We start from the raw sequence: 72,089 nt of genomic DNA, 5'->3' as shown, positions 1-72,089 counted from the left end.
ATCGCGGGGGGCGTGGTGGTGGCCGGCAGAGGAGTCGCGGCGGCTACGGCAGAAACAGCGGAGGCCGCGGGCGTGGCGGTCGGCAGGGCAGTCGTCCGCCGTATGACGGTCAGCAGCACGGCAGCAACAACATCCTACACTCCTTCGGCAGCGGCGGGCAGTCATCTTCCAGCGGCTGGCAGGGCACTTACGAGCGGGATCATCCAACTTGTCAAATTTGTTAGAAAACAGGACACACCGTTGTTCGTTGCTGGTTTCGGTATGAGAAGAGCCGAAATAGTGATAACCGTGCCAATTATGTATCTCAAGCCGGCCCCTCCTCTGAATGACTGTTGGATACTGGGGCCAACATGCACGTTACTTCTAAACTATCCAAGCTTAACGCTCCAAATCCATATCATGGCTCCAATGGTATTACTGTTGGCAACGGTGAGTCCCTTAATATTTCTCACACTGGCACGGGTACCATTAAAACCCCCACCACTATCTTTCACCTAGGTAACCTTACCCACATCCCTTCTATTAAAACCAATCTCCTTTCAGTTCACCAATTCACAAAAGACAATAATTGCTCACTCTTGTTCACCTCTAATGATTTTCAGATCCTAGACAATACTACCAAGAGGGTGATTTTTCAGGGCCCCTGTGAGCATGGTCTGTACGTTCTTCCTGGCGCAAGTTCGTCTGCCTACCCAGTTTCAGAAAGCGTTCCTGTGGATTCGGGGGCTCTTTCGCCTGATGGCCACAGTCGTTGTGGCACAGTCGTCTGGGTCACCCGTCTACTCAAATAATAAATTCTTTAATGTCTCAATTAGGTTTTTCTTCCATTCATATAAACAATTCTGACTCCTGTTCAATTGCTAAATCTCATAAATTACCTTCTACTTTATCTAAGAAGCGTACAACTGCAACTTTTCAACTTATTCATTCTGACCTATGGGGTCCTACAGCTGTTCCTTCATTTGCTGGTTTTCACTATTATATTTGTTTTGTGGATGATTTTACAAAATACACTTGGTTGTACCCACTAAAACACAAATCACAGGCATACACTACCTTTGTCACTTTTGAAAAAATGGTCAAAACACAATTCAATTCTCATGTTAAACTTTTTTGAAGTGACAATGGAAAGGAATATGTAAATAACATCTTTGGCCAGTTTCTGCAATCCCTGGGAATTATACATCAAACCTCCTGTCCATACACTCCCGAACAGAATGGGTGGCTGAGCATAATCATCGCCATCTCATTGAAACGGTGGTTACTCTTCTACATCAATCTCATCTCCCTGTCTCCTTTTGGGTAGAAGCTCTAGCCACCGCAAACTACCTCCTTAACAGAATGCCCAGTCACACCCTCTCCAACAAATCACCCTACCAACTCCTTTACCCAGAACTTCCCAATTATACCAACCTCCGCGTCTTTGGGTCTATTGCCTACCCTTGGCTACGCCCTCATATTACTCACAAATTAAAACCCCGATCCCGTCCTTGTATTTTTTTGGAATATCATCCTATCTCCAAGGGTTATCACTGTCTTGACCCACAAACTCATAAAGTCTACATATCTCATCATGTCAAATTTGTCGAAAATGAGTTTCCCTACGAGTTTATTTCCTCCTCCACAAATACATCATTCATTGGCGTCCTTCCCCTTTTTCTAACATACTCACAGGGTCCCTCACCACCTTCCCCCACACCTCCACACACTACCCAACCACCCCTCATCACCCCTTCGACCGTCACCCACAATTTACCCGCGACCACCACCCACACTCACAACCAACCCAAACCACCCCATACCCACAACATCTACAGCCGATTCGTTTTGTGTCCTTCCCGGACACCCCCGAATCAGCACCGCTCGTGCCACCCCCCAAATACTTATCCCATGTTAACCCATGGCAAAGCCGATATCTTTAAACCCAAAACCTTTTAGGCTACCATACTACCAAATACACCCCTTCCCGATAGTGAACCAACAACCTACTCTGTTGCCTAAAAAAATGCTTATTGGCGTCATGTTATGGATGACGAGTTTAAGGCTTTGACTGATCAGAAAACTTGGGTTCTTGTACCTAAGCCCCATGGGCGGCACCCAGTGGGCTGTAAATGGGTGTACAAAATTAAACACAATGCAGATGACAGTACTTCCAGGTACAAGGCTCGTTTGGTTGCTAAAGGCTACAATCAGGAGTATGGGCTTGATTACTCCGAAACATTCAGTCCTGTTATTCGGCAGGAAACCATTCGCCTGGTACTGTCACTCACCGTGCGCAACAATTGGCTCATCAATCAGTTGGATGTTTCCAATGCTTTTCTTCATGGCATGCTTGTTGAAACTATCTACATGACGCAACCACCGGGCTATGTTGATCCCTGCTTCCCTCAACATCTTTGCAAACTCCAGAAGTCTCTGTATGGGCTCAAGAAAGCCCCCTGTGCTTGGTACACACGTCTGAAAACGTTCCTCCACGGACTCAGCTTCACGTGTTGCGTACATGACACGAGTCTGTTTACTCGACATTCAGCACACGGTACAGTCATTCTTCTAGTCTATGTAGATGATATCATTATTACAGGCTCTACTGCAGCTCTCATTCAGGATGTCACTCGAGCTACTACCTTCAAAATGAAGGACCTTGGCCCGTTACATTATTTTCTGGGAATGGAGGTTTCTCGGACAGGCAGCGACTTGTTTCTTCATCAGTCAAAATATGCTCGAGATCTGTTGTAGAAAGCTGGACTGGAAAAATGCACCAGTCAACCAACACCAATGGCATTCTCTTCGTCTAAGAATGGAGCCGACACCCCCTTTGCTGGATATCACCCACTTCTGCAGCCTTATTGGGGCTCTACAATATCTGGCCATTACCCGTCCTGACATCCAGTTTGCTGTCAACCGAGTTGCTCAGCGTATTCATCAACCAAGTGAACATGATTACCATTGTCTAAAACGCATTCTCAGGTACATTTTTGGCACTCTTGGTCGTGGTTTACTCATTCGACCCGGGAACTTGGAGCTTCGGGGGTTCTCAGATTCAGATTGGGCGAATGATAAAAATGACAGAAAATCTACATCGGGGTTTCTCATTTTTTTGGGGCCGAACCTGATCTCCTATTGTACAAAAAAACAACCCAAGGTCTCTCGGTCCTCGACTGAAGCTGAATACCGCGCCCTTGCTCTTCTCGCTGCTGAGACCATGTGGGTCACATATATTCTTTGCGAACTCCGCGCCACTCACACTGTTCCTGCTCTCTATTGTGACAACAAATCAACCATCTGTGTGGCCAAGAATTCCATCCTACACACCAGAATGAAGCATGTTGATACCGATTGTCTCTTTGTTTGCGATGAAGTTCAGGCCGGCACCATGACTGTGCAGTATGTACCCACTGAAGAACAACCGGCTGATATTCTCACCAAGGCTCTCCCGATCCGACAACATGATTACCTCAGTTCCAAGCTTCCGTTCGTTTCCGCTCAGCTCATCTTGAGGGAGGATAATAACAGATAGAATTAAACAAATAATATTAAATAATATTAGTATTTACTGTGTACTAATCCTAGTCCTATTAGGATTAGTACTCCTTAATCCTAGTCCTATTAGGATTAGTAATCCTTCCTATATCTCCTATATATATCTCCCATGTATTCCCTTATTAGGTTAACACTTCAATACAATCAATATTCCTTCAAATATTAAGTTTCTTAAATTTTTTGTCTCCTATAAACGAATTAGTAAACTAGAAATAATAAAAGTTGAAAAGAAAAACACAAAAAACTATCTGAGTCCACAGAACCGCTGCGTGTCCTTAAGAAATTTAATTCCCTCAAGTACTCAAGGTTGCAGTTACATCCTCCAAAGATAAATTAGATTAATTATTAAAGAAGTAGCGATACCTCAAACTTCAATAAATTCAATGAACTTAAAATGACATTAACAAATCACACACACAGACACGATTGATCGATTTTGTTTCGTAACAAATGTATGCAAAAGAAGATATAATTCAATGCACAAAAACGAGAGAAAACCTATCTATTTATAGCCAACAAACGCTAAAGGTCTCAACTCTTTGAAAATAAGACAACAATTCAAAAACGTTAGAACTCTTTGAAAGATACACAAACTTTCAAACGATCACAATCCATTAGAAAAGACACAACTTTTCATAAAGATCACAACCTTTCTGCAAAGTCATAACTTTCAGAAGAGTCACAACCCTCCAATTCATGTTCAAACATTTTAAAGAACCCAACACCAACTTCCAATTGCACTTTGTTTTATATTTGCATTTTAGTAGTTACAACCCAATTTTTCCCATAGAATTATGCCTCAAACTTTGTGTAAATAATTGACGTGTCTATATTAGTTTAAATAAAAAAATTGACACGTCTACATTAAAAATGACAAACTTGTTTTCTTTATTTCTGTCAATTCTTTTTATGAGGTAAGTTGCATTGAAGTTAGTAATAAGTTGCATTTAAGTCAGTAATAAGTTGCATTGAAGTTAGTAATAAGTTGCATTGAAGTTAGTAATAACTATTGCTTAAAGTTGAAGTCTTGATTGTGAAGATGATGGAAAATATTGAGAAGATATTTGATGCAGAAGAAGTGATTGAGAATTTTGAGGTGATGACAAAAGATGCTGGGACGATTCAAGAAGAGACACTTGAGAAAATTCTGAAAGAAAATGGGGGAACAGAGTATTTGAAGAAATGGGGTCTGAATGGCAGAACTGATGTTGAGACTTTCAAGGCTTGTGTCCCCATTGTCAGTCACAGTGATTTGAATCCTTACATTCAAAGAATTGCTGATGGTGATCTTTCACCTATTCTTACTGGAAAGCCCATTCAAGCCATCTCCTTGAGGTAAGCAAAAAAGTTTTTATTCTTTTTTCAGACCCCACTTGTGAGCAGTATATTGTTGTATGATTAAAGAGGAAATTTAATGGGTTGATTTGCAGTTCTGGTACTACTTAAGGGAAGCCAAAGTTTGTACCTTTCAATGAAGAATTGATGAAGTCCACAATGCAGACATTCAAGACTTCTTTTGCCTTTAGGAACAGGTAATTTTTCATTTTGTTCTCTGTCTTATATTTCATGTAATTTTCTTGTTGGTTCATGAAGTTTTTTTTGTCATAAATACATCATATAGCCTATATTTTTTTCTTTCAGAGAATTTCCAATAGGGAATGGGAAGGTTTTGCACATTATTTACAGCAGCAAGCAATTTAAAACTAAAGGTGGTTTGGCAACTGGAACAGCCACTACCTTTGTGTATAGAAATGCACAATACAAGAAGACAATGAAGGCAATGTCTACCCCAATTTGTAGTCCTGATGAAGTAATATTTGGTCCTGATTTTCAACAATCTTTGTACTGTCACCTTCTGTCTGGTCTCATTTTCCGCAATGAAGTTCAAGTTGTTTCGTCTGCATTTGCACATAGCATTGTCCAAGCTTTTCGAACTTTTGAACAAGTATGGGAAGAACTTGTCGTTGACATAAGGGAGGGAGTCTTATCGAGCCGTGTCACAGTCCCATCTATAAGATTGGCCATGTCGAAACTGCTGAAGCCTGATCCAGAACTGGCTGATACAATTTATAGCAAATGCTCAAGTTTAAGCAATTGGTATGGCTTGATTCCTAAACTCTTCCCGAATACAAAGTACATTTATGGTATCATGACAGGTTCCATGGAGCCTTACTTGAAGAAACTGAGGCACTATGCAGGGGAATTACCTCTAGTGAGTGCAGATTATGGTTCTTCTGAAGGATGGGTTGGAGTAAATGTTAACCCAAAATCCCCCCCTGAGATGGTTACTTATGCAGTGTTACCAAATACTGGCTATTTTGAATTCCTCCCACTCGAGGAAAATCTCATTGGCATGGAGCAAGCAAATTCTCCTGTCTGCCTGACTGAAGTTAAACTTGGTGAAGAGTATGAAATTGTCTTCACCAATTTTGCAGGTACAATTTTCTTGCACGACTTCTCTTGAAAATTCTATGCTCATCAAATTGAGGTCTCTGTTCATATATGAACTATGGAGTGAGCACAACATGATAAACCGGGGATAATTGAGCATATTCTTATTATTCAGTGATTCTTCCCAGTGAACGAGTTCTGCTCTAATTTTATTGACTGCCATGTAATTCAGCTTAGACTTGTGGAGTTTAGCATGTCCTTAGTCTTCGTACTTTATGGCAATATTGTTGGAAACATAATCAGTTAAATATGCCTGCCTGGCATAAAATACTAAATTCTGCTAAGATAGAAAAGAGTTGTCGTTTGCTTTTATGCCTTATTCTGGGTCTTTTGTCCATGTTCTGTTGTACTCATTTGTTCAGCAATACGTGCATGTGCTTGATATTCATTTCCTTTTGTTGTTAAGTACTTCTATATAGAATGCTGGAATCTTTTGCATTTTTCCTTCTAAGTTCCACATAACAGATTTATTCAAAATAACAAGGTATCGGTCTATCTATTGTGTCATATACAAGTTTAGCTATATGTAGTGATAGTATAATTGACTACACTTATGCATTTGCATATGCAGGTTTATATCGTTATAGACTGGGTGATGTTGTGAAGATAAAAAGATTCCACAATAGCACTCCAGAGCTCCAGTTCGTCTGTCGAAGGAACCTTGTGCTGAGCATTAACATAGACAAGAACACCGAGAAAGATTTGCAACTAGCTGTGGAAGCTGCAGGCAAGCACTTAGTTGACGAAAAACTAGAAGTGGTGGACTTCACAAGCCATGCCAACATCTCATCTGATCCAGGACACTATGTCATCTTCTGGGAACTGAGTGGGGAAGCAACTGATGAAATATTGCAAGAGTGCTGCAACTGTCTGGACAAATCGTTCCTCGATTCAAGCTATGTGAACAACAGGAGAATGAATACAATTGGGGCACTTGAACTGCGGATTGTGAAGAGGGGAACCTTTAATAAGATATTGGATCATTTCGTTGGATTAGGAGGCGCGGTGAGCCAGTTTAAAACCCCTAGATGTGTTGGTCCAAAAAATAGCTCATTGATACAAATACTGTCTACTAATGTTGTTAAGAGCTATTCTAGTACTGCTATCTTTTAAATTTATGTATGTATCTTTCCAAATTTGTAGTCCTGCTGGGATTTCTTATCTAAATAGTGTAATATATATCTATGTTTTTTTTGGACTAATATCTATATATAGAGAGAATTGACGGTGGATACAATCATTGAGCATAATTAGTAGTGGTTTGGGATTGCATTTGTATGCTGATGAATGCACAATGAAGGTAGCTAGAACCTCCTTAGCCAAAGTTTTGATTTAGCTTGATATAACAAAAGAACTCCCAGTTTCAGTTAGAATGGAGGATCCAAATGGAAGAGTGTTTGATCTGAAGGTGATTTATGAATTGATACCTGTATATTGTCCAAAGTGTCTCCAGGTTGGACATAAATGCACAACTCACCTAATGTACAAACCAAACCCATTGTTCGTAAGGATAAGCCACAAGCTTAAGAGTGTCAACCTAAACGGGATGACCAGAAGTTGCCAAATCTTGCTGATCCTATAGGGTTACAGTTGAATGAGTGCCAAACGACCCCGGTATAATTGCACATTCCAACAGTGAAATTAAGGTAGAGAGACAAGGGGAGCTGATCAAAGAAAAGCAGGACGATAAATGGACGGAGGTAAGACGAATATCAGCAGCAAGAAGTGTGCAGAAACCTTTATTAATACCTGGTGTTAATAGTCTGAATGATTTCAGCGATATTAATTCTACATTTGTTCAATTTTTCTGTAATGCAAAGAATAGAAAGTCAATTATGTTACAAAGAAATTAATTCTTCCGTCCCAAAACAAAGAAGAGTTTCTATCGAATGTGATGTAATAGCTTTTAATGCCATTAATATTCAATATGAGTTATACAAATTAATGCTTCACTTTGAAACTCCTTTTTGGAAAATCCTATATAAGCATGACCTTTGTGAAAATTATAAGACATCCAACAAAAGGTAATAGAAAAACATTTTCCCTCCCCTCTTCTTATCCTTAGAATATTTTTTGGGCAATAGGTTTTGAGAAACCTCCAAACTCTCAGCCACGAGTGCACGTGTTTGAGAGTAACTGTGGAACCTTGGGGAGCGACCGACTGCAACGATTTGCACCAGAGTCGAGCCGAAATTGCTTTCAAGGCAGTGGCTTGCCATGACATAATATTTGTGATAAGTTATTTACTATTTTATAATTTCATTCTATTATCAATATTTTAGTAATTTTTCCAACAATTTGAAAGTGATTCCCTAACATACAATATTGATAATGGATATTTCTTTGAACAAAACTTTTAATGATTTGTCAAAACTTGAGCATTTGGATGAAAATTTTTTAAACGATGGTCACAAAAACTTTTAATTTCTTTTGAACAATTAGAAGTTGATTATGTTTTATTTAAAGAACCTTCTATGAATGGTTCTAACACTGCTTATGATTCTAGTAATGTTGTAACTGTTGATGATGTTGTTAAAAAGAAGTCTGAAAAGGATAACAAAATTGTTTGAGGACATTTGCTAAATCATATGACTGACCCTTTATTTGATTTATTTTAAAACTATAAATCTGCCAAAGAGATATGAGATAGTTTGGAAAAGAAATATGGTGCTGATGATGCAGGAAAGAAAAAATATGTTGCCGGCCAATGGATTAAATTACAAATGGTTGATAATAAGCCTGATAATAAGCCCATAATGGAGCAAGTTCACGAATATGAGAATTTGACTGCTTATGTTCTCAACGAGGACATGAAGATGTATGAGATATTTCAGGCTAATGTTCTGCTTGAAAAATTCCTACCATCTTGGAGTGATTATAGAAATCAATTAAAACATAAGAAAAAAGAATTTAACTCTCCAAGAATTTATTAGTCATATGAGGACTGAAGAGGCGAACCGTCTCAAAGATAAGATGGAAGAACTTTCTCTTAATTCTTCTAAAGTTAATCTTGTTGAATCTTCTGGTACTTTTGTGAAAGACAGTTTCAAAGGCAAACAGAAGAAAGTCTTAAAAAAGGAACTTATGAAGAAGAAAAATCAATTCAACAAGCCGAAAAGTCAAATTTAAAAATTTAAGGGTTCTTGTTTTGTTTGTGGAAAAGTTGGTCACAGGGCTGCCAGGTGCTATCAAAGAAAAGGAAAGACTCAAAGCAGGAAGGACAAAGTGATGTCTAAGCTTATCTTGCTGAGGGTAATGAAGTGATTGTTGTTGTAGTTGTTTAGGCAAATCTGGTGGCTAACAAGATTGACTGGGTAGTAGACACAGGCACTTCAAGGCATTTTTGTTCCAATAAAGAGTTATTCCATGACATTGAGGAGTCCACTGATGGAGAGTGTGTATACATAGGTAACTCCACTACTGCTGTAGTAATGGGTGAATGAAAAGTTTTACTTAAATTAACTTTAGGAAACACATTATTCTTTAACAATGTTTTGTATGTTCCCTCCCTCCGTAGAACTTAGTTTTCAGAGCACTTCTCAACAAAGTAGGCCTTAAACTTGTTTTTGAAGCTGATAAAATAATTATTTCTAGTGGAGGAGACTTTGTTGGGAAGGGATATCTTAGTGGAGGATTATTTGTACTGAACATTGTTCAAGAGATTGTCAATAATGGAAGTATTTTAAATTTTGCTTATATTGTTGAGTCTATCAATTTGTGGCATGGTAGACTAGGTCATATCAATATTGCTTCTATTAAAAACTTAAGAAAATGGAATTAATTCTAATGATAAAAACTGATGATTTTTCTAAATGTTATGTGTGCATAGAAGCAAAGCATGCCAAGAAACCTTTCAAATATGTTATTAGTAGAAAGACTGAATTACTTGAACTAATACATTCAGATTTAGCAGAATTCAAAAACAGTGTTAGCAGAGGTGGAAAAAAGTATTACATTACTTTTGTTGATGACTTTTCTAGATACACCAAGGTATATCTTCTTCAGTCTAAAGATGAAAATGAAAGCATGTTTTTGAAATTCAAAGCAGAAGTGGAAAATCAATTAGATAGGAAAATCAAGAGATTTAGATCTGATAGGGGTGGTGAATATAGTACTAAAACTCTAGAAGATTTTTGTGAGAAAAATGGTATTATACATGAGTTTAGTGCTCCCTATACTCCCCAAAAAAATGGTGTAGCCGAACAGAAAAATAGAACCCTTAAAGAGATAAAATCTATGCTTTTAAGCTCTGTCTATCTGATAATATGTGGGGAGGAGCAGTCTTGTCTGCATGCTATATTCTTAATAGAGTCCCGCATAAGAAGTTAGACAAGACCTCATATGAGCTGTGGAAAGGATTTGCTCCTAATTTGAAATTTTGGAAAGTGTGGGGGTGTTTGGCTAAGGTTGATCTACCTAATTTTAAATGAGTAAATGTTGGTTCTAAGACTTCTGATGCTATATTTATAGGTTATGCTCAAAATAGTGCTGCATATAGATTTATGTCTCTAAATGATTAGTCTATTTGTGAATCTAGAGATGCAGAATTTTGTGAGCATATGTTCCCTTTAAAAAATAATGTGCCGAGTGATGTGTAAAATAATAATTCTACATCTATGTTTATTGATTCCCATGTTGTACCTTTTTCTAGAGTTATTTCTAATGAACATGAAAAAGTTTTGGTCCTAAATTTATCACTACTTCCTTAACTGAAAATTATTATATTAATGTTTTAAATGATGAATTAGTGTCTATCTATTTAATAGAAGAAGATCCTAAGACTTATGATGAAGCAATGAGATCAATAGATGTTGTATTATTGAAAGAGGCTATTAAAAGTGAGTTAGACTCTATAGTTTCTAATCAGACTTCGGACTTGCATTATTTGCCTAAAAGTTGTAAACCCATAAGTAGCAAGTAGATATTTAAGAAGAAATTGAGACCTGATGGTACAATTGATAAATATAAGGCTAGACTTGTGATTATGGGTTTTAACCAAAAGAAAGGCATTGATTACTTTGATACTTATTCTCCTGTGACAAAAATAGCAATCATTAGAACTCTTATTGCTTTAGCCTCCATTCATGATTTAGTGGTACATCAAATGGATGTTAAAACTGCATTTCTAAATGGTCATTTAGAGCAAGAGATCTATATGACTCAATCCGAGGGTTTTGTGGTTCCAAGACAAGAGGATAAATTATACAAACTGAGAAAGTCATTGTATGGACTAAAACAAGCACCTAAGCAATAGTATGAAAAATTTAATATCACCATAGTGGATAATGACTTTGTTGTAAATTCATCCGATACATGTGTTTATTCTAAGATCATAGGTTCAGATTGTTTCATTATATGTTTATATACAGATGACATGTTAATCTTTGTTCCTAATGTGAATGTTATTAATGAGATTAAGAACTCTTTGTCTTCTAAATTTGAAATGAAAGATCTTGGTGAAGCAGATGTGATTTTGGGAGTTAAAATCAAATGAACTGCTAATGGTTTCTCTTTATGTCAGTCTCATTACATTGAAAAGATGTTGAAAAAGTTTGATTGTTTTGATGTAGTTCTAGTGAGGACTTCTTATGACCCTAGGATACACTTGAAGAAAAATAAAGAATCTACTGTCTCTCAAATTGAATATGCTAAAATAATTGGCAGTGTACTTTTTCTCATGAACTATACTCGGCTTGATATAACTTATGCTGTTAGTAGATTGAGAAGATATATTCATACTCCCAGTAGTGAACACTCGAATGCTCTTCATCGGTTGCTAATGTTTTTGAGAGGTTCTATCAATTGGTGTTTGCATTTTAACAAATTTCCTGCTGTTTTAGAAGGTTTTTGTGATACAAATAGGGTAACTGACAATGATGAAGTTAGCTCCACAAGTGGCTATGTATTTACTTTAGGTGCAGGTGCTAATTCATGGAAGTCTTCCAAATAGACTTGTATAGTACATTCTACCATGGAATCAGAATTCATTGCTCTCGAGTTGGCAGGCAAGAAGCTGAATGGCTAAGAAATCTTTTGGCGGATATGCCTTTGTGGTAGAAGATAAGCTTCACCAGTTTCTCTTCATTGTGACTCACAGGCAACAATTGGAATCGCTAAAAATAGTGTGTACAATGGAAAAAATAGACACATTCGCATCAGACATGGTGCAGTTAAACAATTATTTAAACTGGGTGTTATTTCCTTGGAATATGTAAGGTCCAAAAGAAATTTGGCATCTCCTATGACAAAGGGCTTGACAAGGAAAATAATCCTTGAAACATCGAGGGGGATAGGGCTAAAGCCCATTGATTGAGGTAATGTGGTGGACCTATTAGGCCTCAATATACAACACATTTTCTATCCGTATGGCATGATGCAATATTTTATAAGGTTGAACTTAATTTGCTCTTAACGATTCTATAGCCGTAAGGTGGTCTATTTGAGATAGACTTGATGGCATCACCTACGTGAGTGTAAAGATGTGGTCGCCTTTTATGAAAGACTTGTGTCGTCTTTCTAAAGAACTCGTAAGACCCAAGGTGTGTGTGCATGACCATAAAGGCATGTTGTATCGCGGAGGTTGCTTAAACTTAAGGATTTGGTATGTGTTATGAGGGTCTCAATTCATATCCGCTCATTTCTAGAGTGCTTCACTTTGTGGATAATAAGTTGTTGCCTCATATCACTACGTGTCAATTCAAATCGAAAGATATTGACATATAAGTACATGTTCCTTCCTTTTGTCCAAAACTTGTTCTTATTCTTTATGTTTTCATTAGTGGGGAATTGTGATATTAATTCAACATTTTTTCAATTTTTCTGTAATGCAAAGAATAGAAAGTAAATTATGTTACAAAGAAATTAATTCTTCCGTTCCAAAACAAAGAAGAGTTTCTCTCGAATGTGATGTAATGACTTTTAATGCCATTAACATTTAATATAAGTTATACAAATTAATTCTTCCCTTTGAAACTCCTCTTTGGAAAATCCTATATAAGCATGAACTTTGTGAACATTATAAGACATCCAACTAAAGGGAATACAAAAACATTTTGCCTTCTCTCTTCTTATCCTTGGAATATTTTTTCGGCAATAGGTTTTGAGAAACCTCCAAACTCTCAGCCACGAGTGCACGTGGTTCAAGTTTTGTATGAGCAATGGAAGTATAAGAGGCCGGTTATAGAAGGTCGGATTACTTGGTGAGCTTTCAAAATGACTTTACTTGATAGGTTCTTTTCCTTGGAACTAAGGGAGAGGAGAATTCAAGAATTAATCAACCTTTGTCAAGGGGGTATGAGCGCGAAGGAGTATAGACTTAAAATTCACTACACTATCAAAACATTTTCCTACTATGGTTGTGGATTCTCGGGTCAAGATGAACAAATTTATCATGGGGATATCCGATCTTGTGGTTAATGAATGTAGGTCGGCTTTGTTTATTCCTTGCATGGACACCTCTCGTCTCATGGTTCATGCCGAACAAATTGAGGATCAAAATCTTAAGCAAGTTGGTAGGGAGTTGAAGAAGGTAAGAACGAAGATGGGAATTCTTCGAAGACAAAATTTGAGGTTCAAGACAAACCAAGGTCAAAAAGAGGTTTTCCAATTAACGCTATTCTATTGCACCAAGGGTCATCAAGAGGAAGGTGCCTTCTCCCAAGCCCCAAGAGGGGAAAGGTGGAAGATCTTATGTTGAGAAGCCTCTTTGTGCAAAATGTGACAAGAGACATGATGGTAAGTGCCTAGTTGGCATGGGCAATTTTTATGGTTGTGGCAAGAGTGGTCATATGAAGAGACATTTCCCTATGATGAAGTCTCAAGAAAGGGAAAATTCTCAAGTTCAAGCAAGTGCCCAAACCCGGATGCTCCTAAGAAGAATCACTTGTATGCTCCAGATGCTCGAAGTGATCAAGAGAGCTCCCCGGATGTGGTTAAACGACTTAGTTTATATTTAATAGTTTACAAAGCGGTTAAATCTATCTTCAACTGTTATTAAATGACTTAGTTTATACTTAATAATTTACAAAATAACTAGATCAACTTTTCAGTTATTATTAAACAACTTAGTTTATACTTATAATTTACAAACGACTAAATCAATCTTTAGTTATTATTAAATGACTTAGTTTATACTAAATAGTTTACAAAATGACTAAATCGATCTTCAACTATTATTAAACCACTTAGTTTATACCTAATAATTTACAACATGACTACATTGATCTTCAGTTATTACTAAACGACTTAGCTTATACTTAATAGTTTACAAAACAACTAAATCGATCTTTAACTATTATTGAATGACTTAGTTTATACGTAATAATTTACAAAATGACTAGATCGATCTTCAGTTATTATTAAGTGACTTACTTTATACTTAATAGTTTTAAAACGACTAAATTGATCTTTAGTTATTATTAAATGACTTACCTTATTCATAATAGTTTACAAAATGACTAAATCGATCTTCAATTATTATTAAACGACTTAGTTTATGCCTAATAATTTACAAAACGGCTAGATCAATCTTTAAACAACTGTGCAAAGTTGTTAGACAACTCTCCAATATTGTTGGACAACTCTTCAATATCGTTGGACAACTAATGCAGTTGTTTGGAGGACTTGACCCTTGAACTGTTACAGTTGTCCGACAACATTAAAAATTGTTGATACAAAAATTAGAAGCTTTTGATAAAAATTAAAAGTTAATAAAATACAACTATATAATTTGTTTGAACTAATAATTTTCTCATTAAGTACATGTTATAAATACGGCAAAAAGTCATGAAACTACACTATCAAGAAATTAAGTAGCATGTATCTGCGACGACTTATGCTAAAGCATGTGGATGATGACTTGTAAGATGTAGTTCCCCACATGAGTGAATATTGCGGTATTGTTTAATTTAAAATCTATTACAACATTGAATTTTTGTTGCTTGCAACCACCAATCACAATTTGGATCTACACATCTAGCAAAATATTCATCTGTAGAACTCTTTACTGATTTGAGCCTTTGATCTTTAATTTCTTTAAAGAAGCAAGCTTCAATAACTTAGTTAATTCTCGCTTGTTCTTGAATATTTAACCTTTATAAAAACTCGTGCCTTCATCATTCATGTGGCTGCCTCCTGTTAGTATGAAATATAGAAAAACGTCCTCGTTTATAGGAATATCAATAGTAATATGACGCTCTTCATCATTTGCAACTGAATTTGCTGTCTCTGTTATCTTTTCAACCACATATATTCTTAAAATGAGCCTACATCGATCATCCAAAAAAATCGTAATCACGATCATCCGTTATCCTAGAAGGAGGTCCTTTTTGCTTATCAATGAAGCCAAGCATATAAGTAATAGAGAGATCTTCTTTATCACAATTTAACTCAAACCTAGAAATCAACTCGTTATATGTAACATTCTCACTTATCTTTATTGTTATTGTTTCTCGAACCTTTGTTCGCCAAGTGTAACGAATAGGAATCTCTACCCATTCACAATGTAATCAATTGCTATTATTATTTGATGTTCCATAGATGGACACAATACCTGAAGACATCACACAATATTTCAACTAGTGAGACATTCATCAATTAACTTTGAAATTGCTAAAGAATATTAATACTTATTTTTACACTTATTTCGTTGTTTCATAACTATCAACAACAGTAAAAAAAGATAATAGTTTTAGATTTTATTAGAACTCTTCAATTGACCAACAATAGAACACAATTGTTGAACAACTGCACTAGTTGTTGGGACAACTTCTATTATCACCATACAACTAAAGACAATTATTGGACATCAACTTCGATACGAAAATTGTTGACTGAAACAATCACTTTGGGTTCACAAAACGCAACTTAAGAATGGACACAAAGTGATTTTCATACTTATCAATGGCGCTCTTTATATATATATATATTGATATTCTTTTTCATAAATTTTTCTTGATAGATATTCTCTATAAAAGAAAGATGAAGAAGAAGAAGAAGAAGAAGAGGAAGAAGAAGAAAAAAGCAGGATTGACAAATATACGTGCATTTGAAGAGGATCAGTGGGAAGATGATGTAGTTGAGAAAGAGCGTCTTTCTGGTCTATTATGATAAAGTTATTTTAAGGTAAAGAATGTAGGTGCAAAGTGTAAAATTTAAAAGTTTGGGCCTTTTTAAAAAACTTTTTAATTTAATTAATATTATTTATTTATATGTTACTTCTACTCAATATCTAAAACTCGAATGACTTTCACCTAATTACCTAACTTCTTTGTCCCTTTTAATAGACCATCGTGCGGGTGTGTGGGTGTGGAGGGGGCTAGTTTGGGTGTAGTAACAAAATAAATTGATTTTCTTAAAAAAATTAATTTTTTTATTTTTAATAGGGAGGGTCGGAGAAGGAAGTGAGGTTAGGAAAAGATTATTATTTGAGGAAAATAAGTTTATTTGAGAAATATTTTCTAAAATATTTAAGTCAACCAAACATAAAAAATTAAGAAACATTTTGTAAAATGAGATATAAAATGAATTAAGTAAAAAAGAAAGTAAAGATATTGAAAGAGTAAAATAAATTTTAAAAAAATGTCAAAAGTGATTTCTTTTATTTTTCGGAGAAAATTAGGTGGTTTTGGAACCAACATCCAAAAGGCTAATTCTGTCATTTCGCAGTGTCATGCCACATCGGTGCCAAAAAAGTTTCATGTCACTTAGCAATTCTATTTTTTTTAAAAATTGTCCTTTATGAGGTAAGTTGCATTGAAGTCAGTAATAACTGTAGAGTTGCTTAAATTCTTCTTAATCGCCCAACCTCATTTCTCAAATTGAGGATTATTGACTGCTTTTACTTGACTGTTATTGCTTAAAGTTGAAGTCTAAGATGATGGAAAATATTGAGAAGAAATTTGATGCAGAACAAGTGATTGAGGATTTTGAGGTGATAACAAAAAATGCTGGGAGGATTCAAGAAGAGACACTTGGGAAAATTCTGCAGCAAAATGGGGGAACAGAGTATTTGAAGCAATGGGGTATGAATGGCAGAACTGATGTTGAGACTTTCAAGGCTTGTGTCCCCATTGTCAGTCACAGTGATTTTGATCCTTATATTCAAAGAATTGTTGATGGTGATATTTCACCTATTCTTACTGGAAAGCCCGTTCAAGCCATCTCCTTGAGGTAAGCAAAAAATTCTCTTCTTTTTTTTGGGTTGATGTTTTTTGTATGTCGATTTCTGTTATTATCATGCTTTCTACGGTATTATGTCATGATCCCTTCACTATAGTTAATCTTTTTCAATTTGCTTTGATGTGTTTTTCCTTGAATTGATTGTCAATCGGAAACTAATGTGAGCATTTCCAACTCAATCCTCTATTTTACTTTCTAAATATGGAGTTCTCTATTTTTTTCTCACAACCAACTCCAATCTAATTCATTATTTTACTCTCTAAAAAGAAAATTTTTTCTCTCTGCTCAAATATTATATTATTATTTCTATTTGATTCTTATTTTCTTATTTTATGATATTAATCCTTTAATTTTATTTCAAATAATTACTTTATATAATTTTAAGTGTGATATAAAATTATATTTTATTCTAAATTTTTATATAACATAAACTGTAAGAAAATATAATGTAATACATAAATTAGGGGATAAATTTAAATAAAAGTGACATACAATTACATAAACACTTAATTTTCAAAATCGATATGTGTCTCCTATAAATGCTCTATTAATGCATTACAGGGTTCAAAATGAGAATTTTATCCTTTATTTTTTATGTCTAGTTAAAAATTGTTCAGGCCTGAGATTTTCATCTATCACCATTTCTATAGTTGGGGTTGGAGCCTCTACAACATCTTGAATTGGTGCATTGAGATCATGTTTATCCTTAATTATCATGTTGTGCAGTATAATGCATGTAGTCATTATTATCATATAACACTTCATTTCTTCAAAAACGTGACTCTCCTATAATAATTGTAAAACATGATTGCAAAAATACGAATGCACGTTCAATATATTTTCAACATGATTCTTGTTTTATCGCGAAATATTTCTTCTTTTGAGAATGAGAAACACGAATAATTTGAACAGTTGTAGACGATTTAGTATATACATCATCAGTTAAGTAATAACCCATGTTGTATTCTTTCCTTTGAATAACATAATGGGTGGGAGGCACAATACTGCTAGCAAGATTTTTTGCAAAGTAGACAAATTTGTTTTTCGAAGTATGTATCGTGATCTTTAATTGCATTAATGATACGAAGAAATAAATTGTGGTACATTCGATAACAATAGCGAAATATTGCATCATCAAAGCGTGGTGTGGCTGAAAATATTTTTTGAATAGTGCGAGATCTGGAAATGATCTACCGGATTACTAAATTATTGTTGTGATCAATTAATTATTATGTTATGTATTATTTTTTATCAGTATTTAAATTATTATGTTACGTATTATATTGTATTGTTATCTTGTATTTAAATTATTATGTTATGTATTGTGTTGTTATCTTATATTTAATTTATCATACTATGTATTGTATTTTTAAATTAAATTATTGACCTTGCCATTCTAATTTTGTATATTCTTTATAATGAAAACTATTAATAACTTTTTTATTATTAGTGATGAAAATTAGAAAAAATCAAATTACTATTAATTTGAAATTAAAGTAGTATACATTAAAATACTTTTATGAATATTATATTACATTTAAACAAGAATTATAAATATTGAATATTTATTTATTGGAATTATATGTAAAATATATGTTAATTAGAAAGTAACAGAAAATAATAATAAAATAATGAAAAATGAATTAGAGACTGTGAATAGTCACCTTTCCATAAATGGAGAATAGAGGATGATTTAGAGCTGGGTTGAAGTGCTCATTTTGCTCTTCAGAATAGAGATTGGAGAGTAAAATAGAGGTGGGTTGGAGATGGTCTGAGCGATAAAGTTTGTGTACGTTGTACTCTACTTAGATTCCACTTGTGAGAGTGCAGTGGGTATTGTATATTATTGTTATGTTCAAAGAGGAAATATAATGGTTGATTTGCACTTGTGAAATATAATGGTTGATTTGCAGTTCTGGTACTACTCAAGGGAAGCCAAAGTTTGTACCTTTCAATGATGAATTGATGAATTCCGCCATGCAGACATTCAAGACTTCTTTTGCCTTTAGGAACAGGTAATTTTCTTGTTAGTTCATGAAGTTGTTTTAGTTTTTTTTTGGTCATAAATACATCATATTAAAAGGTAAATAGTTCCCTAATAATAGTTCTGTTCATTTCTTTCAGAGAATTTCCAATAGAGAAAGGGAAGGCTATGCATTTTTTTTACAGCAGCAAGCAGTTTAAAACTAAAGGGGGTTTTGGCAGCTTCAACAGGCACTACTAATGTGTTTACAAGTCCACAATACAAGAAGATAATGAAGGATTGGTCTACCCCAGTTTGTAGTCCTGGTGAAGTAATATTTGCTCCTGATTTTCAACAATCTCTATACTGTCACCTTCTGTCTGGTCTCATTTTCCGCGATGAATTTCAAGTTGTTTCGTCTACGTTTGCACATAGCATTGTCCATGCTTTTCGAACTTTCGAACAAGTATGGGAAGAACTTGTTGTTGACATAAGGGAGGGAGTCTTATCGAGCCGAGTCACTGTACCATCCATAAGATTAGTCATGTCAAAATTGTTGAAGCCTGATCCAGAATTGGCTGAAACAATTTATAGCAAATGTTCAAGTTTAAGCAATTGGAGGAACCTTTTACTGAGCATTAACATAGACAAGAACACTGAGAAAGATTTGCAACTAGCCGTGGAAGCTGCAAGCAAGCACTTAGTTGACGAAAAACTAGAAGTGATGGACTTCACCAGTCATGTCAACGTCTCAGCTGATCCAGGACACTATGTTATCTCCTGGGAACTGAGTGGGGAAGCAACTGATGAAATATTGCAAGAATGCTGCGACTGTCTGGACAAAACGTTCCTGGATGCAGGCTACGTGAGCTCCAGGAAAGTGAATGCAATTGGAGCACTTGAACTGAGGATTGTGAAGAGGGGAACCTTTCATAAGATATTGGATCATTTCGTTGGATTAGGAGGCACGGTGAGCCAATTCAAAACCCCTAGATGTGTTGGTCCAACAAATAGCTCATTGATCCAAATACTGTCTAGTAATGTTGTTAAGAGCTATTCCAGTACCGCTTTCTTTTAAATTTATGTATGTATCTTTCCAAATATTTAGCCCTGCTGGAATATTAACATTTATTTTTAAAAATATATAAATATTATTAATAAAATAAATAAATATAGACTATACTTATAATACATTTTGAATTCAATATATTACACATTATATTTATTTTCCAATGCACATTGTGAATATATAACTTAAATAGTTTTAATACAAAAATATATTTTTAATACAATAACAGATTTTAATACCGTTAAAATGAGAAAAAATAAACAATAGTTATAATACATTTTAAATTCAATATTTTATAGAGAAAAGACATAAAGTAACACCTGAAGTTTTTTCGAATTTTCAAAAAAACATCTTAACTATTCATGTGTCCTATTATCTCCCTAAACAATTTCGTGTTAGGATCGAATTCACGCACACACACTTGATAAATGAAGAACACGAGAACTTTTCAAGAGAAAGAGATGAGAGATCTAGAGGGAGAAAGAGAGAAACCAATATTTCGTGGTAACACCCCGTGAGTAAACTTCCACGGCGGTGGGGTATATATATTAATAAATCAGAGTATTTTTGATTACAGAGTATAAATGAAGAATAAATAGTGCAGGCTCCACAACCTAACAGTAATATATATCAATCAGGCTCCACAACCTAACATTTCGAACATATATTATTACATCATTTCTCGATCAATTTCAAATTTTAAATCACAAGTGTTATCACACACCAATCATTGTGTGAAACTTGTTAATTTAATTTGAAATATATATTTTTTTTCATTTTTTTTTAAAATTTCTCTCTCTTACTATTTGACTTATTTTAATTTTGTTACTTTAATTTCAATTTCATTTGAAATTCTGCTTCATCTTCCACCCCTACTTTCATCTTCCATGCCATACCTATTGTAAATTAACACTCACAGTGTATGCATACAGGAGCTAAAGGTTTGGGGAAAAAATCTTTCAAGAAATTTTGGAGTCATTCAACTTCTTCACCTGCTTTATGTAAAGTGATAAACTCGGATTTATAGTAGAGCGAGCCATACACTTTTGTTTGAAAGATTTTCAAGAGTCTACTCCTTCATCAAGAGTAAATGCATATTCATTCGTAAATTTTACTTTATTTGACCTTGTGATTAAATTTGCATCACTATTTTCTTTTAATATTGTTGAATATTAGTTATAATGCAAAACAATAGTATTAACTATGTTTTAAATTCTTCAAAACTCATTGGATTCATTGTCATCCAATGAGTTTGAGTGAGATTATTTGTGAACCAACTCAGTTTACTGATAATGCTACAGATATCTGATCGCGTACACTTTATATATATATATATATCATACTTTTCAATACTCTGGTATAATCCAATTGTGAGTCACTTTTGCCTTCATTCTTTTGAAGTATATTGCTCACACTATTGGAGTCTTGACAATATTGAAATCCAAGTACTTGAACTTGTCAAGTACTTTTTTAATCACATCACTAATTTCAATATCTTTCATATCGAATTTACTTTCTAGCACATGCTTAGTAGCATTTATGTCAGAAATGTCTCTTTTGTTGATCAACATGTTGTTAACATAAAAATAAATAATGACCTTGTGATTCGAAGTGTCTTTAATGTAAAAACATTAATCACATTCACTAATTTGAATTCTTTTACCAACATAGTTTGGTCAATATTCACATGTCATTATTTGGGCGCATGCACAAAGTGACTTAACAAGTTTACAAACATTTTTTTACCACGAACTACAAATCCCTCAGGTTGTTCCAAGTAATTTTTTTCCTCCAATTTTTTATTTTTTTAATAAATATTTTCACATCTACTTTGAAGAATTTGAAGGCCATATAATGCAACTAGCGCAACTAACATTTGAATTGATGTAATCCTAGTTAGTGGCAATTTTGTATCAAAATAATCAAGACTTTTTTATTGTCCAAACATATGACAACAAATCTTTCTTTATATTTGTCAATAGTTAACATTTCACCAACTTTCTTTTCCTTTTGTAGGTCCACTTTGAACCCAAATGTTTATTTCTTGGAGAAAGAAACCAATTCTCAAGTTGGTTGATCAAAATTGAATTTATCCTACTATTGACAACCTATTTTCAAAAAGAATGACTCCGCACAAGACAAATCTTGTTTGACTGTATGAACTCATTTTCAAGAAGAAATATTACAAATCTAATTCGGAGGAAATAATTTGTCCATTGACATTTACTACGCCTCTGAATCTCTTTATTAAGTGCATTCTCTTTTGATTTTATCCAAGGACGTTTAGACCCTTTACTTGACAATCTGACGTTTCGGACTTATGAACCATAAATTAATATGCTTTACTCATTGTAGCATATTCAATGAACATACAATCCACAGTCATAGGTCCTATTTTGACTTGTTTGAAAATAGTTCCCTCATTTTCATTTCTCATATGGAATAGACTGTATTGGAAATGGTTAGATCACTATCTTTCAAGGGTGTTATTGATTGTATATACTTTAAGGGCAACAAGCAATTCTCTATCAGGATATAATAAAGCCTGAACAAACACAACTTGTTGTTGCTCCCTTTCTTAACAAATAAAATTTTTTATTTGTTACTCTTTTTTGTTTCTCTCTTTCTAAACATACAAACTTTTTGTTATTCTCTTTTGCTATAATGATATAGAATCCCCCACAAATTTTTTGGTAAACCTGAACTCGTTAGTAGGATATTCAATATTTCCTTTAAAGTTCATATTTTTTTTCTGTCAATAATTTCATTAGATTGAGGTGAGTATGTCTATTAATTTGATGAATGATTTCATTCTGCAAATATATTTCTGCAAAAGAAGATTTATATTCTCAACACCTACCACTTCTAATCATGACAATCTTTTTATCTAATTAATTTTCAACTTCAGTTTTATATTGCTTATGTTTCTCTTGCTTCATCCTTATTATTCAGCAACTAGACATAACAATATCTAGTGCAATTATCAATAAAATTTATGAAACATTTTTTCCACCACGAGATGATCTTGACTTTACCTAAAAAATGTAAGTGTAAATCAATTCTAAGGGTTAAAGTAATAAAACATACTTGACATTTTGATTTATTGCACTAGGAGTTAGACAAAACTTCTAAGTTGATTAGTTTTTGCAAGGTTTTGTAATTGACATTTTCCAAATGTTCATGTCACAAACAATTTAATTCAAGCAAGAAAGAACAAACAAAAATACTTGTTTGAAAAGACCTTCCATGAGGTAACATTTCCCACAAATATTTTGTTCTTTCATTGTTATAACTTTGTCAAATACAAACATTGTTTTAGAGTCAACACCTTGCCAGATGTCTTTTGCAGAAGGACCTTTCCATAACATTCAATTTGTTACAATACAAAAAGAACAATGTTTAGCGACGGAATCAATTTCGTCACTATATAACAATGGATTAGCAACGAAGTAGTCATTTCGTTGCAAAATTTACAAATATTCTTTTGAGTTATAATATAGCAACAGATTGGCGACAGATTATGTTTTTTGTCGTGAAATAATAGCGGGAAACTTTGGCGCCTTAAATTTCGCTATAGATTTTGCAACAAAATAGGTATTACAAATTTAATAATATATTGTGACGGAAGTAGGGACAGACAAGCGTTGCTAGAATCTAAATATATTTTTATGGAATTTAAATTACGTAGTGACGGAAATATCCATCTCTGAAAATTAATGTAAATAATTATATTTATTTATCCATCGCTAAGTTCGTTGCAATAATTTTTTCCAATTCATCAGTCCATTGAAAAACAAAAAGGAAACAAAAATTACAATCCCTAAAAAATAGGGTATTATCTCAGTGAAACGTCACAAGAGCAGCGCAACAGCTCAATGAGAGGTAATAATTCGATTGCTCCTGTCTCCTTTTCTTTTCAATTTCTCCTGTCTCCCTCTCGTTTCGATTGCTACCTTCTGAGGTGAAATTGTTCCCGTCTTAGGTTCACGGTGAAATTTCTCCTGTCTCCTTCATCCTCAGGTGAAAGGTGAGCTTCTACCTTTGGTAATTTCTCTTTTTTCATATGTTCGGTGAGCTTCTAGTGCGGTGAAGAGGAGGGTGTTGACTTCTATTTGGTGAAAAATGGCTGGGGAAACGGGATGGGGTTATCAAGGAATTCCATGAGTCTTTTGTAAATTTTCGTGGATACATGATGTTAGGCATATTGATCAACCACATTTTCTACTGAACTCACTCTAACACAATGAAAAATCGCCAGTAAACTCACTTCTGATGGAAGTTCTCTTCTTCTTCTTCTTCACCACCAAAAGCTTGTAAATAGTGTTTCAAAAATAAAATGTTACTTGCTATTGATATAGACATTATAAGATTCTTGTATTTAGTTGTTATTTTTTTTTTGCATTGCAGCTAGCTTAGTAAATCTTATAGCTATAACTTGCTAAAAGTTGATAGAAAAAGAGAATCTAAAAAGGATAAATAGGCATTGACATGATTTAGCAATTAGATTTTAATGATGGATACATATCTCAATGATGTTTTAAGAAAAAAGTGTGTGCTCTATCTACTTTAGAATTCACAATGAGATATGAGATGAGAATGAGGCGTTTTAATGGCTTAAATTAGCTTCTACAATCATTAACAAAAGAAGATATTTTCTATTGTTCTTAGTCTCTTCTTATGTATGAAATTGTTAGTAGAAGCTTCAACACTAGTTGTTTGCTACATTTTTTTCTAAAGGTGTTATGTGATAGCTATAAAATTTTATCACGATTTCGATGAAATGTATGTGTTTTCCTTGTGTCTTTTATTTTAGTGTTGAAAGGATTGAGTTAACTATTGTGTTTGATATTTTACTTTCTTTCGTTAGTGTTGCTTGCTTCTACTTCGCTCTAATTTCTTATTTTGAATATTTTTCCAATTTTTTTGACTTTAACCTTGCTTGCTTCTACTTTGCTTGACGAATTCTCGATATCTCGAAATAACAGTGACAAAAGTCTCTAAGCTTTTCACTGTCTAGTCACTGCATGGAGAAAGGTAACGTTTTCTCCGTAATCTTCTTCTTGTTTTCTACTATTCATGATATGCCTCGCTAGTTTGTTGTTGTAACACTGTATTTTGTAGATGAGAACCGATGACTTGAATTTGCTACACATGTGTTCTAAATAGATTTCCTTGATTCATATTAATGTGAAAGTTGACTTTTATTGTTTAAAATTTAGTATTGACGCTTATTTGTTCCTTTTTGTTTGAATCCTTTTTCGGTGACTAATCTTCGCTATGTTGTAGAATCTATGTTCTTCGTTTCATTATCTGTAAGCCTATGCTTTACATTCAGTTTTGCTATTGTTAATGATGCTTTCTTTTCAAAATAAGGATATAATCTTGAAGTTAACTAATTAAGGTGAATGTTTTTTTTGTTGATGTACGTCAGTAGATTGTTTTCAGATCCCCTGATCGTTCTATGAATCGAATTCATATTTCTATCTGCTAAAATTTTATTTGGAAGCTAATAGTTATCCTTTCGTTCCTCATCTCTTATTTATTTATTATACTTAATAGCTACTAAGCTATTAAGTATACAATAGAGTAACTTCTTTCTAGATTCAGCGAAATGGCTTCAAGAGCATTTTAGCTTCTGATTTAGTGAATATTAATTTTTCATTGTTTCATCAGTTAAGCATTTTAGATGTATGAAATTCTGTCTGCTTTCATTTGATAATACAATTACTAATGTTCAGTGGAAAGTTTTTCATGTAATGTGCTTCTGTTTGTTGATGATGAAATGTAGTATTGACTCCAAATTCTTTTCTTGCTCTAGTTTCTCACACACTGAAAAGTGTTTGTTTGTACTGTAAATCAAATTTAATGCTTCAATACCTTTTATTTGTCATAAATTTTGTGGGACTAAGTCTTCCTAGTGACGAACTTTAGAAATTGTTTTTGTTTTGTCGAGATGCATGTTTTGTTCTTATTTGATGAATATGAATGAGAGTGCCTTTTGGTCCAGAGTTTGTGCTTGTTACTAATTTTCAGTTTAGGTTCTAAAAAGAAATAGCTCTTGTCTTTGAACTACTTGTGTTCTGTTTCTTATTTCAATTCCTAATTAAATCTTTGGGAGACTTATTGTAACATAAATTTTTTTATCATTTCTTTGAATTGAATGACATAACTTGACAATAATTGTGTAACCATCAGGTTCTGTAGACTTATCAGAAGCACATGATAAATTTCATATCAACAAGCTCTTACAGAGAGTTTTCATATTTCATCTTTGTTCCAGATTATCTTACAACAATGTTATATTTGTTTATATATATGGCTTGAGGCAGAGGTCGTGGAAAATCCTCAGGTAGGAGTAATCATGTTGTTCGTGTAAGCAGATCAACTGTTCCCAACCCCACTAGAGTTTCTCCTCGAAAAGGTGGTACGCTGACCAGTATTGTAACGTCAACTCAAAGTATTAGCTCAACCATCTCTGAGACACCTCAAGCTACAACAAATGAGAGTAACCGAACATGTTAGGGTCTTTCTACCCACAACAATGTTCTGGAGCCTTATCAAAAGCACATTCTTTGTGTAAAGCTTCTGATAGAAGTTCATGATCCCTTCGTTGTTATTACTTTTTTTTAGATAGTTACTCTTGTATATCAAAGTACTAATTTTTTTTCACTTGATCAATAAGCTCTTAATTACAGAGATAATTTTTATATTTCACCATTATTGTTTTATGTAATTTCATTATCTAACAACAATGGTTTTTTTGTTTATAGGTATGGCTGGAGGCAGAGGTCGTGGAAAATCCTCAGGTAAGAATAATCCTGCTATTCGTATAAACATGTCAACTATTTCCAAGCCCACAACAGTTTCTCCTCAACAAGGTGGTACCCGGACCAATATTGAAATGTCAACTCAAAGTATTAGCCCAACCATCTTCGAGACACCTCCAGCTACACCAAATGACAATAACCTAATAGGTCAAGGTCTTTCTACCCATAGCAATGTTCCAATAGGTCATACAAATACAATTGCTGAAGGTGAATCCAACAGTAGCCATCTAAGGACCCTAGTCTTTCTAACTTATGCAGGGCTAGTCCATTCTTTTAATTTTATTACTACTTGTTGTGTTGATGCCATTTGCTGTCTTTGAATTTTGATTTATGATAACCCTCCTAATAACCTCTTCTAATTTATACAGACTAGAACCTTATCAAATATGCATTAGTTTCATGTCCAAATCTTTCAAAAGTGAGGTTGATCCCAATGGAATCAATTGGAAAGGTGTCTCAAATGATGTAAGAAATGATTATTTTGGAGAATTTAGGGTAGAAGTTTTCATCGTAAGTGATTTTTGCAAGTGTATTCACATATATAGATAGGACTTTAATGTACTACTTTCAAATCTTATTTCAAAAAGATTTTGCTGGAATGTTTCCATTAGTTAAAACAAAGTCAAAACACACTGGATGGTTAAGGCAACATTGAACTATAGGAATTTCATTTCTAAAATAAAAAAAGGAGGAGTTAGGCCAAGTTATGTACCAGAAGATGTGTGAGAAAGATGGATGGAGCTTTGGAGAAGTGCAGAGTTATTAGGAAACCAGAAATTAATTCGCAAAATCGTCATGGGGGCCGTAAAGCTGCTATTAGGACTCACACTGATGGCTCTATTTCTATCGGAGAAGATCGCAAGAAACTTTTGAGTATATATATTCTACAAACTCTATAACTAACATCTTCTCTTATATGATATATATAAGACAATTTCTTTTGTATAGGCTATTGAAAAAGGCCGAGATCCCAAGTCAAGTGAGTTACATCTACATGTTTATACACATGGACATGATGGAAAATCATTTGTTGGTGAGCGTTCTCGCGATATCCATGTAAGTCTAAAACTTGGTGGTGTTTCGATTCTTTCCTACTGGAGTTTATGGTGCAATTTTTTCCTGTTTTAAGGTGTATTTGTTGCTGCTGTTTGGTATAGTTCTAATGATGTTTTGAGACTTTTCGATGCAATTCCAATGTCGATTTAGAGAGAAACTACTGCCACTGTTTTGAGGCTTTTTTGCTGCAATTTTAGTGTTGTTTTGATGCGATTCTAGTGTTGTTTTACTGCGACTCTAGTGCAGCACGATGATTGGAACAAAGAGACATATTTGGTTGTGAATTCCCATGTGACAGTCATATATCTACATAGACCAATCAATAGTTGTTTTACTGTGATTCTAGGCTTATTTTAGTGAGAATTTGTTGTTGCTGTTTCAGTGTAATGTAACCTCGATCAAGTACTCTCCAGTATAATATATCATACAAGCTTGAGTATCATATTGAAAGGTACTTGACTCGAGCTAGCTTCCAAAAGTCAATCACTGATGAACTGAGCACGTGTTATGGTGGGGAGTTGGGGAGGGGGATTTTCCTGAATAGTTAGTTGTCATTGTCTATGTGGCACAAGTCCCAGTTAGCATATAATTATTGACCATGTGGGTGTAGCAAAGAGTCCAAACTCCATTGTTTCATAATGCTAATACTCTGGGGAACTACTTTTGCTGGTGTGGGTATAATTATATGTTGCTAAAAACACAAACTCATGCTTAAAACTATTGCACTTCTACGTGACACATTTGTAATAAGAGATAGCTCATCTTGACATGATCTTCTCTTGGGTGGATGCTTTTACCAATTACTTGGCTACCCACTGTTTATTACCACAGACACAACAACTGGTACACTAGATAGTGGTGCATTTTTCGTCAAGTACATGATTTGATTTGATGGTATTGATAAGTTCTATTAGAGAGTATGCCAAATTCTAGACAAATGGTGTACACATCTATGAATTCCATTTTCCTCGTAGAAGTAGAGAAGTCAACTTGTGAAGTATTTTATTTCTATCAGTTTGCTCAGTTTAAAAGGGATGCCTCATCCTTCACTCACATATACTACTTTATCTTTGTAAAGAACAGCTGATATGTTTTAAAGAATCATATGGAATAGTACCAAACTTATTTGAAAGGGACATCTTTATTCTTAGTGTCTCTGCCACTCTCTACTCTGTACTGAGCATGAGTTTGTGTATTTTCTCCATTTTACTTCAAAATTTGGTTTGTCCCATATCATTAATATTTTCTCATTTTCTCTACTTATTATAGGAAAATATGAAGAAATATTAAAGGGAAAAACATTATCTGAAACTGATATTGATCAATATGAAGCATATTACCAAGCTGCGGGAGGAGAAAAGAAAAGAAGAATATACGGTCTTGGATCTGAAGCAAAAAAATACTATGGGAAGAAACTTTGTGGGTCATCATCATTACCACATCCATTTTCTCAATCAACATCGAAAAAAAATATGGAAGAGTTTGTAAAGAAAATAATGTCTGCACTAACTAGTCATCTTGTTCCTATTATTATTGAGCAGGTACAAATATCGATTACTCCATTCGGCAATCCATCGTCTGCGACGCCCATGCATCCTGCTAGTAATGTGGACGAGGTTGATACCTCAATTTCAAGTTGATACCTCCACAACTTCAGTTTTTGATAATGTCATACTTCTTGGAAACTAGAAATTGCGCATAGTAATATTTTCATGAACATAGGTTCATGTAAGAGTACTTGATAGTTTTCTTTGGATATTTTAAACCAGAAATATGTTGTTTTAGAGTTTTCTATTTATATATTATGAATCATCCATGGTTATTATATTATATGAATGTTTGTTAATTTTAGAGTGTTTAGTATTTTTAATTTAATATATTTCAGCACTGCATAAGAACAACTTTTAGCAACAAATTTTGCGAGTTGTTGCTGTAAAAAGAATGTTGGCGACAGATCAACAACGAATTATTAAAAGGCCTAATATGTTGTTACAAAATATATTGTGACGGAAATTTTGTTGCAAATTTATCCAAAATAACGAAATGAATTATGAAATTAGCAACAAAACTATATAAATATAATGACGAATCAGTCCGTCGCTAACATGTGGCGACGAAAATGTTTCATCACTACGACGTTGCTAAAATTGAGATGAAACATCATTTTTCGTCATAGAATTATGAAATTAGCAATAAAATTATATAAATATAATGACGAGTAAGCCCGTCGCTAACATATGGTGACGGAAGTTATTCGTCACTAGGATGTCGCTAAATTTGTGACGGAACACATTTTTCGTCACTAAGAGCTTACTAACGAGCATAATAGTAACAATCAATATTCCGTTGCTAATTCGTCGCTAATCGTGATTAGTGACGGATTTCATCATATAGTGACGGATTGTGTTCGTCGCTAAACACTATTTTTTTTAGTGTTATAGAATAACTCGTGAACATAGTCTTTTAGGTCCAATAAAGACAATATGACCGAAATATTTGTTTTACAATACAAACATAACAAATTATTTTCACCAATGTTCATTCTATACCATAGACATATCTTTTCATGAAAAATCAAACATTTTAAGTGACTCTATTTCATTAAAGAATACAATTCTTTTGAAAGAGTAATATATTTTTGTGGTTTTATACTATTCATATCATATACTAGTAAAGAGAGACTCAACAAGAGGGCTTTCCCTCATAAATAAATAATCCAACTTCTTCCCACTCTCTCTCTTACAATAATCGCTTCCACCCCAAAATTGGTATCAGAGCTAGCTAATTAAATTAATAATTATGGAAGAACCTGGAGCTACAGATCTACAAAAACAGGTATACACTCTTAAATTTATGAGTAGCTAAATAGATTTATTCCTGAAAATCTCTTGTTGATTATAATTGTTCATCATGACTTAATAATGTTATAATAAACATCTTTAGAAGGTTTGCTACAGAAATATTCTTCGAATAGGTATGCCTAGACTATGCCATCCTAAAGTTGAAACCGGTAGGAAAGAAGGCGTTTAGGGGAGTAAACAAAGTTGAGGCGCTGTTAGGATAACTAATCAAAGAAGAAAGATGTAGTAGTGACTAGACGAGATGATTATTAAATCATTATTATTTCAAAATAGATAAGTATAATCCATTAAGAGGTCGGAAGGAATAAAACTTTTAGTCAAAGTGAATAAGATGAATACTTATTTAATAGATGATGATGATGATTACAAGATATCACTACTCTATATACTAAAAAATCTTAGTACTGATATAAAAAGAGAAATTTATGACAAATTGGTAACATATAAAATAATAGAAATAACAACCCAAGGTTGGACTGAGTTAAGCATACAGAGTATACAAGATGAACTTTACTATGATATGTATACTTTATATGATGATCTAGATATATTTACAGATTAATGATAAATTACGAATACTTAAAATATTGGGTAAAAACCATAGAAAACATAGATCTACTTGAAAAATTACTAATTGAAAATTTATTCGATTATTTAAGAACTCGAGAAGTTGAACATCTAGAATATATTATAAACAATGCTAATGAAATACAACGATTAGATCTACTTAAAAAGGAATATTATAGAAAAACATTTTATGAAGAATAATACAGCACCAAGCAAAGAAACTAAAACAACAAAAACCAAGATAGATAAAAAGGTATGAAAGATATGGAAAGAATTTAAACCTTTATATATAGAATATGAACTATCACAACTTATCAAAACAAGTAACAATAAAAAAGATCATTTAATAAATATAATTTCAAAAACGGAATACAAATATGTTTGTTATTTGAAAAAACAATATAAATAAAGAAAAATATAAACAACAATTGATAGAAAAAATAGCTGAAAAAGAACAAGAATTACAACATAGAAAAAGAAGACTAGAAGAAAATATTTTAGCAGGAGTATGTAATAAATCAATACTAGCACAAAGAAAAGTTATATTTATGCTAGAACTATAATTAGATTGTCTTGAATATAAGTTACAACATAACATAACACATAAATTATAATGAACAAAGAAGAATTTGCAGTAGACGAAAAGACATATGAAAATCAAGACGGAATGATAATAAAAATAATATTTTCAAATTTAGGAAGAAGATATAAGAAAATAGGAAATAACCTATATTTAATGTTAGAAAAAGAAATAGCAAGATTAGAAGATAGTTTAACAGCCATGATAAGAATAACAAAAGAAAATGAAGAAATAGACAAATCAAGAGAAATAGAAAAAATAAAAGTAGAAGCAAAACAAGAAGTACAACATTTAGAGGAAATAAAAAAATACAAGAATAAATGAACAAGAAAAAAATTAGCAAGATTAAAATTGTTATATGAAAATAAGCAAAAAGAAAAACAGATAGAAAAAGAAAAAGAATTAACAATTAAAATAAACAAAATGGAACAAAAATTAAATGAAGATCTTGAGGTAAATGAAGTAAATGAAATAGATGAAAATGAAAATGACCAAAAATCAGAAATAGTTGACATAAGTGAGACGTATACAGAAATTTTAGAACAGGTAAATAAACTAAAAAAATTAGAAATAAACACAGGAGATATGAATAGACCCAGTATGTCAAGAGTCAAAACCCTAGATAGTAGTCCCAGAAATAGTCCTAGAGCAGTCCTAGATGGACACCACCAACTTATTATACAGAAAGTTATCAGCAATCAGATAGAACTAACATAATATGGAACAGTAGATTAAATAAGAATTGGACACCAAAACCAATAAATGAACAATATAATTTTTTAGATCTAGATTGTGTTACAGACATAAATAAAGCAATATTAATGTGGATAGGAAATATATCTAAGCAACTAATAGATAACAAAATAGAAACAACAAAAACACCTAGATACATAGAAAGAACATTCGTAGGAACAACAAGATTATGGATAGAAAATCTACCTTCAGAAAGTTTAGAAGTACTTAGAAGTGACAAGAAAATAGATGGATCTCCATCAGCAACAAATATAGATATACTAGATAAATATGAATCACCAATAAGAAATGAATTTGGAGGTATGACTACAGATATAAGAGAACAAAACAGAGAAAAAATAATAAATAAACAACTTATGACAAAATTAGCTATATGTAAAATGTGTTATATAGAAGAATACACTTGTGCATTTAGAGAATATTATTACGAAGCAAAATACAATTTTGATGAAGCAAAAGAAATAAGAAAACAATATTTTACGAAATTACCAGAGCCATTTAGTACAAAAGTAATAAAAGATTGGAATGATGAAGGATTAGTAGATACCTTAGGAGCTAGAATAAAATTCCTATCTCAATGGTTTACACAATTATGTGAAAGCCAAAAAGAAAAATTAAAAATGGAAAAAGTACTAAATAAAAATTTAGCATGTTGCAAAAATAGAATGGCACCACAATTTGGATGTACAAATAAAAAACAAAAATCCAAAAGATATAAAAATTATAGAAAAAATAAAACTAAAGTATAAATATAAACAACCAAGACGAAGGTATTATATAAAAATTATAAAATAAAAAGACCATATAAACCAAAGAGGAAAATATCCCAATGTACTTGTTACAATTGCGGAAAGATAGGACACATAGCTAAGGATTGTAAATTACCAAAAGATCCAAAAAGAAAACAAATAGCAGAATTAATCATAGACAATGAAAAATATATGCAAATAGAATACATAGACTATGAATTAAGTGATAACGACAACATATATGAAGTATCAGATATAGAAACTGAAAATGAAGAAGAAAATTTAGATAATAAAATAGAAGAAGAAATATAATGTCTGAAAACGAAATAATATCTAAAGAAAATTATGAAATTGAAGAATTATCACACCAAAAGATTATATTTGATAATACAGTTTTTGAACAAATAAAAGGGAAAGAATTAGATTTAAGTGTTGAAAAGATACTTGAAATACCTACATTAAAAAACTGGTTTAAAAGACAAAAAGAAGAATACTATGTAGTTAGTCAAAAAGAACACGTCATAGACTGTAAATATACAAGCGGAAAAGCATATATACCTATAATAAGCAAACGAATAATAAATAAAGAAATACAAGACATAAAAAATAAAGCGGCTATAAAATATGTACATTTAGGAGGAACAGAAATACTAATAAAAGCTTGTTTCAGAGAAGGAATAGATACACCCATTGAAATATATTTAGCAAATGACAGAATAATACACCCTATAGAAAAAAGTGTTATAAGTGCAGTTAAAGGAAATTTAATATACCAAAAATTTAAATTTATAATAAGTGCTAATTATACAGTAGCATTAACAGATACAAATATAGATAAATCATTAGTATTATATTTGAAAATGTCAGGAATAGAGTTAACACCAGGAAGTAAGGTATTCACAGCAAGATGTAAAAATCTATATATATTAACAGCAAAACATAAAATAACAGCAAGAAATAAAATTGATAAGATAAAAATAGAAAATTCTTTTGAAAAAATAATTACTGTAATAGATAATAATGACTATAGCTATAAAGAAATTGATATAGAAGGAGATTTGGAAATAGTAAACGAAAGATTAAGCACCTCAAGTACACCAAATACAAGCACATTAAATATGTTGACTAGAGCTACCTCATCAAGGATGAGTACATCTAAAAGAAAATATGAAATACCACAAATTTTATTAGAAGAAACGACGCCATATCATTATTTTATAACGGGAACAATGGACCAAAGAAAATATAAAATCTTGATAAACACAGGACAAGAAGAAAATCATATAACAAGAGAGTTAGTATTAGAAGAAGAAATTAAAAAAACAGGACACATATGCCCTGGATTAACTAGTGAAATAGTAAATACATATGAAGAAACAACAGAAAAAGAAATAATTATAGGAGGAATTCCATTAAAAATACAATTTAAGATATACCAAGGAAACCATAATATCACGTTAGGAATAAATGACTAGAGAAAGTTAAACCATATAATATAGAAAACGAACAATTAACAATGACATGTCAAAATAAGAAAATAATCATAAAAAGAACAAAATGAATAATGAAAATATATATACTCGCAAAAATTATTATAGAAGGATATCACAACAGATATTATACCCCTATGATAGATACAGGAGCAGAAGCAAATATATGTAAACATAATTGTTTACCAGAAGATAAATGGAAAAAATTAAAAACACCAATAGTAGTAACAAGATTTAATAATGAAGGAAGTATGATTAAATATAAAGCAAAAAAATATAAAAATACAAATATGGGATAAAATATTAATAATAGAATAAATCTATAATTTTGAGTTCACAACAAAAGATATGTTGCTAGGAATGCCATTTCTAGAAATATTTTACCCACATATAATAACAAAAACACACTGGTGGCTTACTACGCCATGTGGCTATAAAATAGGAGCAAAAAGAGTAAAAAATAAACAACGAAAATCTATGAAATGGATAAAAGGTAGTCAAAAAATAAACCAAGAAATTACAATCATTTCTAGGATTAGTAAATCAAGTAAGAGAATATATACCAAAATTAGCAGAACATTTAAAACCACTACATAAAAAACTTAAAAAGGATGTTGAATACTATTTTGACGAAAAAGATAAAGAACACATAAAAAAAATATTAAAAAATTATGTAAAAAATTACCAAAACTATACTTTCCTGATGAAAGTAAAGCATTTACATATATAGTTGAAACAGATTCAAGTGATCACAGTTACGGAGGAGTACTAAAATATAAATATAACAAAGAAAAGATAGAACATCATTGCAGGTATTACTCAGGAACATATACCGAAGCACAAACGAAATGGGAGATAAATAGAAAGAAATTATTTGCATTATTAGATGTTTATTAGCATTCGAACAATATATTGTTTACAATAAATTTATCGTAAGAACAGATAACACACAGGTAAAATGGTTGATAACTAAAAAGGTAGATGATTCAGTTACAACAAAAGAAATAAGAAGATTAGTATTAAATATATTGAATTTTATATTTACAATTGAGATAATTAAAACTGACGAGAATCTCATTGCAGACTATCTCTCAAGAGAAAGATACACTAAAAGATATATTGGCCATGATGACAAATCTATGCCAAAAGATGGAAAAGATAAAAATGGAAGTACAAAGTCTGAAAGAAAAAGTGAATAGTCAGTAGCATGACTCAAAATATGCGGAGCTTAGTCAGCAGCATGACTATAAACATGCGGAACTACAAGGAGATGTTGGGAAACTCCAAAAAACCCATAACAACGTTTGTTCAAATGCAGCTACAACCAACACATCTACATCAGGACAACCTACGAAAAAGGAGGAGACTAAGGTAAAATACACAAATACAAACTTGAATAAGTTATTCTCAAAACCATATACTCCTCAAAGTACCCAAAAAGATATGTCTGTCACCCCACAAACAAATACCTACAAAGCCAGTTAGATTCCCAAAAACAAACATACAATTATATCTCCAGAACATATATAGAAAATATATACAAAGTACAGACTTTTCTCAACCAGAACCCTAAAGCTAAAAATACGAAAAAACCCGATGAAGACTACATAACCCAGCATTTACAATGATATAATAAATTAAATGCACAACCAGGAACTAATCCAAACTTAGTAGCAACTTGCTACAACTATGGACTGTTAAGTACCGTATATACGATAACAGGAGACGAGATATCCAAGATACCAGAACTATATAAAGCTTTTTTACAGTATAAAAGAGTAACCAAAGGTACTCTTTTTTAAATAAAGTTCTACGCAGCTACGGCAGAGATATTGTATGACGAAGTCAAACCTACAATACAAGTTATAAAAATCGGGCTGACTAGGGAAATGATAATCCCTGAAAAGATAGACACCCAGGAAGAAATACAAAGAGTAGATATTCCGGAATTCTATGCAAATAAAAGAACTATCGGAATAGCTACTATATTGAACGAGATAACAAACAATTATCTAAATGAAAATGCCATATGGACATACTACAACCGAGATCAAACAATAATCTATTCAAATTGCAAAGATATATGATCAGCAGACGTGGAATAACTAAGACAATGGATACTAAGTCTATTAAGGCCAGAAGCTACACCAACAACAAGAGCTATAAGGAAAAACATTTATTTCTCCTAATCTGATGACAAGATACTGCAAGTTGATAGGGCAAAAATATCCTGATCATTTATGTTCAAAATGTGAAAGAGAAGATAATTACGTACCAGATGTACAATTAGAGTAAAGATGGAAGAAGCAAGATATCGAAGATAAGATTTTCTGTAAAAATCGTAAAATAGATAATTAGTGTGTCGGCCATAAAAGGCCAATCATGTAAAAAGTATTTTGTTTTCTTGTGTTAGTCGTAAAGTAAATAGTGTGTGTGTGTCGGCCAGAAATAAAGAAGAGGCCATTATGTAAAGTAGTAATAGTAAGTATTTTGTTTTCTTGTGTCGGCCGAATATAAAAAGTCAAGGTGTAAAGTAGGAGTGTCGGCCATTTTGGCCAAAAGCGTGTAATTTTTGTGTATAAATAGAGGGTTTTCCCTCATAAATAAATAATCCAACTTCTTCCCACCCTCTCTCTTACAATAATCGCTTCCACCCCAAAATTGCTCAACAACCACAGTATCAAATATACTCCAAATTGACTTTATCACAAGTAAAGAACCCGCACATTTTAAATATGTTTTCAAAAATATTTTTCAAGTAATTAAAATTATTTTTCACATATTTTATTTCCATGCTTGGAACTTGTATATCATCAAAATACACATTGACAACACGAAACCTTCTTTTGGAGATTTAATCCATAGAAACACCCATTGCAGGCACAAAAATCACTAATTTTATGTTACTAGTGTTTTTTTCCCTTTCTGTCACAACTAGACATACCACATAGTATTTAGAATACTAACAATAAAAATTCAATCTTTATAAACCTTGTTTCTAATTTAACAATAAAGTTTTTATATTTTTCTAATTGTTAACCGAATGAATCTTGAATTTTGATGAAATTTATATATCAGTTTTACATTCAGACAGAATAGTTAACCAAAAAGGTTTTGATCTCCAGAAATCTCAATTAACATTGTTTCTAGCTAACATGAAGATTTTATCTTTCTCAAATCATTTAGCCTTAATATCCTACGAAGATTTAGTTCTCTTCAAGTCAAAATATTCATTCAAATAAAGTATTAAACAAATTGGTGAAGTTTCTATATTTTTCAAACCAATGCATAGTCTGATTTATTTGTGAAGTTCTTATATTCTTCAAACCAAATGAGTGAAAAAAATCAGAAGATTTTAGTCTCCAAAAGTCAAACACAATCAAATTTAGTAGTTACAACCCAATTTTTTCATAGAATTATGTATCAAACTTTGTGTAAATAATTGACGTGTCTATAGTAGTTGAAGAAAAAAATTGAAACGCCTGCATTAAAATAACAATTATCTCGGTACTTTCAATATCTAGATTCATCTTTGTAACTTAAGAATAAAACGAAGATAATGGGTATGATTATCTGTTACAAACATGTTTCCTTTATTTCTGTCAATTCTTTTTATGAGGTAAGTTGCATTGAAGTTAGTAATAACTATGGAGTTGCTTAAATTCTTCTTAAACCCCCAACCCCATCTCTCAAATTGAGGATTCTTGACTGCTTTTACTTGTCTGCTATTGCTTAAAGTTGAAGTCTTTATTGTGAAGATGATGGAAAATATTGAGAAGATATTTGATCCAGAAGAAGTGATTGAGGATTTTGAGGTGATGACAAAAGATGCTGGGAGGATTCAACAAGAGACACTTGAGAAAATTCTGAAAGAAAATGGGGGAACAGAGTATTTGAAGCAATGGGGTCTGAATGACAGAACTGATGTTGAGACTTTCAAGGCTTGTGTCCCCATTGTCAGTCACAGTGATTTGGATCCTTACATTCAAAGAATTGCTGATGGTGATCTTTCACCTATTCTTACTGGAAAGCCCATTCAAGCCATCTCCTTGAGGTAAGCAAAAAAGTTTCTCTTCTGTTTTTCAGACCCAACTTGTGAGCCGTATATTGTTGTATGTTTAAAGAGGAAATATAATGGTTAATTTGCAGTTCTGGTACTACTCAAGGGAAGCCAAAGTTTGTACCTTTCAATGATGAATTGATGAATTCCACAATGCAGACATTCAAGACTTCTTTTGCCTTTAGGAACAGGTAATTTGCTTGTTGGTTCATGAAGTTTTTTTTTGTCACAAATACATCATATAGCCTATGTTTTATTCTTTCAGAGAATTTCCCATTGGGAATGGAAAGGCTTTGCAGTTTATTTACAGCAGCAAGCAGTTTAAAACTAAAGGTGGTTTGGCAGCTGGAACAGCCACTACCAATGTGTATAGAAATGCACAATTCAAGAAGACAATGAAGGCAATGTCTACCCCAGTTTGTAGTCCTGATGAAGTGATATTTGGTCCTGATTTTCAACAATCCTTATATTGTCACCTTCTGTCTGGTCTCATTTTCCGCGATGAAGTTCAAGTTGTTTCGTCTACGTTTGCACATAGCATTGTACATGCTTTTCGAACTTTCGAACAAGTATGGGAAGAACTTGTTGTTGACATAAGGGAGGGAGTCTTATCGAGCCGAGTCACTGTACCATCCATAAGATTAGCCATGTCAAAATTGTTGAAGCCTGATCCAGAATTGGCTGAAACAATTTATAGCAAATGCTCAAGTTTAAGCAATTGGTACGGCTTGATCCCTGAACTCTTCCCGAATACAAAGTACATTTATGGTATCATGACAGGTTCGATGGAGCCTTACTTGAAGAAACTGAGGCACTATGCAGGAGAATTACCTCTATTGAGTGCAGATTATGGTTCTTCTGAAGGATGGGTCGGAGTAAATGTTAACCCGAAATGCCCCCCTGAGATGGTTACTTATGCAGTGTTACCAAATATTGGCTATTTTGAATTTCTTCCACTCGAGGAAAATCTCATTGGCGTGGAGCAAGCAAATTCTTTAGTCGGCCTGACTGAAGTTAAACTTGGTGAAGAGTATGAAATTGTCTTCACCAATTTCGCAGGTACAGTTTTCTTGCACGTCTTTTCTTGAAAATTCTATGCTTGTTGATCATTTATAGGAACACAGTCTTATTATTCAATTATTTTTCATGGTTAACGAGTTCTGCACTAATCTTTGTGACTTCATGTAATTCAGCTGACTGAGTCGATTCCTCTCAGCTTAGACTTGTGGAGTTTAGTATTCGTTCTTTATGGCAATATTGCAGGAAATATGATTACTTACATATGCCTGCCTGGCATCAAATACTAAGTTCTGCTTAGATAGAAAATATTTATCATTTTTTTTATTCCTTATTTTGGAATTAACATATTTTTTGTCCATATTCTGTTGTGCTCATATATTCTGCAATACTTGCATGTGCTTGATATTCATTACCCTTTTGATATTCATTTTTTCTGTCTAGTTGTTCCACGTCTACTACACTTAACAGATTTATTCAAAATAACTACCTATCGGTCTATCTATTGCGTCAAATACGAGTTTTGCTATATGTCCTGATAGTATAATTGACGAGAGTTATGTGTTTATATATGCAGGTTTATATCGTTACAGACTAGGTGATGTTGTCAAGATAAAAGGATTCCAAAATGGCACTCCAGAACTCCAGTTTGTCTGCAGAAGGAACCTTTTGCTGAGCATTAACATAGACAAGAACACTGAGAAAGATTTGCAACTAGCCGTGGAAGCTGCAGGCAAGCACTTAGTTGACGAAAAACTAGAAGTGATGGACTTCACCAGCCATGTTAACGTCTCAGCTGATCCAGGACACTACGTTATCTTCTGGGAACTGAGTGGGGAAGCAACTGATGAAATATTGCAAAAGTGCTGCAACTGTCTGGACAAATCGTTCCTGGATGCAGGCTACGTGAGCTCCAGGAAAGTGAATGCAATTGGAGCACTTGAACTGATGATTGTGAAGAGGGGAACCTTTCATAAGATATTGGATCATTACGTTGGATTAGGAGGCGCGGTGAGCCAGTTCAAAACCCCTAGATGTGTTGGTCCAAAAAATAGCTCATTGATCCAAATACTGTCTAGTAATGTTGTTAAGAGCTATTCCAGTACTGCTTTCTGTTAAATTAAAATATGTATCTTTCAAAATTCGTAGCCCTGCTGGGATTTCTTATCTTAATATATAATATTGTAACATGTTGTCGGTTGATGTGAAGCCAACGAGCAAAGAGAGCAGAGAGCTTATCGTTTCTTTCTATTATACTTGAAAGCTTATCGTTTGTTTCCATCATACTTGCAAAATAGGTGTGAATTTGCTTATTTGTAAACAAAGTATCATTTGAATGTGAATGGTTTAACAGCATAGACCAAGTGTCCTAATTAATCATAGTGATCTTCCTATTCAACTAATTCAAACAAACACCTCATTTTACTAAGGCATAGTAGTGTAGTGAAACCCTAGGTGGAATCGTGTAAGAGAAAGGGAAAATCGTATAAGAGAAAGAAAGGGGAATCATATTATGTTTCAGAGAAATAAGAATGGGTGAAAATTGTTATCTATTAGAGAAATGAGGGAAAAATTCGTTATTAAGGTCTTATGAGTCTATGTGGAGGTGAGGTTATTTGTTGCTTATGTGGCGTCCACATGGTGTCCAGGTGCAGTTAACACACCTCTGTTAAAAATAAGGATAAAAGTGACCCAATACTTTAACAGAAGGATATTTTGAGCCAGAATTTAGTTTAAGGGTATACTGAGCTATTTCTGATAGTTCAGGTGTATTTTTGAGCCTTTTCCAATCTACTTTTGGGACAACTTTAGATATACAGGTCTAAAAAACCGAAATATGTAAATGAAATTCAAGTATATCAAGAGTAAGGTATTATGATGATGAAATTCAAGTATATCAAGAGTAAGATATTATGATGATGAAAGTTTTCGAAATCCAATTGACATTGAAAAATAAAAGTTTTCTTAATTTAGTTTTCACTCAATAGACTTATGACAAACATCTTTACGCAGATGCTTTACATGCTCTTCTGTGATATTATTATAAATGACTATGTTGTACAAGTTTACCAACACTAAACTCACCAAGGTATGAATGAGAAATCTTATAATTTCTTATTATAGACGTTAACAATATGCATGTATCATTACAATCACGTTAAAAAACAATTATTGAACAAAGATACATTTAACAAAATTTTAGGCATTTTGATTTACATTAAAACTTCAACTTCCTGTTTTAGATTAAACGATGTGGGAATTTTCAGCAAACAAAGGACAACTTAGACATAAATTAGTTGATAATTGTTTGAAGGATGTAATGACTTCTATACAAATCATATAATATAATTTTCATTTATTTTAACATCGGTAGAAACTTCTCTTAGTTAATTTTGGATGAAGTGCACAAATAACCGTTATTAGGAAAGTTATTCAAAGAACAATCAAATTTTATAAAATTTTGCCGTTTTACTATTAACTTTAGACATTTGACTTTTAAGTGTCAAACTCGACTCTGAATAATCAGATAAACCTTATATAATTTTTGAAATGGACTAAAGTTTAAATATCATATCTACAAGCAAAATACTTGCGTTAACTTTGTTAGGTGTGTAGCAAGAATTGATGGGAAATAGAGAGAAGGAGAGGAATTTGAAAAAGTTTAGAACTTGAAAGGTTGGGAACTTGAAAAGTCCTCTAATGCTTTAATAAAAAAGGCAATAGTCCCTCATCGGTAATGGAAATGAAAATAGGAGAGTTTAAATAAATAAACACTCCTATTAATTATTAAAAGGGTTGGAAAGAGGGACACCCCTCGCGCCGTTGTCGTCGCCGCTCGCTTCGGCTTTGGCTTCGGCAAATGATCGAGAGGGAGATAATTTTTTGGACAAATTTATTTTAATTATTTATTTAATTAATTAAATGGCCAAAAATTATTTCAATTAATCAGTTGATAACAGAAATTAACTGAAATGTTTTTCAACTTTTTAGTTAACCCGACCCGACTCGAATCCGCGCGCGTTACCCATTTTAAATTCCATTATATTTAGAAAAATTCCCGCCACTGTTCTGAAAGGTTGCAACTTTCAGGAACAGTCAATACCATTTGAAAGTTTGCAACCTTTCATTAATGGTTGTGTCAATTCTAAAAGGGTTGCAACCTTTCAAAATATATTATTCTTGCCTATAAATACCATTCAGTCTTCAGAATATTGACTTACGAATTTTTTGATCTTCCTTCTTCTTAAAAAAACACATTTTTCTTCGTGTACTTTCCTGCTGTGGATTGATTCGCTGACAGTAGAGTTTTTGGTATCTATACTCTACTGATTAAGATCATTTTCTTCCAACCCGAACTCTTGTATCACAAGCAGAAAAAATGGGTAAATTCACAGGTGTGAATTTCAAAAGATGGCAGCAACGAGTATTTTTCTGGCTTACCACTCTTGGTCTGCAGAAATTTACAAGTGAAGATACTCCAGTACCTGCTGATGATATGCCAGACAGGGAAAAATTTATGATTGTTGAAGCATGGAAACAGTCAGACTTCCTATGTAAAGGTTACATTTTGAGTGCTTTAGAGGATGACTTATATAATGTCTATAGTGCAATAACAACTTCAAAAGAGTTCTGGAATGCACTTGAGAAGAAATATAAGACAGAAGATGCATGCTTGAAAAAATTTGTGGTCGCAAAGTTTTTAGACTATAAAATGGTAGATAGTAAAATTGTTGGAACACAAGTGCAGGAACTTTAACATATTCTCCATGATCTGATTGCTGAAGATATGGTAGTAAATGAAGCTTTTCAAGTGGCTGCAATGATCGAGAAGTTGCCTCCTTCGTGGAATGATTTCAAGAATTATCTAAATCACAAGCGTAAAGAAATGAAGCTTGAAGATCTTGTGATTCGTCTCAAGATTGAGAAAGATAACAGAAATGCCGAAAAGAAGTCACGTAAGAGTTCAACAATCATTGGAGTTAATATTGTTGCAGAAGCTCCTACCAAAGACAAAAAGAGAAAGAAGTCCAACGAGCAGAATTCAGAACAGGCCAAGAAGAAATTCAAAGGCAACTGTTATAATTGTGGCAAGGCTGGTCATAGATCTTCTGATTGTCATGCTCCAAGAAAGGACAAAAACAAAGGCAAAGGCAAAATTCAAGCAAACATCGTGGAAAAGATGGAAAATGCAGATGACTTGTGTGCAATGATATCAGAGTGTAACTTAGTTGCAAATCCCAAGGAGTGGTTTCTCGACTCAGGTGCTATTAGACATATTTGCTCTGCAAAAGAAGCCTTTGCAACGTACACTTCATGGGAAACACAGCAACAACAAGGATTGCAGGAACTGGGAAAGTAATGCTGAAAATGACATCCGGTAAAGTGTTGACTTTAAACAATGTTCTGCATGTCCCTACTATTAGGAAGAATTTAGTTTCTGCTGCACTACTCGTTAAAAACGGGTTTAACTGTGTCCTAGTTAGTGATAAAGCTGTAATAAGTAAGAATGAAATGTTTATAGGAAAGGGCTACCTCAATTAGGGTCTTTTCAAACTAAATGTAATGGTTATTGACAGTATTAATAAAAATTCTGCTTCTGTTTACTTATTGGAGTTAAGTGATTTATGGCATGCCCGTTTGGGACATGTAAATTACAAAGCCTTGCGAAAATTGGTTAATCTAGAAGTATTGCATGCTTTTAAATGCGATAAGTTGAAATGTGAAATTTGTGTGGAAAGTAAGTTTGTTAAACATCCTTACAAGTCTATTGAAAGAAATTCTAAAACTTTAGACTTAATTCACACAGATATATGCGATATGAAGTCAACACCATCTCGTGGTGGAAAAAGTATTTTATAACTTTTATTGATGACTACACTCGATTTTGTTATGTATATTTGCTTAATAGTAAGGATGAAACAATTGATGCATTTAAGCAATACAAAAATGAAGTGGAAAACCAATTGAATCTAAAGATAAAAATGATTCGGAGAGATAGGGGTGGAGAATATGAATCTCCTTTTGCAGAGATATGTTTGGAATATGATATTATTCATCAAACTACTGCACCTTATACACCACAGTCAAATGGTTTGGCAGAACGGAAGAACAGGACATTAAAGGAAATGATGAATGCCTTAATGATCAATTCTGGTTCACCGCGAAATCTTTGGGGGGAAGCCATCCTTACAGCTAATAAAATACTCAATAGAGTACCCCATCTAAAAACACAATCAATTCCATATGAGTTGTGGAAAGGAAGAAAACCCAACTTGAAATATTTCAAAGTGTGGGGGTGTTTAGCCAAGGTAGAGGTTCTTTTACCTAGGAGGGTTAAAATTGGATCCAAAACAATAGATTGTGTCTTTATTGGGTATGCTGTGAATAGTAAAGCCTGTCGATTTTTGGTTCACAAATCTGATAATCCTGAGATTCATGTTAATGATAATTGAATCAGATAATGCAGAGTTTTTTGAAAACATTTATCCGTATAAAACTGAAAGTGAGTCAACAAGTGAAAGACTTAAACGACCACGAGAAGAATCAATGGAAAATATTCTAACTAGTGAGGAGCCTAGGCGAAGTACTCGACAACAAAAATCTGTTTCTTTTGGACCAGATTTTGTAGCACTATTGTTTGAAAATGAGTCTCAAACCTTTAAAGCAGCTATGTCTTCATCAGAGTCAACTTATTGGAAAGAAGCAGTCAATAGTGAGATTGAATCAATTTTAAGCAATCACACTTGGGAATTGACTGATCTTCCTCCAGGAAATAAACCTTTAGGATCAAAATGGATCTTTAAAAGGAAAATGAAACCTGATGGGACTATTGACAAATAAAAGGCCAGACTGGTAGTCAAAGGGTATAGACAAAAGGAAGGTCTGGACTACTTTGACACATACTCTCCAGTAACAAGGATAACATCAATTAGGATGTTAATAGCACTAGCAGCAGTGCATGATATTAAAATCCACCAAATGGATGTAAAGACAACCTTCTTAAATGGAGAGTTAGAGGAAGAAATTTACATGGAACAACCTGAAGGGTTTATAGTTCCTGGTAAAGAAAAGAAAGTGTTCAGACTTGTGAAGTCACTTTATGGACTCAAGCAAGCACCCAAACAATGACATGCTAAATTTGATCAAGTAATGTTGGCAAATGGAGTCAAGATTAACGAATGTGATAAATGTATTTACATTAAAAACGTTATGAATCATGAAGTCATTGTTTGTTTGTATGTTGATGACATGTTCATAATGAGTAAAGAAATTGACGATATAAATGCTACTAAGCGCATGTTGTCCAGCAAGTTCGATATGAAAGACTTAGGAGTTGCTGATTTGATCTTAGGGGTCAGGATTATCAAAAATCCCCAGGGACTAGCATTATCTCAATCTCATTATATTGAAAAAGTATTGGATAAGTTCAATTACTTGAATTTCAATATACTCAAAACTCCAATTGATTTAAGTTGTACATTTAAAAAGAATGAAGGTCAAAGTGACTATCAATTGGAATATGCCAGAGTGTTGGGAAGTTTGATGTATATTATGAATTGCACGCGACCAGATATAGCATGTGCTATTAGTAAACTGAGTTGGTACACTAGTAATCCGAATCAAACTCACTGGATGGCTATGAAACGTGTGTTGGGTTATTTAAAATGGACACAACATTATGCTTTGCATTATAATAAATATCCTACTGTGATTAAAGGATATAGTGATGCAAATTGGATCACCGGGTCAAATGATGTAAAATCCACGAGTGGTTATGCATTCATACTTGGTGGAGGAGCTGTCTCTTGGAAATCTTCCAAACAGACATGTATTTCTCGCTCCACAATGGAATCTGAATTCATTTCTTTGGATAAGGCTGGTGAAGAAGCGGAATGGCTCCGGAATTTCCTAGAGGATATTCCATTCTGGCCCAAACCTGTTGGACCAATTTGCATACATTGCGATAGTCAAGCAGCAATAGGTAAGGCAGGGAGCGTTATGTACAACGGGAAGTCTCGTCATATTCGATGTAGACATAACACCATAAGACAACTGCTCTCTAGTGGAATTATCACAATTGACTATGTAAAGTCAAGCAATAATGTGTCAGATCCACTAACGAAAGGCCTAGTGAGAGAGATAGTTGAAATATCATCTAAGGGAATGGGTTTACGGCTTAGGACAAGTCAGCATGACGGTAACTCTATCTAGTGGACTGTAGATCCCAAGAGCTAGATTCAAGGAGAAAAACAAAGTCGTGGCTGACGGTTCGACATTGTCATAACTCAATCCATTCTCATGATGAAGACAATGTTCAGGAAAAGGTTAAAACTTTAAGGCTTGTTAATGAGGTAATAAAGCTAAAGTTTTTAATGATTTGCTAAGTTTGGTAGATTTGACAAAATAGTGTATCTACGAGATGACACGGTTAGAAATCACCTATGTGAGTGTGAAGTGGAAGCCACTTCAAAGAGAAATTTATGTCAAAAGCCTATTCTCTATACACTCATGAAACCAGGATGTGTTCATGGCTGAAACGAACACAACCGTAAGAATCATAAACAGTAAAGGGTTAATTGTGTGACATATGGTTGTCTAGGTATACACCAAAGTTCGACGGTTCAAAGATATCACATCTATCGATTGATCGAGTATATCCGACATATGTTCACTACGAAAAGTCCAAGGGGAAACCTACTTATCCAGATGCAATTAATCCTTGCTTGTAAAGTACACAATTGTCCGTGCATTCCTATGTTATAACTATTCCCCATCAATGTGGGGGATTGTTGGGTATGGAGCAAGAATTGATTGGAAATAGAGGGAAGGAGAGGAATTTGAAAAATTTTAGAACTTGAAAGGTTGGGAACTTGAAAAGTCCTCTAATGCTTTAATAAAAAAGGCAATAGTCCCTCATCGGTATTGGAAATGAAAATAGGAGAGTTTAAATAAATAAACACTCCTATTAATTATTAAAAGGGTTGGAAAGAGGGAACCCCCTCGCGCCGTCGTCGTCGTCGCTCGCTCGCTTCGGCTTCGGCTTCGGCTTTGGCAAATGATCGATCGAGAGATAATTTTTTGGACAAATTTATTTTAATTATTTATTTAATTAATTAAATGGCCAAAAATTATTTTCAATTAGTTGATAACAGAAATTAACCGAAATGTTTTCAACTTTTTAGTTAACCCGACCTGACTCGGATCCGCGCGCGTGACCCGTTTTAAATTCCATTATATTTAAAAAAATTCCCGCCACTATTCTGAAAGGTTGTAACTTTCAGGAACAGTCAATACCATTTGAAAGTTTGCAACCTTTCATTAATGGTTGTGTCAATTCTGAAAGGGTTGCAACCTTTCAGAATATATTATTCTTGCCTATAAATACCATTCAGTCTTCAGAATATTGACTTACAAATTTTCTGATCTTCCTTCTTCTTAAAAAAACACATTTTTCTTCGTGTACTTTCCTGTTGTGGATTGATTCGCTGACAGTAAAGTTTTTGGTATCTATACTCTACTTATTAAGATCATTTTACCCTGGGAGGTTATATTCCAATTCGAACCTCGGATACTAGAGGGGAATAATTTCCTTAAGGGGACACTGTGAATTCAGTGGACTTGATTTTCTTCCTAAATTATCAAAAAGAGTATTCAAGATTTTGGTAAGTTTTACAGATTAAATTATTTTTTACAAATAAATTTCTGTTCATCTTATTTACTGGTTCTAAAAATCTTTGTTACTTCGTGTTTCTGAATAATTTATTACAACCAGTAATTTCTGATTTTCTTAACACAGATTGGCAACAAACTTGATATGCGTTAAGAGTTGAAATCCTACACTAATTGAAAGGACATACTTTATTTACTTTGTATTGTGAAAATGACGGCTCTCCCCTAAGTACATCTCTACAATGGGACGAATTGACCAATTAATTAAATTAGAGTAATTTATAGAAATTGTATTAGTTTAGAAGTTAATTACTTAAATACACGTTAATTTGCAATAGCATGAACCTTATCAGAATTTGGTGTGTCCAAATACGTCCAAAGGTCAAAATTAGATGTAATTTATTCTAGATACTCTAAGTGGATTTGCATGGATCTGAGATTTGACAAATCTCGCTCGCCACATTCCCACGTGTTTGATATACAGATACATGCAAATCACATTAGATACATACAAGTACATGTATCTAGTGTGTATGTATCAAGTATGATTTACATGTATCTGTGGTATATAGACAAATCTAGCTCGTCTCCCTCCTATATTTTCTCGTCTCTCTCCCTATTATAACGTATCAAGTAGCAAAATAGAAGTATCTAGGTATATAAAACATGTATCGATATGTATTTGACCTTAAAAAATTGTATACAGTTTATTTAGGGGTCATTTTACATAAATAATATAATATAATATATTAGTTACGACTTATTAGCTATGGTATTATATGTACTCTTACTGTAAATGACATTATTTTTATCACTCCACATAACAAAATACATTATTTCTTTATACTCCTTCTTCCGTTATTACATTTTTTTCTGTTTCTCTTTTCTTCCATTATTTTCTCTCTTTTATTTTTGTCTTTTCTTCCGTCATTTTTTTTCTCTCCTTTCCATTTTTATGTCATTTTGATTCTCTTATCGTAAAACAATGGTCATTATCACGTGGAGCCCGCTAAATTAGTGACTTTTATCACTTGTGATAGTGCAAGATCATAGGCGGATCTAGGATTTGGAGGTCGGGGGTGCCACACGTTCAAGTAAGATGAAAGAATGGTTGCTTTAATTTTGGGTTACAACTCAGGTTATTAATTTTATTTATTTTTATAAATTAATCGATCAAAAATGCATGTAGTAATATTTTCTTTTAGATATTATGTGATTAGATATAACTAAACAATTCAATTTTATTTCTTTTTTGGAATTTGATGTCGTCTTCACTGAAACTTTTAAGAAAAAAAAGATTTTTCACATTAAAATTTGAGCTTGTATAAACCATCTAATAGTATTAACATAATATATTCATCTTCCATTGACTTTATGTGTTATTGGAAGCATATAGTTGAGAAAGAATAAAAATTGTACTTTCAGTTTAGCCATTTATATAGCAAAAATGTCGATGAAGATCGCAAGAACCTTTAAATTAAAAAAAATAATTTCTTAAACTTATGTTTTTTTTAAATTACTATTTAAATATATTCTTCATAATATTTATTTGATGCTCATAATTCTGTACTCACTAATTGATTAAAAAAATAAACACGTTATACTCATATCAAGAGATTAATAATTAGTGCAAGAGAAAATAAAACAAACTCAAAATTAATTATGAAAAGGGGTCAATTTGAATTAATAAAAAATAGTAATAAATAAATAAGAACAAATGTAAAAAAAAAAAGGAAAAAAAAGGGTCAATTGAATTAATAAAGAATAGTCATAAATAAATAAGAATGTATAGAAAAAAAGAAAAGAAAAAAAAAGTAAAGAAAAAAAAGGAGCAAGACAAAAAGGAAGTGTTGATGGCCAGATTCAAATCTTCATAGCCTAGGTGGGTGATCTCCTCCTTTACCAGCTAAGCTATTTCACAGCACAGATGGGAAAACTAATATAGATGCAATTAATATGCATATATACACATATATACAATGTTTTTTCCGAAATCACTAGGTGCCACGTGGCCACGTAGATCCTTCCATGTGCAAGACAAATATGCATGCCATGTAGAAACCAACTTTTAGAGAACTACCAACACTTGACAATTAGTGGCCAAGTTACACATTTCTAATTTAGCAATACCTCACTATTAAAGACTCCTTGTATTGTGGAAAAAAATTAAAAGATAGATATGACCACCTGAAGTTGGTCATCTTTCCACAGGTGTATCATGATTGGTCTAATTTGAGGATAACAGACTTTTAAATATTATTCCATGTATAGAGTTATATCACAGTCAAATTTATGCCGAAAAGAGGTCATTGAACATGATAAGTTTGAGAAAAAATACTCCACATTTCCTGCCTAGAGTGTGCTCCTGCAGTAGCAATATCAAGAAATGAGTTTTAAAAAATATTCTGAATTACTTTCACATCTTCTTATTGCTGAACAACTAACGATATTTTGATAAAAAATCATGGAAGTCGATATATTGATTCTATGCCACTTCCTGAAGTGAATTAGACAAATTGTCACCAATTAGAAAGAGGTCGTGGCTCTTATCGTGGTCATGGCTCCGGTCATGATCGATCGTGATCGTAAAATAAATTATAATCATGATGGTCGTCTTGCACCTAAAAATGACCAGCAATATAAAAGGAAAGGTGAAAGACAAGAAGTATACAAAAGAAAAATTCAGAAAGTATATGTCTTAGATGTTGAGGAATGGGGCACTGGTCGCATACTTGCTGATCATCTAAGCGTCTGCTTTAGCTCTATCAGGCATCCTTGAAAAAGGATAATTATAATCTAGTTGCAAACTTTATGTCTCAAAGATAATGTTGAACCCATTCATAAGATGAATAGTAATGCAAAAGCAAATGTTGACCCTATGCTTCTAAATGTAGCTGATTTCTTTGTATTCCCTGAAGGACAAACGATCAATGGCGATCCCGCGATAATCTAGATAATATCTTTTTCTGTTTGTTTGTATTAGTTGGTATGTATGTATTTTTCTAATCTTGTAAATATAATAGCCTTATTTAATAGTAATATTTTACTTTGTTTAAATTTATTTATCAAGAAAATATGGATATGCCCCAAACTTCGTTTGAATCAATGATCAACCATGAATATATTTGTGTAATTGATAGTGGAACAACCCACGACATATTAAAAAATGAGAAATACTGCTCTTACTTGCTTAGAAGAAAAGGAAATGTTACTACAATTTCTTATAGTTTGAACTTAATAGAAGGCTTTAAAAGAACTATTATCTTGCTGCCTACGGGGACAAAACTTATTATAGCAGATGTATTTTTCTCTTCTAAATCCCCATGAAACCTGTTAAGTTTTAAAGATATTCGCCGAAATGGATATCATGTTGAGACGATCAATGAAATAAATGTTGAGTACCTTGATATTATCAAAATGTCTAAGATAAAAAATATATGTTGAATAAATTATCAACATTATCTTCTAGATTATATTATGTAAAAACTATAGTTGAAGAACATTCTATCGTGAACCATAAGTTTACTGACTGAAAAACTATTGTGCTTTTGCATGACTGAATAGGTCATCCTAGATCAATAATGAGGAGACGAATCATTGGAAACTCAAATGGATATCATTAAAGAACCTGAAGATTCTTATGTGTGATGAATTTTCACGTGCTTCTTGTTATCACGACAAATTGATAGGTCATCACCAATTAAGGTTAACATTAAATCCCCTCAAGTTTTAAAATGTATACATGAGGATATCTATGGATCTATTCACCCATCTAGTGAGTTGTCTAGATATTTTATGGTCCTAATAGATGCATATTCAAGATGGTCTCATGTGTGCCTCTTATCATCTTGCAACGTGGCGTTTGCAAAATTATTTGTACAATATAATACGATTAAGAGCGCAATTTTTACATTATCTCATTAAGACAATTCGCCTTGATAATGCTGGAGAATTCACATCCTAAGCTTTTAATGATTATTGCTTATCAATAGGGATAAAAGTTGAACATCATGTAGCTCATGTTCATACTCAAAATGGCCTTGCTAAGTCATTTATTAAGCGCGTACAATTGATAGCAAAACCTCTACTTATGTAAAGTAAGTTACCACTATTGTATGGGGCCATGCTATCTTACATGCAACATCACTTGTTTATCTCAGACCGACTCATTATGATAAATACTCTCCTTCATAATTAGTATTTGATCATGAACCAAATATTGCTCATTTTATAAATTTTTGGATGTGCTTTATATGTGCAGTAACAACTTATATGTTCAGTAACAACCGCAACGCACTAAGATGGGCCTCAAAGAAGGTTAGGCATATATATTGGATTTGATTTACCCTCCATAATTCTCTACCTTGAGCCAATGACGGGAGATTTATTTACTGCAAGATTTGCAGATTGTTGATTTGATGAAACGAATTTTCCGCAATTAATGAGAGAGAAAAAGAAACTTAAAAGTGAAATTGCATTAAAAGTTTCATAATTATCTTATTTTGATCCACGTTTCCCATGTGTGACCAGGAGGTCCAGAAGATCATCCATTTGCAAAAAATAGCAAATCAAATGCCATACGGCTTTACTGATTTGAAAAGGATAACAAAGTCACATATTCTGCAGTAAATGTGTCTATCTGGATTGACGTCCCAAAAGGACCATCGACAAGTGTCATGGCTTCTGAAACACAAACACTCTTGAAGTGTGGCAGATCATTGGGTTCAAAGGATAAATATCCTAGAAAAAGAAGTATGAAAAATGACGCTGCAAAAGAATCTCACTAAAATATTCATGATTTGATTAATCCTGATATTCCAGAAGAGATCGGTGAACCCGAGATTCAAGTGAATGAAGAAATTTCAATAAGTTCTACTAGTGATAGGATTAGTTTAGATCGATCGAAAATTATAGTTGAAAATGTTTTCGCATATAATGTCTCACTTAACATTATGTAAGACAATGAGGATCTTGAACCCTTGTTTGTCATAGAATGTCGATGAAGATGTGATTTGCCAAAATGGTAAGAGGCAATTCAATTAGAATTGAACTCACTTGCTAAACCTAACGTTTTTGGACATGTAGTCCAAACCCCAATTGATGTAAAATCGATTGGCTATAAATGCATTTTTGTGCGAAAGAGAAATGAAATTATAAGATACAAGGCACCCCTTGTTGCGCAAGAATTCTATCAACGACCTGATGTTGACCATGAAGAAACATATTCACCAGTTATGGATGCAATAACTTTTTGATATCTCATCAGTTTAGCTTTTCATGAAAATCTTGAAATACATCCGATGGATATGGTCACAATTTATCTTTACGGTTCATTTGATAATGAAATTTATATAAAAATTTTAGAAGGACTTAAAATGCCTGAAACATATAGTTCAAAAACTCAGGAAATGTGTTCAATCAGATTACAAACGTCATTATACGACTTAAAATATTCAGGATGCATGTGGTATAATCGCCACAGTGAGTACTTGACAAAACAAAATTATATAAATGATGTCATTTGTCCTTGAAATTTTTATTAAGTAAACAACGTCAGAGTTCGTTATTCTTGCAGTTTATGTTGATGAAATTAATATCATTGGAACTCTAGAAGAGGTCAAAAATCCAATTGAATTTCTAAAGAAATAATTTGAGATAGAAAGATCTTTGAAAGACAAAACATATAAATTGAACATTTAGTAGACGAGGTCTTCATCCATTAATCTGCCTGTACTAAGAAAATATTGAAATGATTTTACATGGACAAAGCATATTCATTAAGTACTCCAATGGTTGTACAATCATTTGAAGTGAGTAAATATCCATTTTTTCGACCTCAAGAAGAGAATGAGAAACCTCTTGGTCCTGAATTACCTTATCTTAGTGCAATTAGTACACTTATGTATCTTGCTAATGCTACGAGACCTGACATAAAATTTTCTGTTAATTTATTAACAAGATATAGTTCTTCCCCTACACAAAGATATTGGAATTAAGTTAAACATAAATTCCGATATCTAAAGGGGACTAATAATATGGGTCTATTTTATACGAACAAAGATAGTGCAGATCTTGTTTGTCATACGGATGCATGTTATTTATATGACCCACAAAAAGCTCTATCTTAGACAAGCTATTTGTTCACATACGTAGGTACTGCTATATAATGACGATCTACAAAGCAGTCCATTGTCTCTACTTCTTCAAATTATGTTGTGATAATAACCGTTCATGAAGCAAGTTGAGAATGTATATGGTAGAGATTAGTGATACATTTCATAAAAGAAAGATGTGATTTGAAGTGTGATGTCAAGGTACCCACAGTGGTTTTGAAGAAAATGCAGCATACATAGGTCAATTAAGAGGAGGCTACATAAAAGGAGATAGAATGAAGCATATTTCACTGAAATTATTCTTTACACATGATCTCTAGAAGAACGGTGATATTGATATACGACAAATTCATTCAAGTGATAATCCAACAAATTTATTCACCAAATCTTTACCTGTCTCAACTCTTGTGAATATGGTGCAAAAGATTGGAATGGGCAGACTTAAGCATCTGAATCATGGTCTTTATCAGAGAGTGTAAAATATGCGTTGTACTCTTTTTTCCTTAGTCTAGGTTTTGTCCCGTGAGTTTTCCTAAAAATGTTTTTAATGAGGTATCAAGTAAAGCATATTTTGAATGTCTATGTATATTTATTTTTAACTTTTCATTTATATACACATCTAAGGGGGAGTGTTGTAAAACAACGACCATTACCACATGGATCCTACCAAATTAGTGACTTTAATCACTTGTAATGGTTCAAGGCAAATATGCATGCCATGTAAAAACCAACTTTTATAGAACTACCAACACTTGTAGCATTCCAACATGCTTTAATATTTGTAGGTCCACAATCATAGGTCCTATTTTGACTCGTTTGGAAATAGTTTCCATATTCCCATTTCTCATATGGAATAAATTGTATTGGAAATTGTTAGATCACTATTTTCAAAGGTGTTATTGATTGTATATACTTTAAGGGGCGACAAACAATTCTCTATCAGGATACAATAAAACCTGAACAAACACATCTTTTTCTTGCTCCCTTTCTTAACAATAAATTTTTTTATTTGTTACTCTCTTTACTGACAAACATTTTTTTTGTATCTTTCTTTCTGAACATATAAACTTTTTCTTGTTCTCTTTGCTATAATGATAGCATCCCCCATAATATTTTTGGTAAACCTAAACTTATTAATAGGACAATTCAACATTTCATTCAAAGTTCAATTTTTTTTTTCTGTCAACAATTTCATTAGATTGAGGTGAGTATGTGAAGTAATTTGATGGATGATTCCATTTTGCAAATATATTTATGCAAAAGAAGATTTATATTCTCAACATCTACCACTTCTAATCATGAAAATATTTTATCTAACTAATTTTGAACTTCAAATTTATATTGCTTATATGTTTCTTTTGCTTTATCCTTATTATTAAGCAAAGAAACATAACAATGTCTAGTGCAATTGTCAATAAAATTTATGAAACACTTTTCCCACTACGAGATGGTATTGACTCCATATAAAAAATGTCAGTGTAAATCAATTCTAAGGGACTGAAATTCTTTTCAACAACACATACTTGACATTTGCACTAGGAGTTAGGCAAAACTTCTAAGTTGATCAGTTTAAGTCAGAACAATTAGAAATACTTGGTTTGGAAAAACCTTCTGCGAGGTAGCATTTTCCTACAAATATTTTGTTCGTTACTTGTTATAACTTTGTCAAATGCAAACATTGTTTTAGAGTCAACACCTTGCCAGATGTCTTTTGTAAAGGACCTTTCCATAATATCCAAGTGACTCTTTTTCATCAAAGAATACAATTATTTTGAAAGAGTAATATAATTTTGTAGTTTTATACTATTCATATCATATACTGGTAAAGAAAGACTCAATGACCGCAATATAAAATATACTCCAAAAATTTCGTGGGTAAATCTAATATTGTCTTTATCACAAATAAAGAACCCCCACATTTTAAATATGTTTTCAAAAATATTTTCAAGTACTCGAAATTATTTCCACATATTTTGTTTCCATTCATTCAACTTGTATATCATCAAAATATACATTGATAACACGAAATCTTCTTTTGGAGATTTAATCCATAGAAACACCTATTGCAAGCACAAAAATCACTAATTTTATGTTAGTAGTGTTTTTTTTTTAATTTCTATCACAACTAGACAGACCACTTAGTATTTAGAATACTAACAATAAATATTCAATCTTTATACAACCTGTTTCCAATTTAACAATGAAGTTTTTATATTTTTCTAATCGTTAACCGAAAAAATCTTGAATTTTGATGAAGTTTTTATATTCTTGGAATCAGTTTCACATTCAGACAAAGTAGTAAACCAGAAATTTTTCAATCTCGAGAAACCTCAAATACAACATTGTTTCTAGATAAAGATGAAAATTTTATATCTTTCAAATCATTTAGCCTTAATATTCCTACGCAGATTTTTTACTCTTCAAGTCAGAACATTCATTCAAACAAAGCATTTAACATATTGGTGAAGTTACTATTTTCTTTAAACCAATGCACAATCTGATTTGTTAGTAAAGTTCTTATATTCTTCAAATCAAACGAGTTAAAAAAATCAGAAGATTTTAGTCTCCAAAAGTCAAACACAACCAAATTTCACATGGAGTAGAAAATTACAAAAGTACCCCCTCTAAACAGAATACATACTAGTAATAATAAAATATATTCTGGATCATCACATTATGACCATCTATCCTAACATTTATGAAATACATTTCATAACTTATAAAGGAATAGAAAAATAATAATAATCAAGTGAAATAAAGATAGAACCTGATTTCACCCTAACCAAATCATATTCTATCTATTGATTCCATGCAAGTCATGTTCCTTGCTAATTTTTTTCTCCTTTTCTTAGTTTCCTTCATGTTCCTATTTTTCTCAAGAAGACATTTAGTTTCAACAAGAAACTAAACTCATGTTCAAATATTGTTAGGAGACAACATTTGTTCATTTACTTTTTTCATACTTGTGTAAAACTAACATAGGGAAAAAAATAAATAAATAAAAAGTGTAGTGAGTTGCTTCAATGCACTTGGGAAGAAACTAAAAATAATCATACCCATCTAATTAAGGAAAACATACTACAGAAAATATACTCGAACATATTAAAGTAGTATTAATTCATTTCAAATCTCTTTTATCATATGATAAAATGATTCTCTTTTTCATCTTATTTTTCCCAATAAAAAGAACACTGAAAATAGAAGTAAGTCTTACCACAAAAAATACCATCAATATTAAATTTCTTAAATTTTTTGCCTCCTATATACCGATTAGCAAACTAGAAATAATAAAAATTGAAAAGAAAAGCACAAAAAACTATCTGAGTCCACGGAACCCACTGTGTTTCCTTGAGAAATTTAATTCCCTCAAGTACTCAAGGTTGCAGATTACATCCTCCCAAGATAAAATGGATTGACCATTAAAGAAGCAGTGGTACCTCAAACTTCATTAATTTCAACAAACTCAAAATGACATCAACAAATCACACACAAAGACACGATTGATCGATTTTGTTTTGTATGAACTGTATGCAAAAGAAGAAGATAATTCAATGCAGAAAAATGAGTAGTATTAATTACTCGAACATATTGAAGTAGTATTAATTCATTCCAAATCTCTTTTATCATGATAAAATAATTTTCTTTTTCAACTTATTTTTCCCAATAAAGAGAATACTGAAAATAGAAGTAAGTCTTAACATAAAATACCTTCAATATTAATAACAGATAGTATTAAATAAATAGTATTAAATAATATTAGTATTTATTGTGAACTAATCCTAGTCCTATTAGGATTAGCACTCCTTAATCCTAGTCCTATTAGGATTAGAACTCCTTCCTATATCTCCTATATATATCTCCCATCTATTCCCTTATTAGGTTAACACTTCAATACAATCAATATTTCTTCATGGTATCAGAGCCAGAAAACCTAGATCTTCTTTTCTCTAGGTTTTTTCTCTCTTTAGGGCACCGATCGTTCCCTCTCTTCTCTTGGGAGGCGGCAGCCATGACAACCGAGGTGGATCCTCTCGATTCACTTCCTTCTGGCGTTAAACTCCTTCTTAGGCATCTTCATGCCCTAATTCCTGAAAAATTATCAGACATAAATTACACTACATAGAAAATCACCGTTCTTACAGCCCTTGAGGCCAATTACCTTCTCAAATACGTCGATGGAAGCACAGAACCGCCGCCGGCAGTCATCACCGCCACGGACAAATCAAAAAAAACCAATCCGGCCTATGACGCCTGGAAAGCCGTGGATGTCCAGATTTGATCATGTTTGATTACGGTCATCTCTCCCACGGTTCAGAAACACGTCCCGATCCTACACAACTGCTTCAGCACTGTGGACGGCCCTCGCAACACGCTATGCATCAATTTCCCACTCTCATATTTTTCAATTGCGTGATCGTCTCCACACAATTACCAAAGGCACGAAAACTACGGCGGAGTATTTAGACAAGGTCTCCACCATCATCACAACCCTCGACACCGTGAACGAAATCATTCCCGAAAAAGATCTCGTCATGTGCGTCGTTCGGGGGCTCCCATCAGCTTGCTCCTCCATTAAACAGGCGGTTCGCATCAGTCCAACGCCCGTTGACCTGGCTACTCTCTTCTCGTGGCTAAAAAGTGAAGAAATCAACGTGGATCTGGAGAGCAAACTTCTTCTCCAAGAAGCCGCTGTTATGGAGCCGGCCACCGCCTTCACCGCAAGCCAGAACTATCGCGGGGGGTGTGGTGGTGGCCGGCAGGGGAGTCGCGGCGGCTACGGCAGAAACAGCGGAGGCCGCGGGCGCGGCGGTCGGTAGGGCAGTCGTCCGCCGTATGACGGTCAGCAGCATGACAGCAACAACATCCTGCACTCCTTCGGCAGCGACGGGCAGTCATCTTCCAGCGGCGGGCAGGGCACTTACGAGCGGGATCGTCCAACTTGTCAAATCTATTAGAAAATAGGACACACCGTTGTTCGTTGCTGGTTTCGGTATGAGGAGAGCCAAAATAGTGATAACCGTGCCAATTATGCATCTCAAGCCGGCCCCTCCTCTGAATGACTGTTGGATACTGGGGCTAACATGCACGTTACTTCTAAACTATCCAAGCTTAACGCTCCAAATCCATATCATGGCTCCAATGGTATTAGTGTTGGCAACGGTGAGTCCCTTAATATTTCTCACATTGGCACGGGTACCATTAAAACCCCCACCGCTATCTTTCACCTAGGTAACCTTACCCACGTCCCTTCTATTAAAACCAATCTCCTTTCAGTTCACCAATTCACAAAAGACAATAATTGCTCACTCTTGTTCACCTCTAATGATTTTCAGATCCTAGGCAATACTACCAAGAGGGTGATTTTTCAGGGCCCCTGTGAGCATGGTCTGTACGTTCTTCCTGGCGCAAGTTCGTCTGCCCACCCAGTTTCAGAAAGCGTTCCTGTGGATCCGGTGGCTCTTTCGCCTGATGGCCACAGTCGTTGTGGCACAGTCGTCTGGGTCACCCCTCTACTCAAATAATAAATTATTTAATGTGTCAATTAGGTTTTTCTTCCATTCATGTAAACAATTCTGACTCCTGTTCAATTGCTAAATCTCATAAATTACCTTTTACTTTATCTAAGAAGCGTACAACTGCAACTTTTCAGCTTATTCATTCTGACCTATGGGGTCCTACAACTGTTCCTTCATTTGCTGGTTTTCACTATTATATTTGTTTTGTGGATGATTTTACAAAATACACTTGGTTGTACCCACTAAAACACAAATCACAGGCATACACTACCTTTGTCACTTTTGAAAAAATGGTCAAAACACAATTCAATTCTCATGTTAAACTTTTTTGAAGTGACAATGGAAAGGAATATGTAAATAACATCTTTGGCCAGTTTCTGCAATCCCTGGGAATTATACATCAAACCTCCTGTCCATACACTCCCGAACAGAATGGGTGGCTGAGCATAAGCATCGCCATCTCATTGAAACGGTGGTTACTCTTTTACATCAATCTCATCTCCCTGTCTCCTTTTGGGTAGAAGCTCTAGCCACCGCAAACTACCTCATTAACAGAATGCCCAGTCACACCCTCTCAAACAAATCACCCTACCAACTCCTTTACCCAGAACTTCCCAATTATACCAACCTCCGCGTCTTTGGATCTCTTGCCTACCCTTGGCTACGCCCTCATATTACTCACAAATTAAAACCCCGATCCCGTCCTTGTATTTTTTTGGGCTATCATCCTATCTCCAAGGGTTATCACTGTCTTGACCCACAAACTCATAAAGTCTACATATCTCATCATGTCAAATTTGTCAAAAATGAGTTTCCCTACGAGTCTATTTCCTCCTCCACAAATACATCATTCATTGGTGTCCTTCCCCTTTTTCTAACATACTCACAGGGTCCCTCACCACCTTCCCCCACACCTCCACCCACTACCCAACCACCCCTCACTACCCCTTCGACCGTCACCCACAATCCACCCGCGACCACCACCCACACTCACAACCAACCCAAAACACCCCATACCCACAACATCTACAGCCCGATCTGTTTTGTGTCCTTCCCGGACACCCCCGAATCACCACCGCCCGTGCCACCCCCCAAATACTTATCCCATGTTAACCCATGGCAAAGCCGGTATCTTTAAACCCAAAGCCTTTCAGGCTACCATACTACCAAATACACCCCTTCCCGATAGTGAACCAACAACCTACTCTGTTGCCTCAAAAAATGCTTATTGGCGTCATGTTATGGATGACGAGTTTAAGGCTTTGACTGATCAAAAAACTTGGGTTTTTGTACCTAAGCCCCATAGGCGGCACCCAGTGGGCTGTAAATAGGTGTACAAAAATAAACACAATGCAGATGACAGTATTTCCAGGTACAAGGCTCGTTTGGTTGCTAAAGGCTACAATCAGGAGTATGGGCTTGATTACTTCGAAACATTCAGTCCTGTTATTCAGCAGGAAACCATTCGCCTGGTACTATCACTCGCCGTGCGCAACAATTGGCTCATCAATCAGTTGGATGTTTCCAATGCTTTTCTTCATGGCATGCTTGTTGAAACTATCTACATGACGCAACCACCGGGCTATGTTGATCCCCGCTTCCCTCAACATGTTTGCAAACTCCAGAAGTCTCTGTATGGGCTCAAGCAAGCCCCCCGTGCTTGGTACACACATCTGAAAACGTTCCTCCACGGACTCAGCTTCACGTGTTGCGTACACGACACGAGTCTGTTTACTCGACATTCAGCACACGGTACAGTCATTCTTCTAGTCTATGTAGATGATATCATTATTACAGGCTCTACTGCAGCTCTCATTCAGAATGTCACTCGAGCTACTACCTTCAAAATGAAGGACCTTGGCCCGTTACATTATTTTCTGGGAATGGAGGTTTCTCGGACAGGCAGCGACTTGTTTCTTTATCAATCAAAATATGCTTGAGATCTGTTGCAGAAAGCTGGACTGGAAAAATGCACCAGTCAACCAACACCAATGGCATTCTCTTCGTCTACGAATGGAGCCGACACCCCCTTTGCTGGATATCACCCACTTCCGCAGCCTCATTGGGGCTCTACAGTATCTGGCCATTACCTGTCCTGACATCCAGTTTGCTGTCAACCGAGTTGCTCAGCGTATTCATCAACCAAGTGAACGTGATTACCATTGTCTAAAACGCATTCTCAGGTACATTTTTGGCACTCTTGGTCGTGGTTTTCTCATTCGACCCAGGAACTTGGAGCTTCGGGGGTTCTCAGATTCAGATTGGGCGAATGATAAAAATGACAGAAAATCTACATCGAGGTTTCTTATTTTTTTGGGGCCGAACCTGATCTCCTGTTGTACAAAAAAACAACCCAAGGTCTCTCGGTCCTCGACTGAAGCTGAATACCGCGCCCTTGATCTTCTTGCTGACCATGTGGGTCACATATATTCTTTGCGAACTCCGCGCCACTCACACTGTTCATGCTCTCTATTGTGACAACAAATCAACCATCTGTGTGGCCAAGAATTCCGTCCTACACACCAGAATGAAGCTTGTTGATACCGATTGTCTCTTTGTTTGCGATGAAGTTCAGGCCGGCACCATGACTGTGCAGTATGTACCCACTGAAGAACAACCGGCTGATATTCTCACCAAGGCTCTCCCGATCCGACAGCATGATTACCTCAGTTCCAAGCTTCCGTTCGCTTCCACTCAGCTCATCTTGAGGGAGGATAATAACAGATAGTATTAAACAAATAATATTAAATAATATTAGTATTTACTGTGTACTAATCCTAGTCCTATTAGGATTAGTACTCCTTAATCCTAGTCCTATTAGGATTAGTAATCCTTCCTATATCTCCTATATATATCTCTCATGTATTCCCTTATTAGGTTAACACTTCAATACAATCAATATTCCTTCAAATATTAAGTTTCTTAAATTTTTTGTCTCCTATAAACGAATTAGCAAACTAGAAATAATAAAAGTTGAAAAAAACACACAAAAAACTATCTGAGTCCACAGAACCGCTGCGTGTCCTTAAGAAATTTAATTCCCTCAAGTACTCAAGGTTGCAGTTACATCCTCCCAAGATAAAACAGATTAATCATTAAAGAAGTAGCGATACCTCAAACTTCAATAAATTCAATGAACTTAAAATGACATTAACAAATCACACACACAGACACGATTGATCAATTTTGTTTCGTAACAAATGTATGCAAAAGAAGATATAATTCAATGCACAAAAACGAGAGAAAACCTATCTATTTATAGCCAACAAATGCTAAAGGTCTCAACTCTTTGAAAATAAGACAACCATTCAAAAACGTCAGAACTCTTTGAAAGATACACAAACTTTCAAACGATCACAATCCTTTAGAAAAGACACAACTTTTCATAAAGATCACAACCTTTCTGCAAAGTCATAACTTTCAGAAGAGTCACAACCCTCCAATTCATGTTCAAACATTTTAAAGAACCCAACACCAACTTCCAATTGCACTTTGTTTTATATTTGCATTTTAGTAGTTACAACCCAATTTTTCCCATAGAATTATGCCTCAAACTTTGTGTAAATAATTGACGTGTCTATATTAGTTTAAATAAAAAAATTGACACGTCTACATTAAAAATGACAATTATCTCGGTATTTTCAATTTCTAGATTCATCTCTGTATCTTAAGAATAAGACGAAGATAATGAGTATGATTATCTGTAACAAACTTGTTTTCTTTATTTCTGTCAATTCTTTTTATGAGGTAAGTTACATTGAAGTTAGTAATAAGTTGCATTGAAGTCAGTAATAAGTTGCATTGAAGTTAGTAATAAGTTGCATTGAAGTTAGTAATAACTATGGATTTGCTTAAATTCTTCTTAACCCCCCAACCCCATCTCTCAAATTGAGAATTCTTGACTGCTATTGCTTAAAGTTGAAGTCTTGATTGTGAAGATGATGGAAAATATTGAGAAGATATTTGATGCAGAAGAAGTGATTGAGAATTTTGAGGTGATGACAAAAGATGCTGGGACGATTCAAGAAGAGACACTTGAGAAAATTCTGAAAGAAAATGGGGGAACAGAGTATTTGAAGAAATGGGGTCTGAATGGCAGAACTGATGTTGAGACTTTCAAGGCTTGTGTCCCCATTGTCAGTCACAGTGATTTGAATCCTTACATTCAAAGAATTGCTAATGGTGATCTTTCACCTATTCTTACTGGAAAGCCCATTCAAGCCATCTCCTTGAGGTAAGCAAAAAAGTTTTTATTCTTTTTTAAGACCCCACTTGTGAGCAGTATATTGTTGTATGATTAAAGAGGAAATTTAATGGGTTGATTTGCAGTTCTGGTACTACTCAAGGGAAGCCAAAGTTTGTACCTTTCAATGATGAATTGATGAAGTCCACAATGCAGACATTCAAGACTTCTTTTGCCTTTAGGAACAGGTAATTTTTCATTTTGTTCTCTGTCTTATATTTCATGTAATTTTCTTGTTGGTTCATGAAGTTTTTTTTTGTCAGAAATACATCATATAGCCTATATTTTTTTCTTTCAGAGAATTTCCAATAGGGAATGGGAAGGTTTTGCACATTATTTACAGCAGCAAGCAATTTAAAACTAAAGGTGGTTTGGCAACTGGAACAGCCACTACCCATGTGTATAGAAATGCACAATACAAGAAGACAATGAAGGCAATGTCTACCCCAATTTGTAGTCCTGATGAAGTAATATTTGGTCCTGATTTTCGACAATCTTTATACTGTCACCTCCTGTCTGGTCTCATTTTCTGCAATGAAGTTCAAGTTGTTTCGTCTGCATTTGCACATAGCATTGTCCAAGCTTTTCGAACTTTTGAACAAGTATGGGAAGAACTTGTCGTTGACATAAGGGAGGGAGTCTTATCGAGCCGTGTCACAGTCCCATCTATAAGATTGGCCATGTCGAAACTGCTGAAGCCTGATCCAGAACTGGCTGATACAATTTATAGCAAATGCTCAAGTTTAAGCAATTGGTATGGCTTGATTCCTAAACTCTTCCCGAATACAAAGTACATTTATGGTATCATGACAGGTTCCATGGAGCCTTACTTGAAGAAACTGAGGCACTATGCAGGGGAATTACCTCTAGTGAGTGCAGATTATGGTTCTTCTGAAGGATGGGTTGGAGTAAATGTTAACCCAAAATCCCCCCCTGAGATGGTTACTTATGCAGTGTTACCAAATACTGGCTATTTTGAATTCCTCCCACTCGAGGAAAATCTCATTGGCATGGAGCAAGCAAATTCTCCTGTCTGCCTGACTGAAGTTAAACTTGGTGAAGAGTATGAAATTGTCTTCACCAATTTTGCAGGTACAATTTTCTTGCACGACTTCTCTTGAAAATTCTATGCTCATCAAATTGAGGTCTCTGTTCATATATGAACTATGGAGTGAGCACAACATGATAAACCGGGGATAATTGAGCATATTCTTATTATTCAGTGATTCTTCCCAGTGAACGAGTTCTGCTCTAATTTTATTGACTGCCATGTAATTCAGCTTAGACTTGTGGAGTTTAGCATGTCCTTAGTCTTCGTACTTTATGGCAATATTGTTGGAAACATAATCAGTTAAATATGCCTGCCTGGCATAAAATACTAAATTCTGCTAAGATAGAAAAGAGTTGTCGTTTGCTTTTATGCCTTATTCTGGGTCTTTTGTCCATGTTCTGTTGTACTCATTTGTTCAACAATACGTGCATGTGCTTGATATTCATTTCCTTTTGTTGTTAAGTACTTCTATATAGAATGCTGGAATCTTTTGCATTTTTCCTTCTAAGTTCCACATAACAAATTTATTCAAAATAACAAGGTATCGGTCTATCTATTGTGTCATATACAAGTTTAGCTATATGTAGTGATAGTATAATTGACTACACTTATGCATTTGCATATGCAGGTTTATATCGTTATAGACTGGGTGATGTTGTGAAGATAAAAAGATTCCACAATAGCACTCCAGAGCTCCAGTTCGTCTGTCGAAGGAACCTTGTGCTGAGCATTAACATAGACAAGAACACCGAGAAAGATTTGCAACTAGCTGTGGAAGCTGCAGGCAAGCACTTAGTTGACGAAAAACTAGAAGTGGTGGACTTCACAAGCCATGCCAACATCTCATCTGATCCAGGACACTATGTCATCTTCTGGGAACTGAGTGGGGAAGCAACTGATGAAATATTGCAAGAGTGCTGCAACTGTCTGGACAAATCGTTCCTCGATTCAAGCTATGTGAACAACAGGAGAATGAATACAATTGGGGCACTTGAACTGCGGATTGTGAAGAGGGGAACCTTTAATAAGATATTGGATCATTTCGTTGGATTAGGAGGCGCGGTGAGCCAGTTTAAAACCCCTAGATGTGTTGGTCCAAAAAATAGCTCATTGATACAAATACTGTCTACTAATGTTGTTAAGAGCTATTCTAGTACTGCTATCTTTTAAATTTATGTATGTATCTTTCCAAATTTGTAGTCCTGCAAGGATTTCTTATCTAAATAGTGTAATATATATCTATGTTTTTTTTGGACTAATATCTATATATAGAGAGAATTGACGGTGGATACAATCATTGAGCATAATTAGTAGTGGTTTGGGATTGCATTTGTATGCTGATGAATGCACAATGAAGGTAGCTAGAACCTCCTTAGCCAAAGTTTTGATTTAGCTTGATATAAAAAAAGAACTCCCAGTTTCAGTTAGAATGGAGGATCCAAATGGAAGAGTGTTTGATCTGAAGGTGATTTATGAATTGATACCTGTATATTGTCCAAAGTGTCTCCAGGTTGGACATAAATGCACAACTCACCTAATGTACAAACCAAACCCATTGTTCGTAAGGATAAGCCACAAGCTTAAAAGTGTCAACCTAAACGGGATGACCAGAAGTTGCCAAATCTTGCTGATCCTATAGGGTTACAGTTGAATGAGTGCCAAACGACCCCGGTATAATTGCACATTCCAACAGTGAACTTAAGGCAGAGAGACAAGGGGAGCTGATCAAAGAAAAGCAGGACGATAAATGGACGGAGGTAAGACGAATATCAGCAGCAAGAAGTGTGCAGAAACCTTTATTAATACCTGGTGTTAATAGTCTGAATGATTTCAGCCATATTAATTCTACATTTGTTCAATTTTTCTGTAATGCAAAGAATAGAAAGTCAATTATGTTACAAAGAAATTAATTCTTCCGTCCCAAAACAAAGAAGAGTTTCTATCGAATATGATGTAATAGCTTTTAATGCCATTAACATTCAATATGAGTTATACAAATTAATGCTTCACTTTGAAACTCCTTTTTGGAAAATCCTATATAAGCATGACCTTTGTGAAAATTATAAGACATCCAACAAAAGGTAATAGAAAAACATTTTCCCTCCTCTCTTCTTATCCTTAGAATATTTTTTGGGCAATAGGTTTTGAGCAACCTCCAAACTCTCAGCCACGAGTGCACGTGTTTGAGAGTAACTGTGGAACCTTGGGGAGCGACCGACTGCAACGATTTGCACCAGAGTCGAGCCGAAATTGCTTTCAAGGCAGTGACTTGCCATGACATAATATTTGTGATAAGTTATTTACTATTTTATAATTTCATTCTAATATCAATATTTTAGTAATTTTTCCAACAATTTGAAATTGATTCCCTAACATACAATATTGATAATGGATATTTCTTTGAACAAAACTTTTAATGATTTGTCAAAACTTGAGCATTTGGATGGAAAATTTTTAAACGATGGTCACAAAAACTTTTAATTTCTTTTGAACAATTAGAAGTTGATTATGTTTTATTTAAAGAACCTTCTATGAATGGTTCTAACACGGCTTATGATTCTAGTAATGTTGTAACTGTTGATGATGTTGTTAAAAAGAAGTCTGAAAAGGATAACAAAATTGTTTGAGGACATTTGCTAAATCATATGACTGACCCTTTATTTGATTTATTTTAAAACTATAAATCTGCCAAAGAGATATGAGATAGTTTGGAAAAGAAATATGGTGCTGATGATGCAGGAAAGAAAAAATATGTTGCCGGCCAATGGATTAAATTTCAAATGGTTGATAATAAGCCTGATAATAAGCCCATACTGGAGCAAGTTCACGAGTATGAGAATTTGACTGCTTATGTTCTCAACGAGGACATGAAGATGTATGAGATATTTCAGGCTAATGTTCTGCCTGAAAAATTCCTACCATCTTGGAGTGATTATAGAAATCAATTAAAACATAAGAAAAAAGAATTTAACTCTTCGAGAATTTATTAGTCATATGAGGACTGAAGAGGCGAACCGTCTCAAAGATAAGATGGAAGAACTTTCTATTAATTCTTCTAAAGTTAATCTTGTTGAATCTTCTGGTACTGTTGTGAAAGACAGTTTCAAAGGCAAACAGAAGAAAGTCTTAAAAAAGGAACTTATGAAGAAGAAAAATCAATTCAACAAGCCGAAAAGTCAAATTTAAAAATTTAAGGGTTCTTGTTTTGTTTGTGGAAAAGTTGGTCACAGGGCTGCCAGGTGCTATCAAAGAAAAGGAAAGGACTCAAAGCAGGAAGGACAAAGTGATGTCTAAGCTTATCTTGCTGAGGGTAACGAAGTGATTGTTGTTGTAGTTGTTTAGGAAAATCTGGTGGCTAACAAGATTGACTGGGTAGTAGACACAGGCACTTCAAGGCATTTTTGTTCCAATAAAGAGTTATTCCATGACATTGAGGAGTCCACTGATGGAGAGTGTGTATACATGGGTAACTCCACTACTGCTGTAGTAATGGGTGAATGAAAAGTTTTACTTAAATTAACTTTAGGAAACACATTATTCTTTAACAATGTTTTGTATGTTCCCTCCCTCCGTAGAACTTAGTTTTCAGAGCACTTCTCAACAAAGTAGGCCTTAAACTTGTTTTTGAAGCTGATAAAATAATTATTTCTATTGGAGGAGACTTTGTTGGGAAGGGATATCTTAGCGGAGGATTATTTGTACTGAACATTGTTCAAGAGATTGTCAATAATGGAAGTATTTTAAATTTTGCTTATATTGTTGAGTCTATCAATTTGTGGCATGGTAGACTAGGTCATATCAAAATAGTGCTGCATATAGATTTATGTCTCTAAATGATTATTCTATTTGTGAATCTAGAGATGCAGAATTTTTTGAGCATATGCTCCCTTTAAAAAATAATGTGCCGAGTGATGTGTAAAATAATAATTCTACATCTATGTTTATTGATTCCCATGTTGTACCTTTTTCTAGAGTTATTTCTAATGAACATGAAAAAGTTTTGGTCCTAAATTTATCACTACTTCCTTAACTGAAAATTATTATATTAATGTTTTAAATGATGAATTAGTGTCTATCTATTTAATAGAAGAAGATCCTAAGACTTCTGATGAAGCAATGAGATCAATAGATGTTGTATTTTTGAAAGAGGCTATTAAAAGTGAGTTAGACTCTATAGTTTCTAATCAGACTTCGGACTTGCATTATTTGCCTACAAGTTGTAAACCCATAAGTAGCAAGTAGATATTTAAGAAGAAATTGAGACCTGATGGTACAATTGATAAATATAAGGCTAGACTTGTGATTATGGGTTTTAACCAAAAGAAAGGCATTGATTACTTTGATACTTATTCTCCTATGAAAAAAACAACAATCATTAGAACTCTTATTGCTTTAGCCTCCATTCATGATTTAGTGGTACATCAAATGGATGTTAAAACTGCATTTCTAAATGGTCATTTAGAGCAAGAGATCTATATGACTCAATCCGAGGGTTTTGTGGTTCCAAGACAAGAGGATAAATTATACAAACTGAGAAAGTCATTGTATGGACTAAAACAAGCACCTAAGCAATAGTATGAAAAATTTAATATTACCATAGTGGATAATGACTTTGTTGTAAATTCATCCGATACATGTGTTTATTCTAAGATCATAGGTTCAGATTGTTTCATTATATGTTTATATATAGATGACATGTTAATCTTTGTTCCTAATGTGAATGTTATTAATGAGATTAAGAACTTTTTGTCTTCTAAATTTGAAATGAAAGATCTTGGTGAAGCAGATGTGATTTTGGGAGTTAAAATCAAATGAACTGCTAATGGTTTCTCTTTATGTCAGTCTCATTACATTGAAAAGATGTTGAAAAAGTTTTATTGTTTTGATGTAGTTCCAGTGAGGACTTCTTATGACCCTAGCATACACTTGAAGAAAAATAAAGAATCTACTGTTTCTCAAATTGAATATGCTAAAATAATTGGCAGTGTACTTTTTCTCATGAACTATACTCGGCTTGATATAACTTATGCTGTTAGTAGATTGAGAAGATATATTCATACTCCCAGTAGTGAACACTCGAATGCTCTTCATCGGTTGCTAATGTTTTTGAGAGGTTCTATCAATTGGTGTTTGCATTTTAACAAATTTCCTGCTGTTTTAGAAGGTTTTTGTGATGCAAACAGGGTAACTGACAATGATGAAGCTAGCTCCACAAGTGTCTATGTATTTACTTTGGGTGCAGGTGCTAATTCATGGAAGTCTTCCAAATAGACTTGTATAGTACGTTCTACCATGGAATCAGAATTCATTGCTCTCGAGTTGGCAGGCAAGAAGCTGAATGGCTAAGAAATCTTTTGGCGGATATGCCTTTGTGGGAGAAGATAAGCTTCACCAGTTTCTCTTCATTGTGACTCACAGGCAACAATTGGAATCGCTAAAAATAGTGTGTACAATGGAAAAAATAGACACATTCGCATCAGACATGGTGCAGTTAAACAATTATTTAAACTGGGTGTTATTTCCTTGGAATATGTAAGGTCCAAAAGAAATTTGGCATCTCCTATGACAAAGGGCTTGACAAGGAAAATAATCCTTGAAACATCGAGGGGGATAGGGCTAAAGCCCATTGATTGAGGTAATGTGGTGGACCTATTAGGCCTCAATATACAACACATTTTCTATCCGTATGGCATGATGCAATATTTTATAAGGTTGAACTTAACTTGCTCTTAACAATTCTATAGCCGTAAGGTGGTCTATTTGAGATAGACTTTATGGAATCACCTACGTGAGTGTAAAGATGTGGTCGCCTTTTATGAAAGACTTGTGTCGTCTTTCTAGAGCACTCGTAAGACCCAAGGTGTGTGTGCATGACCATAAAGGCATGTTGTATCGCGGAGGTTGCTTAAACTTAAGGATATGGTATGTGTTATGAGGGTCTCAATTCATATCTGCTCATTTCTAGAGTACTTCACTTTGTGGATAATAAGTTGTTGCCTCATATCACTACGTGTCAATTCAAATAGAAAGATATTGACATATAAGTACATGTTCCTTCCTTTTGTCCAAAACTTGTTCTTACTCTTTATGTTTTCATTAGTGGGGAATTGTGATATTAATTCAACATTTGTTCAATTTTTCTGTAATGCAAAGAATAGAAAGTAAATTATGTTACAAAGAAATTAATTCTTCTGTTCCAAAACAAAGAAGACTTTCTCTCGAATGTGATGTAATGACTTTTAATGCCATTAATATTTAATATAAGTTATACAAATTAATTCTTCCCTTTGAAACTCCTCTTTGGAAAATCCTATATAAGCATGAACTTTGTGAAC

At 33.9% G+C, this 72,089-nt stretch overlaps 4 protein-coding genes and 1 pseudogene across 4 annotated transcripts; all 5 read left to right on the top strand.

Moving 5' to 3' along the window:
• Positions 1-4,557: 4,557 nt before the first annotated feature.
• LOC138338677 (jasmonoyl--L-amino acid synthetase JAR6-like) lies at positions 4,558-7,724 on the top strand (annotated as a pseudogene).
• Positions 7,725-16,867: 9,143 nt separating this feature from the next.
• LOC138339135 (jasmonoyl--L-amino acid synthetase JAR6-like) lies at positions 16,868-19,393 on the top strand. The gene is made up of 3 exons (XM_069290458.1): positions 16,868-17,160; positions 19,083-19,184; positions 19,294-19,393. The coding sequence occupies exons 1-3, from the start codon at positions 16,868-16,870 to the stop codon at positions 19,391-19,393; spliced, it is 495 nt and encodes a 164-aa protein (XP_069146559.1).
• On the top strand, positions 19,043-20,228 carry GH3-22 (jasmonoyl--L-amino acid synthetase JAR6). The gene has a single exon (XM_019215897.3). The coding sequence runs from the start codon at positions 19,425-19,427 to the stop codon at positions 20,208-20,210; it is 786 nt and encodes a 261-aa protein (XP_019071442.1). The 5' UTR covers positions 19,043-19,424; the 3' UTR covers positions 20,211-20,228.
• An 18,458-nt stretch (positions 20,229-38,686) lies between these two features.
• Positions 38,687-41,856, top strand: GH3-13 (jasmonoyl--L-amino acid synthetase JAR6). The gene is made up of 4 exons (XM_004248028.4): positions 38,687-39,138; positions 39,234-39,335; positions 39,410-40,203; positions 40,739-41,856. Exons 1-4 carry the CDS (start codon positions 38,843-38,845, stop codon positions 41,278-41,280), a joined length of 1,734 nt encoding a protein of 577 aa, XP_004248076.1. The 5' UTR covers positions 38,687-38,842; the 3' UTR covers positions 41,281-41,856.
• A 22,423-nt stretch (positions 41,857-64,279) lies between these two features.
• Positions 64,280-67,558, top strand: LOC101268670 (jasmonoyl--L-amino acid synthetase JAR6-like). The gene is made up of 4 exons (XM_069290434.1): positions 64,280-64,694; positions 64,790-64,891; positions 65,002-65,795; positions 66,383-67,558. The coding sequence occupies exons 1-4, from the start codon at positions 64,399-64,401 to the stop codon at positions 66,922-66,924; spliced, it is 1,734 nt and encodes a 577-aa protein (XP_069146535.1). The 5' UTR covers positions 64,280-64,398; the 3' UTR covers positions 66,925-67,558.
• The last annotated feature ends 4,531 nt before the right edge of the window (positions 67,559-72,089 follow it).

Source organism: Solanum lycopersicum, chromosome 10 (assembly GCF_036512215.1).
Source record: "Solanum lycopersicum chromosome 10, SLM_r2.1".
Lineage (NCBI taxonomy): Eukaryota > Viridiplantae > Streptophyta > Magnoliopsida > Solanales > Solanaceae > Solanum > Solanum lycopersicum.
The sequence above is the reverse complement of the archived record's forward strand: the minus strand, read 5'-3'. Positions and strand labels throughout refer to the sequence as shown.

Bases quoted from the DNA above. Each gene is read 5' to 3' on its own strand.
- LOC101268670 (XM_069290434.1), top strand. From the start codon at position 64,399: ATGATGGAAAATATTGAGAAGATATTTGATGCAGAAGAAGTGATTGAG. The intron at 64,892-65,001 runs GTAATTTTTCAT...TTTTTCTTTCAG, and splicing joins TCTTTTGCCTTTAGGAACAG to AGAATTTCCAATAGGGAATG. The intron at 65,796-66,382 runs GTACAATTTTCT...TTGCATATGCAG, and splicing joins TGTCTTCACCAATTTTGCAG to GTTTATATCGTTATAGACTG.
- GH3-22 (XM_019215897.3), top strand. From the start codon at position 19,425: ATGAAGGATTGGTCTACCCCAGTTTGTAGTCCTGGTGAAGTAATATTT.
- GH3-13 (XM_004248028.4), top strand. From the start codon at position 38,843: ATGATGGAAAATATTGAGAAGATATTTGATCCAGAAGAAGTGATTGAG. The intron at 39,139-39,233 runs GTAAGCAAAAAA...GTTAATTTGCAG, and splicing joins ATTCAAGCCATCTCCTTGAG to TTCTGGTACTACTCAAGGGA. The intron at 40,204-40,738 runs GTACAGTTTTCT...TTATATATGCAG, and splicing joins TGTCTTCACCAATTTCGCAG to GTTTATATCGTTACAGACTA.
- LOC138339135 (XM_069290458.1), top strand. From the start codon at position 16,868: ATGGAAAATATTGAGAAGAAATTTGATGCAGAACAAGTGATTGAGGAT. The intron at 17,161-19,082 runs GTAAGCAAAAAA...GTTGATTTGCAG, and splicing joins GTTCAAGCCATCTCCTTGAG to TTCTGGTACTACTCAAGGGA. The intron at 19,185-19,293 runs GTAATTTTCTTG...CATTTCTTTCAG, and splicing joins TCTTTTGCCTTTAGGAACAG to AGAATTTCCAATAGAGAAAG.